This window comes from Electrona antarctica (assembly GCF_951216825.1).
Source record: "Electrona antarctica genome assembly, chromosome: 10".
In the NCBI taxonomy this organism is placed as follows: Eukaryota; Metazoa; Chordata; class Actinopteri; order Myctophiformes; family Myctophidae; genus Electrona; species Electrona antarctica.
This window is the reverse complement of record NC_136791.1, coordinates 16006076-16078164: the sequence shown is the minus strand read 5'-3', so window position 1 is coordinate 16078164 and position 72089 is coordinate 16006076. Positions and strand designations below refer to the sequence as shown.

At 42.0% G+C, this 72089-nt stretch overlaps 3 protein-coding genes across 4 annotated transcripts; 1 reads left to right on the top strand and 2 right to left on the bottom strand.

Annotated features, from left to right (window-relative positions):
- Nucleotides 1–35343: 35343 nt before the first annotated feature.
- On the bottom strand, nt 35344–46320 carry LOC306930956 (F-box only protein 28-like). Of its 2 annotated transcripts, none has more exons than XM_079512087.1 (6): nt 46044–46320; nt 40773–40882; nt 40543–40681; nt 39620–39854; nt 39309–39448; nt 35344–39009 (listed from the first exon to the last, which is right to left on the bottom strand). In XM_079512087.1, exons 1-6 carry the CDS (start codon nt 46305–46307, stop codon nt 38629–38631), a joined length of 1269 nt encoding a protein of 422 aa, XP_079368213.1. In that variant the 5' UTR covers nt 46308–46320; the 3' UTR covers nt 35344–38628. The 2 variants fall into 2 exon arrangements, with proteins under 2 accessions (XP_079368213.1, XP_079368214.1); XM_079512088.1 differs by having other exon boundaries at nt 39659–39854.
- A 2089-nt stretch (nt 46321–48409) lies between these two features.
- On the bottom strand, nt 48410–61705 carry polr1c (RNA polymerase I and III subunit C). The gene is made up of 9 exons (XM_079512535.1): nt 61574–61705; nt 60365–60436; nt 59813–59920; nt 58917–59049; nt 57207–57341; nt 56172–56324; nt 55391–55540; nt 54577–54693; nt 48410–49248 (listed from the first exon to the last, which is right to left on the bottom strand). The coding sequence occupies exons 1-9, from the start codon at nt 61643–61645 to the stop codon at nt 49130–49132; spliced, it is 1059 nt and encodes a 352-aa protein (XP_079368661.1). The 5' UTR covers nt 61646–61705; the 3' UTR covers nt 48410–49129.
- Nucleotides 61706–64233: 2528 nt separating this feature from the next.
- Nucleotides 64234–65563, top strand: LOC306930602 (acyl-coenzyme A thioesterase 9, mitochondrial-like). Its single transcript, XM_079511655.1, has one exon. The coding sequence runs from the start codon at nt 64264–64266 to the stop codon at nt 65530–65532; it is 1269 nt and encodes a 422-aa protein (XP_079367781.1). The 5' UTR covers nt 64234–64263; the 3' UTR covers nt 65533–65563.
- The last annotated feature ends 6526 nt before the right edge of the window (nt 65564–72089 follow it).

Sequence of the window (72089 nt, the reverse complement as noted above, 5' to 3'; positions counted from 1 at the left end):
AAAAAAAGACGAAAATCACTCCGAGACCATGGGCTATAGTCCATTGTCTCGAGTGATTTTCGTCTTTTTTTCAAATCCTCAAAAATGATGAAAAACGGCATGCTATAGTATGCTGCCTGAGATGGGCTATAGCCCATGGGCTGTAAATGATGAAAAACGAGGATTTGAAAAAAAGACAAAATCACTCCGAGACCATGGGCTATATATAGTCCATTGTCTCGAGTGATTTTCGTCTTTTTTTCAAATCCTCAAAAACGATGAAAAACGGCATGCTATAGTTGCTGCCTGAGATGGGCTATAGCCCATGGTCAAAAATGATGAATAACGAGGATTTGAAAAAAAGACGAAAATCACTCCGAGACCATGGGCTATAGTCCATTGTCTCGAGTGATTTTCGTCTTTTTTTCAAATCCTCAAAAATTATGAAAAACGGCATGCTATAGTATGCTGCCTGAGATGGGCTATAGCCCATGGGCTGTAAATGATGAAAAACGAGGATTTGAAAAAAAGACAAAATCACTCCGAGACCATGGGCTATATATAGTCCATTGTCTCGAGTGATTTTCGTCTTTTTTTCAAATCCTCAAAAACGATGAAAAACGGCATGCTATAGTTGCTGCCTGAGATGGGCTATAGCCCATGGTCAAAAATGATGAATAACGAGGATTTGAAAAAAAGACGAAAATCACTCCGAGACCATGGGCTATAGTCCATTGTCTCGAGTGATTTTCGTCATTTTTTCAAATCCTCAAAAACGATGAAAAACGGCATGCTATAGTATGCTGCCTGAGATGGGCTATAGCCCATGGTCAAAAATGATGAATAACGAGGATTTGAAAAAAAGACGAAAATCACTCCGAGACCATGGGCTATAGTCCATTGTCTCGAGTGATTTTCGTCTTTTTTTCAAATCCTCAAAAACGATGAAAAACGGCATGCTATAGTATGCTGCCTGAGATGGGCTATAGCCCATGGTCAAAAATGATGAATAACGAGGATTTGAAAAAAAGACGAAAATCACTCCGAGACCATGGGCTATAGTCCATTGTCTCGAGTGATTTTCGTCTTTTTTTCAAATCCTCAAAAACGATGAAAAACGGCATGCTATAGTTGCTGCCTGAGATGGGCTATAGCCCATGGTCAAAAATGATGAATAACGAGGATTTGAAAAAAAGACGAAAATCACTCCGAGACCATGGGCTATAGTCCATTGTCTCGAGTGATTTTCGTCATTTTTTCAAATCCTCAAAAACGATGAAAAACGGCATGCTATAGTATGCTGCCTGAGATGGGCTATAGCCCATGGTCAAAAATGATGAATAACGAGGATTTGAAAAAAAGACGAAAATCACTCCGAGACCATGGGCTATAGTCCATTGTCTCGAGTGATTTTCGTCTTTTTTTCAAATCCTCAAAAACGATGAAAAACGGCATGCTATAGTTGCTGCCTGAGATGGGCTATAGCCCATGGTCAAAAATGATGAATAACGAGGATTTGAAAAAAAGACGAAAATCACTCCGAGACCATGGGCTATAGTCCATTGTCTCGAGTGATTTTCGTCTTTTTTTCAAATCCTCAAAAACGATTAAAAAACGACATGCTATAGTATGCTGCCTGAGATGGGCTATAGCCCATGGTCAAAAATTATGAATAACGAGGATTTGAAAAAAAGACAAAAATCACTCCGAGACCATGGGCTATAGTCCATTGTCTCGAGTGATTTTCGTCTTTTTTTCAAATCCTCAAAAATGATGAAAAACGGCATGCTATATTATGCTGCCTGAGATGGGCTATAGCCCATGGGCTGTAAATGATGAAAAACGAGGATTTGAAAAAAAGACAAAATCACTCCGAGACCATGGGCTATAGTCCATTGTCTCGAGTGATTTTCGTCTTTTTTTCAAATCCTCAAAAACGATGAAAAACGGCATGCTATAGTATGCTGCCTGAGATGGGCTATAGCCCATGGTCAAAAATGATGAATAACGAGGATTTGAAAAAAAGACGAAAATCACTCCGAGACCATGGGCTATAGTCCATTGTCTCGAGTGATTTTCGTCTTTTTTTCAAATCCTCAAAAATGATGAAAAACGGCATGCTATAGTATGCTGCCTGAGATGGGCTATAGCCCATGGTCAAAAATGATGAATAACGAGGATTTGAAAAAAAGACGAAAATCACTCCGAGACCATGGGCTATAGTCCATTGTCTCGAGTGATTTTCGTCTTTTTTTCAAATCCTCAAAAACGATGAAAAACGGCATGCTATAGTTGCTGCCTGAGATGGGCTATAGCCCATGGTCAAAAATGATGAATAACGAGGATTTGAAAAAAAGACGAAAATCACTCCGAGACCATGGGCTATAGTCCATTGTCTCGAGTGATTTTCGTCTTTTTTTCAAATCCTCAAAAACGATGAAAAACGGCATGCTATAGTATGCTGCCTGAGATGGGCTATTGCCCATGGTCAAAAATGATGAATAACGAGGATTTGAAAAAAAGACGAAAATCACTCCGAGACCATGGGCTATAGTCCATTGTCTCGAGTGATTTTCGTCTTTTTTTCAAATCCTCAAAAATGATGAAAAACGGCATGCTATAGTATGCTGCCTGAGATGGGCTATAGCCCATGGGCTGTAAATGATGAAAAACGAGGATTTGAAAAAAAGACAAAATCACTCCGAGACCATGGACTATAGTCCATTGTCTCGAGTGATTTTCGTCTTTTTTTCAAATCCTCAAAAATGATGAAAAACGGCATGCTATAGTATGCTGCCTGAGATGGGCTATAGCCCATGGTCAAAAATGATGAATAACGAGGATTTAAAAAAAAGACGAAAATCACTCCGAGACCATGGGCTATATATAGTCCATTGTCTCGAGTGATTTTCGTCTTTTTTTCAAATCCTCAAAAAAGATGAAAAACGGCATGCTATAGTATGCTGCCTGAGATGGGCTATAGCCCATGGTCAAAAATGATGAATAACGAGGATTTGAAAAAAAGACGAAAATCACTCCGAGACCATGGGCTATAGTCCATTGTCTCGAGTGATTTTCGTCTTTTTTTCAAATCCTCAAAAACGATGAAAAACGGCATGCTATAGTTGCTGCCTGAGATGGGCTATAGCCCATGGTCAAAAATGATGAATAACGAGGATTTGAAAAAAAGACGAAAATCACTCCGAGACCATGGGCTATAGTCCATTGTCTCGAGTGATTTTCGTCTTTTTTTCAAATCCTCAAAAATGATGAAAAACGGCATGCTATAGTATGCTGCCTGAGATGGGCTATAGCCCATGGGCTGTAAATGATGAAAAACGAGGATTTGAAAAAAAGACAAAATCACTCCGAGACCATGGGCTATAGTCCATTGTCTCGAGTGATTTTCGTATTTTTTTCAAATCCTCAAAAACGATGAAAAACGGCATGCTATAGTATGCTGCCTGAGATGGGCTATAGCCCATGGTCAAAAATGATGAATAACGAGGATTTGAAAAAAAGACGAAAATCACTCCGAGACCATGGGCTATAGTCCATTGTCTCGAGTGATTTTCGTCTTTTTTTCAAATCCTCAAAAATGATGAAAAACGGCATGCTATAGTATGCTGCCTGAGATGGGCTATAGCCCATGGGCTGTAAATGATGAAAAACGAGGATTTGAAAAAAAGACAAAATCACTCCGAGACCATGGGCTATATATAGTCCATTGTCTCGAGTGATTTTCGTCTTTTTTTCAAATCCTCAAAAACGATGAAAAACGGCATGCTATAGTTGCTGCCTGAGATGGGCTATAGCCCATGGTCAAAAATGATGAATAACGAGGATTTGAAAAAAAGACGAAAATCACTCCGAGACCATGGGCTATAGTCCATTGTCTCGAGTGATTTTCGTCTTTTTTTCAAATCCTCAAAAATGATGAAAAACGGCATGCTATAGTATGCTGCCTGAGATGGGCTATAGCCCATGGGCTGTAAATGATGAAAAACGAGGATTTGAAAAAAAGACAAAATCACTCCGAGACCATGGGCTATAGTCCATTGTCTCGAGTGATTTTCGTATTTTTTTCAAATCCTCAAAAACGATGAAAAACGGCATGCTATAGTATGCTGCCTGAGATGGGCTATAGCCCATGGTCAAAAATGATGAATAACGAGGATTTGAAAAAAAGACGAAAATCACTCCGAGACCATGGGCTATAGTCCATTGTCTCGAGTGATTTTCGTCTTTTTTTCAAATCCTCAAAAATGATGAAAAACGGCATGCTATAGTATGCTGCCTGAGATGGGCTATAGCCCATGGGCTGTAAATGATGAAAAACGAGGATTTGAAAAAAAGACAAAATCACTCCGAGACCATGGGCTATATATAGTCCATTGTCTCGAGTGATTTTCGTCTTTTTTTCAAATCCTCAAAAACGATGAAAAACGGCATGCTATAGTTGCTGCCTGAGATGGGCTATAGCCCATGGTCAAAAATGATGAATAACGAGGATTTGAAAAAAAGACGAAAATCACTCCGAGACCATGGGCTATAGTCCATTGTCTCGAGTGATTTTCGTCTTTTTTTCAAATCCTCAAAAATAGTGAAAAACGGCATGCTATAGTATGCTGCCTGAGATGGGCTATAGCCCATGGGCTGTAAATGATGAAAAACGAGGATTTGAAAAAAAGACAAAATCACTCCGAGACCATGGGCTATATATAGTCCATTGTCTCGAGTGATTTTCGTCTTTTTTTCAAATCCTCAAAAACGATGAAAAACGGCATGCTATAGTTGCTGCCTGAGATGGGCTATAGCCCATGGTCAAAAATGATGAATAACGAGGATTTGAAAAAAAGACGAAAATCACTCCGAGACCATGGGCTATAGTCCATTGTCTCGAGTGATTTTCGTCATTTTTTCAAATCCTCAAAAACGATGAAAAACGGCATGCTATAGTATGCTGCCTGAGATGGGCTATAGCCCATGGTCAAAAATGATGAATAACGAGGATTTGAAAAAAAGACGAAAATCACTCCGAGACCATGGGCTATAGTCCATTGTCTCGAGTGATTTTCGTCTTTTTTTCAAATCCTCAAAAATGATGAAAAACGGCACGCTATAGTATGCTGCCTGAGATGGGCTATAGCCCATGGGCTGTAAATGATGAAAAACGAGGATTTGAAAAAAAGACGAAAATCACTCCGAGACCATGGGCTATAGTCCATTGTCTCGAGTGATTTTCGTCTTTTTTTCAAATCCTCAAAAATGATGAAAAACGGCATGCTATAGTATGCTGCCTGAGATGGGCTATAGCCCATGGTCAAAAATGATGAATAATGGCCCAAGCGGTGGCGTAACCGTCTGGGCACCCGACTGGTAATCCAGTCGCAGTGTGCCGCGGGTTCGACTCCCGAGCCCGACACGGCCTTTACTGCATGTCTTCCCCCATCTCTCTCCCGTTTCCTGTCAGCCTACTGTCTGTCTCTTCAAAAAACCAATAAAAGGCGTAAGCCGCAAAAAAATATCTTAAAAAAAAAAAAAAAAATGTTGAATAACGAGGATTTGAAAAAAAGACGAAAATCACTCCGAGACCATGGGCTATATATAGTCCATTGTCTCGAGTGATTTTCGTCTTTTTTTCAAATCCTCAAAAACGATGAAAAACGGCATGCTATAGTTGCTGCCTGAGATGGGCTATAGCCCATGGTCAAAAATGATGAATAACGAGGATTTGAAAAAAAGACGAAAATCACTCCGAGACCATGGGCTATAGTCCATTGTCTCGAGTGATTTTCGTCATTTTTTCAAATCCTCAAAAACGATGAAAAACGGCATGCTATAGTATGCTGCCTGAGATGGGCTATAGCCCATGGTCAAAAATGATGAATAACGAGGATTTGAAAAAAAGACGAAAATCACTCCGAGACCATGGGCTATAGTCCATTGTCTCGAGTGATTTTCGTATTTTTTTCAAATCCTCAAAAACGATGAAAAACGGCATGCTATAGTATGCTGCCTGAGATGGGCTATAGCCCATGGTCAAAAATGATGAATAATGGCCCAAGCGGTGGCGTAACCGTCTGGGCACCCGACTGGTAATCCAGTCGCAGTGTGCCGCGGGTTCGACTCCCGAGCCCGACACGGCCTTTACTGCATGTCTTCCCCCATCTCTCTCCCGTTTCCTGTCAGCCTACTGTCTGTCCCTTCAAAAAACCAATAAAAGGCCGCAAAAAAATATCTTAAAAAAAAAAAAAAAAATGTTGAATAACGAGGATTTGAAAAAAAGACGAAAATCACTCCGAGACCATGGGCTATAGTCCATTGTCTCGAGTGATTTTCGTCTTTTTTTCAAATCCTCAAAAATGATGAAAAACGGCACGCTATAGTATGCTGCCTGAGATGGGCTATAGCCCATGGGCTGTAAATGATGAAAAACGAGGATTTGAAAAAAATACGAAAATCACTCCGAGACCATGGGCTATATATAGTCCATTGTCTCGAGTGATTTTCGTCTTTTTTTCAAATCCTCAAAAATGATGAAAAACGGCATGCTATAGTATGCTGCCTGAGATGGGCTATAGCCCATGTGCTGTAAATGATGAAAAACGAGGATTTGAAAAAAAGACGAAAATCACTCCGAGACCATGGGCTATAGTCCATTGTCTCGAGTGATTTTCGTCTTTTTTTCAAATCCTCAAAAACGATGAAAAACGGCATGCTATAGTATGCTGCCTGAGATGGGCTATAGCCCATGGTCAAAAATGATGAATAATGGCCCAAGCGGTGGCGTAACCGTCTGGGCACCAGACTGGTAATCCAGTCGCAGTGTGCCGCGGGTTCGACTTCCGAGCCCGACACGGCCTTTACTGCATGTCTTCCCCCATCTCTCTCCCGTTTCCTGTCAGCCTACTGTCTGTCCCTTCAAAAAACCAATAAAAGGCGCAAGCCGCAAAAAAAATATCTTAAAAAAAAAAAAGAAAAAAGTTGAATAACGAGGATTTGAAAAAAAGACGAAAATCACTCCGAGACCATGGGCTATAGTCCATTGTCTCGAGTGATTTTCGTCTTTTTTTCAAATCCTCAAAAATGATGAAAAACGGCATGCTATAGTATGCTGCCTGAGATGGGCTATAGCCCATGGGCTGTAAATGATGAAAAACGAGGATTTGAAAAAAAGACAAAATAACTCCGAGACCATGGGCTATATATAGTCCATTGTCTCGAGTGATTTTCGTCTTTTTTTCAAATCCTCAAAAACGATGAAAAACGGCATGCTATAGTTGCTGCCTGAGATGGGCTATAGCCCATGGTCAAAAATGATGAATAACGAGGATTTGAAAAAAAGACGAAAATCACTCCGAGACCATGGGCTATAGTCCATTGTCTCGAGTGATTTTCGTCTTTTTTTCAAATCCTCAAAAAATATGAAAAACGGCATGCTATAGTATGCTGCCTGAGATGGGCTATAGCCCATGGGCTGTAAATGATGAAAAACGAGGATTTGAAAAAAAGACAAAATCACTCCGAGACCATGGGCTATATATAGTCCATTGTCTCGAGTGATTTTCTTCTTTTTTTCAAATCCTCAAAAACGATGAAAAACGGCATGCTATAGTTGCTGCCCGAGATGGGCTATAGCCCATGGTCAAAAATGATGAATAACGAGGATTTGAAAAAAAGACGAAAATCACTCCGAGACCATGGGCTATAGTCCATTGTCTCGAGTGATTTTCGTCATTTTTTCAAATCCTCAAAAACGATGAAAAACGGCATGCTATAGTATGCTGCCTGAGATGGGCTATAGCCCATGGTCAAAAATGATGAATAACGAGGATTTGAAAAAAAGACGAAAATCACTCCGAGACCATGGGCTATAGTCCATTGTCTCGAGTGATTTTCGTCTTTTTTTCAAATCCTCAAAAACGATGAAAAACGGCATGCTATAGTATGCTGCCTGAGATGGGCTATAGCCCATGGTCAAAAATGATGAATAACGAGGATTTGAAAAAAAGACGAAAATCACTCCGAGACCATGGGCTATAGTCCATTGTCTCGAGTGATTTTCGTCTTTTTTTCAAATCCTCAAAAATGATGAAAAACGGCATGCTATAGTATGCTGCCTGAGATGGGCTATAGCCCATGGGCTGTAAATGATGAAAAACGAGGATTTGAAAAAAAGACAAAATCACTCCGAGACCATGGGCTATAGTCCATTGTCTCGAGTGATTTTCGTCTTTTTTTCAAATCCTCAAAAACGATGAAAAACGGCATGCTATAGTATGCTGCCTGAGATGGGCTATAGCCCATGGTCAAAAATGATGAATAACGAGGATTTGAAAAAAAGACGAAAATCACTCCGAGACCATGGGCTATAGTCCATTGTCTCGAGTGATTTTCGTCTTTTTTTCAAATCCTCAAAAATGATGAAAAACGGAATGCTATAGTATGCTGCCTGAGATGGGCTATAGCCCATGGGCTGTAAATGATGAAAAACGAGGATTTGAAAAAAAGACAAAATGACTCCGAGACCATGGGCTATATATAGTCCATTGTCTCGAGTGATTTTCGTCTTTTTTTCAAATCCTCAAAAACGATGAAAAACGGCATGCTATAGTATGCTGCCTGAGATGGGCTATAGCCCATGGGCTGTAAATGATGAAAAACGAGGATTTGAAAAAAAGACAAAATCACTCCGAGACCATGGGCTATAGTCCATTGTCTCGAGTGATTTTCGTCTTTTTTTCAAATCCTCAAAAACGATGAAAAACGGCATGCTATAGTATGCTGCCTGAGATGGGCTATAGCCCATGGTCAAAAATGATGAATAACGAGGATTTGAAAAAAAGACAAAATCACTCCGAGACCATGGGCTATATATAGTCCATTGTCTCGAGTGATTTTCGTCTTTTTTTCAAATCCTCAAAAACGATGAAAAACGGCATGCTATAGATGCTGCCTGAGATGGGCTATAGCCCATGGTCAAAAATGATGAATAACGAGGATTTGAAAAAAAGACGAAAATCACTCCGAGACCATGGGCTATAGTCCATTGTCTCGAGTGATTTTCGTCATTTTTTCAAATCCTCAAAAACGATGAAAAACGGCATGCTATAGTATGCTGCCTGAGATGGGCTATAGCCCATGGTCAAAAATGATGAATAACGAGGATTTGAAAAAAAGACGAAAATCACTCCGAGACCATGGGCTTGTCCATTGTCTCGAGTGATTTTCGTCTTTTTTTCAAATCCTCAAAAACGATGAAAAACGGAATGCTATAGTTGCTGCCTGAGATGGGCTATAGCCCATGGTCAAAAATGATGAATAACGAGGATTTGAAAAAAAGACGAAAATCACTCCGAGACCATGGGCTATAGTCCATTGTCTCGAGTGATTTTCGTCTTTTTTTCAAATCCTCAAAAACGATGAAAAACGACATGCTATATTATGCTGCCTGAGATGGGCTATAGCCCATGGGCTGTAAATGATGAAAAACGAGGATTTGAAAAAAAGACAAAATCACTCCGAGACCATGGGCTATAGTCCATTGTCTCGAGTGATTTTCGTCTTTTTTTCAAATCCTCAAAAACGATGAAAAACGGCATGCTATAGTATGCTGCCTGAGATGGGCTATAGCCCATGGTCAAAAATGATGAATAACGAGGATTTGAAAAAAAGATGAAAATCACTCCGAGACCATGGGCTATAGTCCATTGTCTCGAGTGATTTTCGTCTTTTTTTCAAATCCTCAAAAATGATGAAAAACGGCATGCTATAGTATGCTGCCTGAGATGGGCTATAGCCCATGGGCTGTAAATGATGAAAAACGAGGATTTGAAAAAAAGACGAAAATCACTCCGAGACCATGGGCTATAGTCCATTGTCTCGAGTGATTTTCGTCTTTTTTTCAAATCCTCAAAAATGATGAAAAACGGCATGCTATAGTATGCTGCCTGAGATGGGCTATAGCCCATGGGCTGTAAATGATGAAAAACGAGGATTTGAAAAAAAGACGAAAATCACTCCGAGACCATGGGCTATATATAGTCCATTGGCTCGAGTGATTTTCGTCTTTTTTTCAAATCCTCAAAAATGATGAAAAACGGCATGCTATAGTATGCTGCCTGAGATGGGCTATAGCCCATGGTCAAAAATGATGAATAATGGCCCAAGCGGTGGCGTAACCGTCTGGGCACCCGACTGGTAATCCAGTCGCAGTGTGCCGCGGGTTCGACTCCCGAGCCCGACACGGCCTTTACTGCATGTCTTCCCCCATCTCTCTCCCGTTTCCTGTCAGCCTACTGTCTGTCCCTTCAAAAAACCAATAAAAGGCGTAAGCCGCAAAAAAAGATCTTAAAAAAAAAAAAAAAAAAGTTGAATAACGAGGATTTGAAAAAAAGACGAAAATCACTCCGAGACCATGGGCTATAGTCCATTGTCTCGAGTGATTTTCGTCTTTTTTTCAAATCCTCAAAAATGATGAAAAACGGCATGCTATAGTATGCTGCCTGAGATGGGCTATAGCCCATGGGCTGTAAATGATGAAAAACGAGGATTTGAAAAAAAGACAAAATCACTCCGAGACCATGGGCTATATATAGTCCATTGTCTCGAGTGATTTTCGTCTTTTTTTCAAATCCTCAAAAACGATGAAAAACGGCATGCTATAGTTGCTGCCTGAGATGGGCTATAGCCCATGGTCAAAAATGATGAATAACGAGGATTTGAAAAAAAGACGAAAATCACTCCGAGACCATGGGCTATAGTCCATTGTCTCGAGTGATTTTCGTCATTTTTTCAAATCCTCAAAAACGATGAAAAACGGCATGCTATAGTATGCTGCCTGAGATGGGCTATAGCCCATGGTCAAAAATGATGAATAACGAGGATTTGAAAAAAAGACGAAAATCACTCCGAGACCATGGGCTATAGTCCATTGTCTCGAGTGATTTTCGTCTTTTTTTCAAATCCTCAAAAACGATGAAAAACGGCATGCTATAGTATGCTGCCTGAGATGGGCTATAGCCCATGGTCAAAAATGATGAATAACGAGGATTTGAAAAAAAGACGAAAATCACTCCGAGACCATGGGCTATAGTCCATTGTCTCGAGTGATTTTCGTCATTTTTTCAAATCCTCAAAAACGATGAAAAACGGCATGCTATAGTATGCTGCCTGAGATGGGCTATAGCCCATGGTCAAAAATGATGAATAACGAGGATTTGAAAAAAAGACGAAAATCACTCCGAGACCATGGGCTATAGTCCATTGTCTCGAGTGATTTTCGTCTTTTTTTCAAATCCTCAAAAATGATGAAAAACGGCATGCTATAGTATGCTGCCTGAGATGGGCTATAGCCCATGGGCTGTAAATGATGAAAAACGAGGATTTGAAAAAAAGACAAAATCACTCCGAGACCATGGGCTATATATAGTCCATTGTCTCGAGTGATTTTCGTCTTTTTTTCAAATCCTCAAAAACGATGAAAAACGGCATGCTATAGTTGCTGCCTGAGATGGGCTATAGCCCATGGTCAAAAATGATGAATAACGAGGATTTGAAAAAAAGACGAAAATCACTCCGAGACCATGGGCTATAGTCCATTGTCTCGAGTGATTTTCGTCTTTTTTTCAAATCCTCAAAAATGATGAAAAACGGCATGCTATAGTATGCTGCCTGAGATGGGCTATAGCCCATGGGCTGTAAATGATGAAAAACGAGGATTTGAAAAAAAGACAAAATCACTCCGAGACCATGGGCTATATATAGTCCATTGTCTCGAGTGATTTTCGTCTTTTTTTCAAATCCTCAAAAATGATGAAAAACGGCATGCTATAGTATGCTGCCTGAGATGGGCTATAGCCCATGGGCTGTAAATGATGAAAAACGAGGATTTGAAAAAAAGACAAAATCACTCCGAGACCATGGGCTATATATAGTCCATTGTCTCGAGTGATTTTCGTCTTTTTTTCAAATCCTCAAAAACGATGAAAAACGGCATGCTATAGTTGCTGCCTGAGATGGGCTATAGCCCATGGTCAAAAATGATGAATAACGAGGATTTGAAAAAAAGACGAAAATCACTCCGAGACCATGGGCTATAGTCCATTGTCTCGAGTGATTTTCGTCATTTTTTCAAATCCTCAAAAACGATGAAAAACGGCATGCTATAGTATGCTGCCTGAGATGGGCTATAGCCCATGGTCAAAAATGATGAATAACGAGGATTTGAAAAAAAGACGAAAATCACTCCGAGACCATGGGCTATAGTCCATTGTCTCGAGTGATTTTCGTCTTTTTTTCAAATCCTCAAAAACGATGAAAAACGGCATGCTATAGTATGCTGCCTGAGATGGGCTATAGCCCATGGTCAAAAATGATGAATAACGAGGATTTGAAAAAAAGACGAAAATCACTCCGAGACCATGGGCTATAGTCCATTGTCTCGAGTGATTTTCGTCATTTTTTCAAATCCTCAAAAACGATGAAAAACGGCATGCTATAGTATGCTGCCTGAGATGGGCTATAGCCCATGGTCAAAAATGATGAATAACGAGGATTTGAAAAAAAGACGAAAATCACTCCGAGACCATGGGCTATAGTCCATTGTCTCGAGTGATTTTCGTCTTTTTTTCAAATCCTCAAAAATGATGAAAAACGGCATGCTATAGTATGCTGCCTGAGATGGGCTATAGCCCATGGGCTGTAAATGATGAAAAACGAGGATTTGAAAAAAAGACAAAATCACTCCGAGACCATGGGCTATATATAGTCCATTGTCTCGAGTGATTTTCGTCTTTTTTTCAAATCCTCAAAAACGATGAAAAACGGCATGCTATAGTTGCTGCCTGAGATGGGCTATAGCCCATGGTCAAAAATGATGAATAACGAGGATTTGAAAAAAAGACGAAAATCACTCCGAGACCATGGGCTATAGTCCATTGTCTCGAGTGATTTTCGTCTTTTTTTCAAATCCTCAAAAATTATGAAAAACGGCATGCTATAGTATGCTGCCTGAGATGGGCTATAGCCCATGGGCTGTAAATGATGAAAAACGAGGATTTGAAAAAAAGACAAAATCACTCCGAGACCATGGGCTATATATAGTCCATTGTCTCGAGTGATTTTCGTCTTTTTTTCAAATCCTCAAAAACGATGAAAAACGGCATGCTATAGTTGCTGCCTGAGATGGGCTATAGCCCATGGTCAAAAATGATGAATAACGAGGATTTGAAAAAAAGACGAAAATCACTCCGAGACCATGGGCTATAGTCCATTGTCTCGAGTGATTTTCGTCATTTTTTCAAATCCTCAAAAACGATGAAAAACGGCATGCTATAGTATGCTGCCTGAGATGGGCTATAGCCCATGGTCAAAAATGATGAATAACGAGGATTTGAAAAAAAGACGAAAATCACTCCGAGACCATGGGCTATAGTCCATTGTCTCGAGTGATTTTCGTCTTTTTTTCAAATCCTCAAAAACGATGAAAAACGGCATGCTATAGTATGCTGCCTGAGATGGGCTATAGCCCATGGTCAAAAATGATGAATAACGAGGATTTGAAAAAAAGACGAAAATCACTCCGAGACCATGGGCTATAGTCCATTGTCTCGAGTGATTTTCGTCTTTTTTTCAAATCCTCAAAAACGATGAAAAACGGCATGCTATAGTTGCTGCCTGAGATGGGCTATAGCCCATGGTCAAAAATGATGAATAACGAGGATTTGAAAAAAAGACGAAAATCACTCCGAGACCATGGGCTATAGTCCATTGTCTCGAGTGATTTTCGTCATTTTTTCAAATCCTCAAAAACGATGAAAAACGGCATGCTATAGTATGCTGCCTGAGATGGGCTATAGCCCATGGTCAAAAATGATGAATAACGAGGATTTGAAAAAAAGACGAAAATCACTCCGAGACCATGGGCTATAGTCCATTGTCTCGAGTGATTTTCGTCTTTTTTTCAAATCCTCAAAAACGATGAAAAACGGCATGCTATAGTTTCTGCCTGAGATGGGCTATAGCCCATGGTCAAAAATGATGAATAACGAGGATTTGAAAAAAAGACGAAAATCACTCCGAGACCATGGGCTATAGTCCATTGTCTCGAGTGATTTTCGTCTTTTTTTCAAATCCTCAAAAACGATGAAAAACGACATGCTATAGTATGCTGCCTGAGATGGGCTATAGCCCATGGTCAAAAATTATGAATAACGAGGATTTGAAAAAAAGACAAAAATCACTCCGAGACCATGGGCTATAGTCCATTGTCTCGAGTGATTTTCGTCTTTTTTTCAAATCCTCAAAAATGATGAAAAACGGCATGCTATATTATGCTGCCTGAGATGGGCTATAGCCCATGGGCTGTAAATGATGAAAAACGAGGATTTGAAAAAAAGACAAAATCACTCCGAGACCATGGGCTATAGTCCATTGTCTCGAGTGATTTTCGTCTTTTTTTCAAATCCTCAAAAACGATGAAAAACGGCATGCTATAGTATGCTGCCTGAGATGGGCTATAGCCCATGGTCAAAAATGATGAATAACGAGGATTTGAAAAAAAGACGAAAATCACTCCGAGACCATGGGCTATAGTCCATTGTCTCGAGTGATTTTCGTCTTTTTTTCAAATCCTCAAAAATGATGAAAAACGGCATGCTATAGTATGCTGCCTGAGATGGGCTATAGCCCATGGTCAAAAATGATGAATAACGAGGATTTGAAAAAAAGACGAAAATCACTCCGAGACCATGGGCTATAGTCCATTGTCTCGAGTGATTTTCGTCTTTTTTTCAAATCCTCAAAAACGATGAAAAACGGCATGCTATAGTTGCTGCCTGAGATGGGCTATAGCCCATGGTCAAAAATGATGAATAACGAGGATTTGAAAAAAAGACGAAAATCACTCCGAGACCATGGGCTATAGTCCATTGTCTCGAGTGATTTTCGTCTTTTTTTCAAATCCTCAAAAACGATGAAAAACGGCATGCTATAGTATGCTGCCTGAGATGGGCTATTGCCCATGGTCAAAAATGATGAATAACGAGGATTTGAAAAAAAGACGAAAATCACTCCGAGACCATGGGCTATAGTCCATTGTCTCGAGTGATTTTCGTCTTTTTTTCAAATCCTCAAAAATGATGAAAAACGGCATGCTATAGTATGCTGCCTGAGATGGGCTATAGCCCATGGGCTGTAAATGATGAAAAACGAGGATTTGAAAAAAAGACAAAATCACTCCGAGACCATGGACTATAGTCCATTGTCTCGAGTGATTTTCGTCTTTTTTTCAAATCCTCAAAAACGATGAAAAACGGCATGCTATAGTATGCTGCCTGAGATGGGCTATAGCCCATGGTCAAAAATGATGAATAACGAGGATTTTAAAAAAAGACGAAAATCACTCCGAGACCATGGGCTATATATAGTCCATTGTCTCGAGTGATTTTCGTCTTTTTTTCAAATCCTCAAAAAAGATGAAAAACGGCATGCTATAGTATGCTGCCTGAGATGGGCTATAGCCCATGGTCAAAAATGATGAATAACGAGGATTTGAAAAAAAGACGAAAATCACTCCGAGACCATGGGCTATAGTCCATTGTCTCGAGTGATTTTCGTCTTTTTTTCAAATCCTCAAAAACGATGAAAAACGGCATGCTATAGTTGCTGCCTGAGATGGGCTATAGCCCATGGTCAAAAATGATGAATAACGAGGATTTGAAAAAAAGACGAAAATCACTCCGAGACCATGGGCTATAGTCCATTGTCTCGAGTGATTTTCGTCTTTTTTTCAAATCCTCAAAAATGATGAAAAACGGCATGCTATAGTATGCTGCCTGAGATGGGCTATATCCCATGGGCTGTAAATGATGAAAAACGAGGATTTGAAAAAAAGACAAAATCACTCCGAGACCATGGGCTATAGTCCATTGTCTCGAGTGATTTTCGTATTTTTTTCAAATCCTCAAAAACGATGAAAAACGGCATGCTATAGTATGCTGCCTGAGATGGGCTATAGCCCATGGTCAAAAATGATGAATAACGAGGATTTGAAAAAAAGACGAAAATCACTCCGAGACCATGGGCTATAGTCCATTGTCTCGAGTGATTTTCGTCTTTTTTTCAAATCCTCAAAAATGATGAAAAACGGCATGCTATAGTATGCTGCCTGAGATGGGCTATAGCCCATGGGCTGTAAATGATGAAAAACGAGGATTTGAAAAAAAGACAAAATCACTCCGAGACCATGGGCTATATATAGTCCATTGTCTCGAGTGATTTTCGTCTTTTTTTCAAATCCTCAAAAACGATGAAAAACGGCATGCTATAGTTGCTGCCTGAGATGGGCTATAGCCCATGGTCAAAAATGATGAATAACGAGGATTTGAAAAAAAGACGAAAATCACTCCGAGACCATGGGCTATAGTCCATTGTCTCGAGTGATTTTCGTCTTTTTTTCAAATCCTCAAAAATAGTGAAAAACGGCATGCTATAGTATGCTGCCTGAGATGGGCTATAGCCCATGGGCTGTAAATGATGAAAAACGAGGATTTGAAAAAAAGACAAAATCACTCCGAGACCATGGGCTATATATAGTCCATTGTCTCGAGTGATTTTCGTCTTTTTTTCAAATCCTCAAAAACGATGAAAAACGGCATGCTATAGTTGCTGCCTGAGATGGGCTATAGCCCATGGTCAAAAATGATGAATAACGAGGATTTGAAAAAAAGACGAAAATCACTCCGAGACCATGGGCTATAGTCCATTGTCTCGAGTGATTTTCGTCATTTTTTCAAATCCTCAAAAACGATGAAAAACGGAATGCTATAGTATGCTGCCTGAGATGGGCTATAGCCCATGGTCAAAAATGATGAATAACGAGGATTTGAAAAAAAGACGAAAATCACTCCGAGACCATGGGCTATAGTCCATTGTCTCGAGTGATTTTCGTCTTTTTTTCAAATCCTCAAAAACGATGAAAAACGGCATGCTATAGTATGCTGCCTGAGATGGGCTATAGCCCATGGTCAAAAATGATGAATAACGAGGATTTGAAAAAAAGACGAAAATCACTCCGAGACCATGGGCTATAGTCCATTGTCTCGAGTGATTTTCGTCTTTTTTTCAAATCCTCAAAAATGATGAAAAACGGCATGCTATAGTATGCTGCCTGAGATGGGCTATAGCCCATGGTCAAAAATGATGAATAACGAGGATTTGAAAAAAAGACGAAAATCACTCCGAGACCATGGGCTATAGTCCATTGTCTCGAGTGATTTTCGTCTTTTTTTCAAATCCTCAAAAACGATGAAAAACGGCATGCTATAGTTGCTGCCTGAGATGGGCTATAGCCCATGGTCAAAAATGATGAATAACGAGGATTTGAAAAAAAGACGAAAATCACTCCGAGACCATGGGCTATAGTCCATTGTCTCGAGTGATTTTCGTCTTTTTTTCAAATCCTCAAAAACGATGAAAAACGGCATGCTATAGTATGCTGCCTGAGATGGGCTATTGCCCATGGTCAAAAATGATGAATAACGAGGATTTGAAAAAAAGACGAAAATCACTCCGAGACCATGGGCTATAGTCCATTGTCTCGAGTGATTTTCGTCTTTTTTTCAAATCCTCAAAAATGATGAAAAACGGCATGCTATAGTATGCTGCCTGAGATGGGCTATAGCCCATGGGCTGTAAATGATGAAAAACGAGGATTTGAAAAAAAGACAAAATCACTCCGAGACCATGGACTATAGTCCATTGTCTCGAGTGATTTTCGTCTTTTTTTCAAATCCTCAAAAACGATGAAAAACGGCATGCTATAGTATGCTGCCTGAGATGGGCTATAGCCCATGGTCAAAAATGATGAATAACGAGGATTTTAAAAAAAGACGAAAATCACTCCGAGACCATGGGCTATATATAGTCCATTGTCTCGAGTGATTTTCGTCTTTTTTTTCAAATCCTCAAAAAAGATGAAAAACGGCATGCTATAGTATGCTGCCTGAGATGGGCTATAGCCCATGGTCAAAAATGATGAATAACGAGGATTTGAAAAAAAGACGAAAATCACTCCGAGACCATGGGCTATAGTCCATTGTCTCGAGTGATTTTCGTCTTTTTTTCAAATCCTCAAAAACGATGAAAAACGGCATGCTATAGTTGCTGCCTGAGATGGGCTATAGCCCATGGTCAAAAATGATGAATAACGAGGATTTGAAAAAAAGACGAAAATCACTCCGAGACCATGGGCTATAGTCCATTGTCTCGAGTGATTTTCGTCTTTTTTTCAAATCCTCAAAAATGATGAAAAACGGCATGCTATAGTATGCTGCCTGAGATGGGCTATAGCCCATGGGCTGTAAATGATGAAAAACGAGGATTTGAAAAAAAGACAAAATCACTCCGAGACCATGGGCTATAGTCCATTGTCTCGAGTGATTTTCGTATTTTTTTCAAATCCTCAAAAACGATGAAAAACGGCATGCTATAGTATGCTGCCTGAGATGGGCTATAGCCCATGGTCAAAAATGATGAATAACGAGGATTTGAAAAAAAGACGAAAATCACTCCGAGACCATGGGCTATATATAGTCCATTGTCTCGAGTGATTTTCGTCTTTTTTTCAAATCCTCAAAAATGATGAAAAACGGCATGCTATAGTATGCTGCCTGAGATGGGCTATAGCCCATGTGCTGTAAATGATGAAAAACGAGGATTTGAAAAAAAGACGAAAATCACTCCGAGACCATGGGCTATAGTCCATTGTCTCGAGTGATTTTCGTCTTTTTTTCAAATCCTCAAAAACGATGAAAAACGGCATGCTATAGTATGCTGCCTGAGATGGGCTATAGCCCATGGGCTGTAAATGATGAAAAACGAGGATTTGAAAAAAAGACAAAATCACTCCGAGACCATGGGCTATAGTCCATTGTCTCGAGTGATTTTCGTCTTTTTTTCAAATCCTCAAAAACGATGAAAAACGGCATGCTATAGTATGCTGCCTGAGATGGGCTATAGCCCATGGTCAAAAATGATGAATAATGGCCCAGGCGGTGGCGTAACCGTCTGGGCACCCGACTGGTAATCCAGTCGCATTGTGCCATGGGTTCGACTCCCGAGCCCGACACGGCCTTTACTGCATGTCTTCCCCCATCTCTCTCCCGTTTCCTGTCAGCCTACTGTCTGTCCCTTCAAAAAACCAATAAAAGGCGTAAGCCGCAAAAAAAATATCTGAAAAAAAAAAAAAAAAAGTTGAATAACGAGGATTTGAAAAAAAGACGAAAATCACTCCGAGACCATGGGCTATAGTCCATTGTCTCGAGTGATTTTCGTCTTTTTTTCAAATCCTCAAAAATGATGAAAAACGGCATGCTATAGTATGCTGCCTGAGATGGGCTATAGCCCATGGGCTGTAAATGATGAAAAACGAGGATTTGAAAAAAAGACAAAATCACTCCGAGACCATGGGCTATAGTCCATTGTCTCGAGTGATTTTCGTCTTTTTTTCAAATCCTCAAAAACGATGAAAAACGGCATGCTATAGTATGCTGCCTGAGATGGGCTATAGCCCATGGGCTGTAAATGATGAAAAACGAGGATTTGAAAAAAAGACGAAAATCACTCCGAGACCATGGGCTATAGGCCATTGTCTCGAGTGATTTTCGTCTTTTTTTCAAATCCTCAAAAACGATGAAAAACGGCATGCTATAGTATGCTGCCTGAGATGGGCTATAGCCCATGGTCAAAAATGATGAATAACGAGGATTTGAAAAAAATACGAAAATCACTCCGAGACCATGGGCTATAGTTAGTCCATTGTCTCGAGTGATTTTCGTCTTTTTTTTCAAATCCTCAAAAACGATGAAAAACGGCATGCTATAGTATGCTGCCTGAGATGGGCTATAGCCCATGGGCTGTAAATGATGAAAAACGAGGATTTGAAAAAAGACGAAAATCACTCCGAGACCATGGGCTATAGTCCATTGTCTCGAGTGATTTTCGTCTTTTTTCAAATCCTCAAAAATGTAGAAAAACGGCATGCTATAGTATGCCGTCTGAGATAGGCTATAGCCCATGGTCAAAAACGAGGATTTGAAAAAAAGATGAAAATCACTCCGAGACAATTGTCTCGAGTGATTTTCGTCTTTTTTTCAAATCCTCAAAAATGATGAAAAACGGCATGCTATAGTATGCTGCCTGAGATGGGCTATAACCCATGGGCTGTAAATGATGAAAAACGAGGATTTGAAAAAAAGACAAAATCACTCCGAGACCATGGGCTATAGTCCATTGTCTCGAGTGATTTTCGTCTTTTTTTCAAATCCTCAAAAACGATGAAAAACGGCATGCTATAGTATGCTGCCTGAGATGGGCTATAGCCCATGGGTTGTAAATGATGAAAAACGAGGATTTGAAAAAAAGACAAAATCACTCCGAGACCATGGGCTATAGTCCATTGTCTCGAGTGATTTTCGTCTTTTTTTCAAATCCTCAAAAACGATGAAAAACGGCATGCTATAGTATGCTGCCTGAGATGGGCTATAGCCCATGGGCTGTAAATGATGAAAAACGAGGATTTGAAAAAAAGACAAAATCACTCCGAGACCATGGGCTATAGTCCATTGTCTCGAGTGATTTTCGTCTTTTTTTCAAATCCTCAAAAATGATGAAAAACGGCATGCTATAGTATGCTGCCTGAGATGGGCTATAGCCCATGGGCTGTAAATGATGAAAAACGAGGATTTGAAAAAAAGACAAAATCACTCCGAGACCATGGGCTATAGTCCATTGTCTCGAGTGATTTTCGTCTTTTTTTCAAATCCTCAAAAATGATGAAAAACGACATGCTATAGTATGCTGCCTGAGATGGGCTATAGCCCATGGGCTGTAAATGATGAAAAACGAGGATTTGAAAAAAAGACAAAATCACTCCGAGACCATGGGCTATAGTCCATTGTCTCGAGTGATTTTCGTCTTTTTTTCAAATCCTCAAAAATGATGAAAAACGGCATGCTATAGTATGCTGCCTGAGATGGGCTATAGCCCATGGGCTGTAAATGATGAAAAACGAGGATTTGAAAAAAAGACAAAATCACTCCGAGACCATGGGCTATAGTCCATTGTCTCGAGTGATTTTCGTCTTTTTTTCAAATCCTCAAAAATGATGAAAAACGACATGCTATAGTATGCCGTCTGAGATGGGCTATAGCCCATGGTCAAAAACGAGGATTTGAAAAAAAGATGAAAATCACTCCGAGACCATGGGCTATAGTCCATTGTCTCGAGTGATTTTCGTCTTTTTTTCAAATCCTCAAAAATGATGAAAAACGGAATGCTATAGTATGCTGCCTGATATGGGCTATAACCCATGGGCTGTAAATGATGAAAAACGAGGATTTGAAAAAAAGACAAAATCACTCCGAGACCATGGGCTATAGTCCATTGTCTCGAGTGATTTTCGTCTTTTTTTCAAATCCTCAAAAATGATGAAAAACGGCATGCTATAGTATGCTGCCTGAGATGGGCTATAGCCCATGTGCTGTAAATGATGAAAAACGAGGATTTGAAAAAAAGACGAAAATCACTCCGAGACCATGGGCTATAGGCCATTGTCTCGAGTGATTTTCGTCTTTTTTTCAAATCCTCAAAAACGATGAAAAACGGAATGCTATAGTATGCTGCCTGAGATGGGCTATAGCCCATGGTCAAAAATGATGAATAACGAGGATTTGAAAAAAAGACGAAAATCACTCCGAGACCATGGGCTATAGTTAGTCCATTGTCTCGAGTGATTTTCGTCTTTTTTTCAAATCCTCAAAAACGATGAAAAACGGCATGCTATAGTATGCTGCCTGAGATGGGCTATAGCCCATGGTCAAAAATGATGAATAACGAGGATTTGAAAAAAAGACGAAAATCACTCCGAGACCATGGGCTATAGTTAGTCCATTGTCTCGAGTGATTTTCGTCTTTTTTTCAAATCCTCAAAAATGATGAAAAACGGCATGCTATAGTATGCTGCCTGAGATGGGCTATAGCCCATGGTCAAAAATGATGAATAACGAGGATTTGAAAAAAAGACGAAAATCACTCCGAGACCATGGGCTATAGTCCATTGTCTCGAGTGATTTTCGTCTTTTTTCAAATCCTCAAAAATGTAGAAAAACGGCATGCTATAGTATGCCGTCTGAGATGGGCTATAGCCCATGGTCAAAAACGAGGATTTGAAAAAAATATGAAAATCACTCCGAGACCATGGGCTATAGTCCATTGTCTCGAGTGATTTTCGTCTTTTTTTCAAATCCTCAAAAATGATGAAAAACGGCATGCTATAGTATGCTGCCTGATATGGGCTATAACCCATGGGCTGTAAATGATGAAAAACGAGGATTTGAAAAAAAGACAAAATCACTCCGAGACCATGGGCTATAGTCCATTGTCTCGAGTGATTTTCGTCTTTTTTTCAAATCCTCAAAAATGATGAAAAACGGCATGCTATAGTATGCTGCCTGAGATGGGCTATAGCCCATGTGCTGTAAATGATGAAAAACGAGGATTTGAAAAAAAGACGAAAATCACTCCGAGACCATGGGCTATAGGCCATTGTCTCGAGTGATTTTCGTCTTTTTTTCAAATCCTCAAAAACGATGAAAAACGGCATGCTATAGTATGCTGCCTGAGATGGGCTATAGCCCATGGTCAAAAATGATGAATAACGAGGATTTGAAAAAAAGACGAAAATCACTCCGAGACCATGGGCTATAGTTAGTCCATTGTCTCGAGTGATTTTCGTCTTTTTTTCAAATCCTCAAAAACGATGAAAAACGGCATGCTATAGTATGCTGCCTGAGATGGGCTATAGCCCATGGTCAAAAATGATGAATAACGAGGATTTGAAAAAAAGACGAAAATCACTCCGAGACCATGGGCTATAGTCCATTGTCTCAAGTGATTTTCGTATTTTTTTCAAATCCTCAAAAATGATGAAAAACGGCATGCTATAGTATGCTGCCTGAGATGGGCTATAGCCCATGGGCTGTAAATGATGAAAAACGAGGATTTGAAAAAAGACGAAAATCACTCCGAGACCATGGGCTATAGTCCATTGTCTCGAGTGATTTTCGTCTTTTTTCAAATCCTCAAAAATGTAGAAAAACGGCATGCTATAGTATGCCGTCTGAGATAGGCTATAGCCCATGGTCAAAAACGAGGATTTGAAAAAAAGATGAAAATCACTCCGAGACAATTGTCTCGAGTGATTTTCGTCTTTTTTTCAAATCCTCAAAAATGATGAAAAACGGCATGCTATAGTATGCTGCCTGAGATGGGCTATAACCCATGGGCTGTAAATGATGAAAAACGAGGATTTGAAAAAAAGACAAAATCACTCCGAGACCATGGGCTATAGTCCATTGTCTCGAGTGATTTTCGTCTTTTTTTCAAATCCTCAAAAACGATGAAAAACGGCATGCTATAGTATGCTGCCTGAGATGGGCTATAGCCCATGGTCAAAAATGATGAATAACGAGGATTTGAAAAAAAGACGAAAATCACTCCGAGACCATGGGCTATAGTCCATTGTCTCGAGTGATTTTCGTCTTTTTTTCAAATCCTCAAAAATGATGAAAAACGGCATGCTATAGTATGCTGCCTGAGATGGGCTATAGCCCATGGGCTGTAAATGATGAAAAACGAGGATTTGAAAAAAAGACAAAATCACTCCGAGACCATGGGCTATAGTCCATTGTCTCGAGTGATTTTCGTCTTTTTTTCAAATCCTCAAAAACGATGAAAAACGGCATGCTATAGTATGCTGCCTGAGATGGGCTATAGCCCATGGTCAAAAATGATGAATAACGAGGATTTGAAAAAAAGACGAAAATCACTCCGAGACCATGGGCTATAGTTAGTCCATTGTCTCGAGTGATTTTCGTCTTTTTTTCAAATCCTCAAAAACGATGAAAAACGGCATGCTATAGTATGCTGCCTGAGATGGGCTATAGCCCATGGTCAAAAATGATGAATAACGAGGATTTGAAAAAAAGACGAAAATCACTCCGAGACCATGGGCTATAGTCCATTGTCTCAAGTGATTTTCGTATTTTTTTCAAATCCTCAAAAATGATGAAAAACGGCATGCTATAGTATGCTGCCTGAGATGGGCTATAGCCCATGGTCAAAAATGATGAATAACGAGGATTTGAAAAAAAGACGAAAATCACTCCGAGACCATGGGCTATAGTTAGTCCATTGTCTCGAGTGATTTTCGTCTTTTTTTCAAATCCTCAAAAACGATGAAAAACGGCATGCTATAGTATGCTGCCTGAGATGGGCTATAGCCCATGGTCAAAAATGATGAATAACGAGGATTTGAAAAAAAGACGAAAATCACTCCGAGACCATGGGCTATAGTCCATTGTCTCAAGTGATTTTCGTATTTTTTTCAAATCCTCAAAAATGATGAAAAACGGCATGCTATAGTATGCTGCCTGAGATGGGCTATAGCCCATGGGCTGTAAATGATGAAAAACGAGGATTTGAAAAAAGACGAAAATCACTCCGAGACCATGGGCTATAGTCCATTGTCTCGAGTGATTTTCGTCTTTTTTCAAATCCTCAAAAATGTAGAAAAACGGCATGCTATAGTATGCCGTCTGAGATAGGCTATAGCCCATGGTCAAAAACGAGGATTTGAAAAAAAGATGAAAATCACTCCGAGACAATTGTCTCGAGTGATTTTCGTCTTTTTTTCAAATCCTCAAAAATGATGAAAAACGGCATGCTATAGTATGCTGCCTGAGATGGGCTATAACCCATGGGCTGTAAATGATGAAAAACGAGGATTTGAAAAAAAGACAAAATCACTCCGAGACCATGGGCTATAGTCCATTGTCTCGAGTGATTTTCGTCTTTTTTTCAAATCCTCAAAAACGATGAAAAACGGCATGCTATAGTATGCTGCCTGAGATGGGCTATAGCCCATGGTCAAAAATGATGAATAACGAGGATTTGAAAAAAAGACGAAAATCACTCCGAGACCATGGGCTATAGTCCATTGTCTCGAGTGATTTTCGTCTTTTTTTCAAATCCTCAAAAATGATGAAAAACGGCATGCTATAGTATGCTGCCTGAGATGGGCTATAGCCCATGGGCTGTAAATGATGAAAAACGAGGATTTGAAAAAAAGACAAAATCACTCCGAGACCATGGGCTATAGTCCATTGTCTCGAGTGATTTTCGTCTTTTTTTCAAATCCTCAAAAACGATGAAAAACGGCATGCTATAGTATGCTGCCTGAGATGGGCTATAGCCCATGTGCTGTAAATGATGAAAAACGAGGATTTGAAAAAAAGACGAAAATCACTCCGAGACCATGGGCTATAGTCCATTGTCTCGAGTGATTTTCGTCTTTTTTTCAAATCCTCAAAAATGATGAAAAACGGCATGCTATAGTATGCTGCCTGAGATGGGCTATAGCCCATGGGCTGTAAATGATGAAAAACGAGGATTTGAAAAAAAGACAAAATCACTCCGAGACCATGGGCTATAGTCCATTGTCTCGAGTGATTTTCGTCTTTTTTTCAAATCCTCAAAAACGATGAAAAACGGAATGCTATAGTATGCTGCCTGAGATGGGCTATAGCCCATGGTCAAAAATGATGAATAACGAGGATTTGAAAAAAAGACGAAAATCACTCCGAGACCATGGGCTATAGTCCATTGTCTCAAGTGATTTTCGTATTTTTTTCAAATCCTCAAAAATGATGAAAAACGGCATGCTATAGTATGCTGCCTGAGATGGGCTATAGCCCATGGGCTGTAAATGATGAAAAACGAGGATTTGAAAAAAGACGAAAATCACTCCGAGACCATGGGCTATAGTCCATTGTCTCGAGTGATTTTCGTCTTTTTTCAAATCCTCAAAAATGTAGAAAAACGGCATGCTATAGTATGCCGTCTGAGATGGGCTATAGCCCATGGTCAAAAACGAGGATTTGAAAAAAAGATGAAAATCACTCCGAGACCATGGGCTATAGTCCATTGTCTCGAGTGATTTTCGTCTTTTTTTCAAATCCTCAAAAATGATGAAAAACGGCATGCTATAGTATGCTGCCTGATATGGGCTATAACCCATGGGCTGTAAATGATGAAAAACGAGGATTTGAAAAAAAGACAAAATCACTCCGAGACCATGGGCTATAGTCCATTGTCTCGAGTGATTTTCGTCTTTTTTTCAAATCCTCAAAAATGATGAAAAACGGCATGCTATAGTATGCTGCCTGAGATGGGCTATAGCCCATGTGCTGTAAATGATGAAAAACGAGGATTTGAAAAAAAGACGAAAATCACTCCGAGACCATGGGCTATAGGCCATTGTCTCGAGTGATTTTCGTCTTTTTTTCAAATCCTCAAAAACGATGAAAAACGGAATGCTATAGTATGCTACCTGAGATGGGCTATAGCCCATGGTCAAAAATGATGAATAACGAGGATTTGAAAAAAAGACGAAAATCACTCCGAGACCATGGGCTATAGTTAGTCCATTGTCTCGAGTGATTTTCGTCTTTTTTTCAAATCCTCAAAAACGACGAAAAACGGCATGCTATAGTATGCTGCCTGAGATGGGCTATAGCCCATGGTCAAAAATGATGAATAACGAGGATTTGAAAAAAAGACGAAAATCACTCCGAGACCATGGGCTATAGTCCATTGTCTCAAGTGATTTTCGTATTTTTTTCAAATCCTCAAAAATGATGAAAAACGGCATGCTATAGTATGCTGCCTGAGATGGGCTATAGCCCATGGGCTGTAAATGATGAAAAACGAGGATTTGAAAAAAAGACAAAATCACTCCGAGACCATGGGCTATAGTCCATTGTCTCGAGTGATTTTCGTCTTTTTTTCAAATCCTCAAAAACGATGAAAAACGGAATGCTATAGTATGCTGCCTGAGATGGGCTATAGCCCATGGTCAAAAATGATGAATAACGAGGATTTGAAAAAAAGACGAAAATCACTCCGAGACCATGGGCTATAGTCCATTGTCTCAAGTGATTTTCGTATTTTTTTCAAATCCTCAAAAATGATGAAAAACGGCATGCTATAGTATGCTGCCTGAGATGGGCTATAGCCCATGGGCTGTAAATGATGAAAAACGAGGATTTGAAAAAAGACGAAAATCACTCCGAGACCATGGGCTATAGTCCATTGTCTCGAGTGATTTTCGTCTTTTTTCAAATCCTCAAAAATGTAGAAAAACGGCATGCTATAGTATGCCGTCTGAGATGGGCTATAGCCCATGGTCAAAAACGAGGATTTGAAAAAAAGATGAAAATCACTCCGAGACCATGGGCTATAGTCCATTGTCTCGAGTGATTTTCGTCTTTTTTTCAAATCCTCAAAAATGATGAAAAACGGCATGCTATAGTATGCTGCCTGATATGGGCTATAACCCATGGGCTGTAAATGATGAAAAACGAGGATTTGAAAAAAAGACAAAATCACTCCGAGACCATGGGCTATAGTCCATTGTCTCGAGTGATTTTCGTCTTTTTTTCAAATCCTCAAAAATGATGAAAAACGGCATGCTATAGTATGCTGCCTGAGATGGGCTATAGCCCATGTGCTGTAAATGATGAAAAACGAGGATTTGAAAAAAAGACGAAAATCACTCCGAGACCATGGGCTATAGGCCATTGTCTCGAGTGATTTTCGTCTTTTTTTCAAATCCTCAAAAACGATGAAAAACGGAATGCTATAGTATGCTACCTGAGATGGGCTATAGCCCATGGTCAAAAATGATGAATAACGAGGATTTGAAAAAAAGACGAAAATCACTCCGAGACCATGGGCTATAGTTAGTCCATTGTCTCGAGTGATTTTCGTCTTTTTTTCAAATCCTCAAAAACGACGAAAAACGGCATGCTATAGTATGCTGCCTGAGATGGGCTATAGCCCATGGTCAAAAATGATGAATAACGAGGATTTGAAAAAAAGACGAAAATCACTCCGAGACCATGGGCTATAGTCCATTGTCTCAAGTGATTTTCGTATTTTTTTCAAATCCTCAAAAATGATGAAAAACGGCATGCTATAGTATGCTGCCTGAGATGGGCTATAGCCCATGGGCTGTAAATGATGAAAAACGAGGATTTGAAAAAAGACGAAAATCACTCCGAGACCATGGGCTATAGTCCATTGTCTCGAGTGATTTTCGTCTTTTTTCAAATCCTCAAAAATGTAGAAAAACGGCATGCTATAGTATGCCGTCTGAGATGGGCTATAGCCCATGGTCAAAAACGAGGATTTGAAAAAAAGATGAAAATCACTCCGAGACAATTGTCTCGAGTGATTTTCGTCTTTTTTTCAAATCCTCAAAAATGATGAAAAACGGCATGCTATAGTATGCTGCCTGAGATGGGCTATAACCCATGGGCTGTAAATGATGAAAAACGAGGATTTGAAAAAAAGACAAAATCACTCCGAGACCATGGGCTATAGTCCATTGTCTCGAGTGATTTTCGTCTTTTTTTCAAATCCTCAAAAATGATGAAAAACGGCATGCTATAGTATGCTGCCTGAGATGGGCTATAGCCCATGGGCTGTAAATGATGAAAAACGAGGATTTGAAAAAAAGACAAAATCACTCCGAGACCATGGGCTATAGTCCATTGTCTCGAGTGATTTTCGTCTTTTTTTCAAATCCTCAAAAACGATGAAAAACGGCATGCTATAGTATGCTGCCTGAGATGGGCTATAGCCCATGGGCTGTAAATGATGAAAAACGAGGATTTGAAAAAAAGACAAAATCACTCCGAGACCATGGGCTATAGTCCATTGTCTCGAGTGATTTTCGTCTTTTTTTCAAATCCTCAAAAACGATGAAAAACGGCATGCTATAGTTGCTGCCTGAGATGGGCTATAGCCCATGGTCAAAAATGATGAATAACGAGGATTTGAAAAAAAGACGAAAATCACTCCGAGACCATGGGCTATAGTCCATTGTCTCGAGTGATTTTCGTCATTTTTTCAAATCCTCAAAAACGATGAAAAACGGGATGCTATAGTATGCTGCCTGAGATGGGCTATAGCCCATGGTCAAAAATGATGAATAACGAGGATTTGAAAAAAAGACGAAAATCACTCGAGACAATGGACTATAGCCCATGGTCTCGGAGTGATTTTCGTCTTTTTTTCAAATCCTCGTTATTCATCATTTTTGACCATGGGCTATAGCCCATCTCAGGCAGCAACTATAGCATGCCGTTTTTCATCGTTTTTGAGGATTTGAAAAAAAGACGAAAATCACTCGAGACAATGGACTATAGCCCATGGTCTCGGAGTGATTTTCGTCTTTTTTTTAAATCCTCGTTTTTCATCATTTTTGACCATGGGCTATAGCCCATCTCAGACGGCATACTATAGCATGCCGTTTCTCATCATTCACTAGTAGGAATAAACACACCATTGGGGAGGTTTAAGGCCAAGGGATTTATTGACAGTGAAGAAATGAAGGGATGAAGGAAGGATGAATGAATGCAGATGTGTAGGTTCCGGGGGGGGGGTGTTCGCCGACCCTGGAGTCTTTGGGGAGGAGGTCAAATGGCACTCGTCGTGTGGCGTTCGTTGTAAGGCGTTTGTCTTACGGTGCGCATGGACGATATCCCGCCGCAGGAACCTGAGAAGGAGAGGAGAGAGTTTTGTTTTAATCGTTTTATCCACTTTTGGCAAGGTGAATGTAGTAGTTCTAGTGCCTAAAAAACTCCTTTGGGGGGAGCGGGGAGAGGAGCTGCTATGGAGGTGAAGGGGTGGGGGTGGGTTGCGAGAAGCCTGTAGGAAGGCGGCTGGTGTGCGACGCAGCGAGGCGGGCAAAACATGGAGGATTCTGGGTGGTACTGGGCAGGTATAAATGGGGACAGGTAGATTGACGTGGAGGGCGGAGAGTGGCATGAAGGGCAGGGCCAATGTGCGTTTCTCCTCCTCCTGAACATAATGTTCCAACTCCATTTTCTGAGGATTTGAAAAAAAGACGAAAATCACTCGAGACAATGGACTATAGCCCATGGTCTCGGAGTGATTTTCGTCTTTTTTTCAAATCCTCGTTTTTCATCATTTACAGCCCATGGGCTATAGCCCATCTCAGGCAGCATACTATAGCATGCCGTTTTTCATCATTTTTGAGGATTTAAAAAAAAGACGAAAATTACTCGAGACAATGGACTATAGCCCATGGTCGGAGTGATTTTCGTCTTTTTTTCAAATCCTCATTTTTCATCATTTACAGCCCATGGGCTATAGCCCATCTCAGGCAGCATACTATAGCATGCCGTTTTTCATCATTTTTGAGGATTTGAAAAAAAGACGAAAATCACTCGAGACAATGGACTATAGCCCATGGTCTCGTTGTGATTTTCGTCTTTTTTTAAATCCTCGTTTTTCATCATTTTTGACCATGGGCTATAGCCCATCTCAGACGGCATACTATAGCATGCCGTTTTTCATCATTCACTAGTAAACACACCATTGGGGAGGTTTAAGGCCAAGGGATTTATTGACAGTGAAGAAATGGAGGGATGAAGGAAGGATGAATGAATGCAGATGTTTAGGTTCCGGGGTTCGCCGACCCTGGAGTCTTTGGGGAGGAGGTCGAATATCACTCGTCGTGTGGCGTTCGTCGTAATGTGAGCCACAGGTTGTGGGTTCAAGTTCAGCCCATGGCCTCAGACGGCATACTATAGCATGCTATTTTTCATCATTTTTGAGCATTTGAAAAAAAGATGAAAATCACTCCGAGACAATGGACTATAGCCCATGGTCTCGGAGTTATTTTCGCCTTTTTTCAAAAAAGACCTATAAACCTTCGAAGGTTTATAGGTCTTTTCAGCTCAATCAACAGGACCTGGGCTGGCTGCTGGCTGCCAGGATCACATCCACCAATGGGGAGGCTGTCTGTGTCCTGTCATGGTTTCTCCTCTGTATTATCTGATTAACATCTACGATAACACTTAAAAGCACTAAAGACACCTTTGATGCACAGCACCATTCAAATGCTCTGTACATGATCCCAAGGCCCCATTTGAAAAGTGACACCAAGAAGAACAACTTTCAACCTAAAAATCACTGAGAGCTCAGTGGCACCCTTGATGACGTCCATGTGAGCCAGTGGTTGTGAGTTCAAATCCAGCTGAGTTCCTCCTACTTTCACACTGCAGCATGTTTTGGAGAATAACATCCAGAAGAGAACTGGAAAGAGATGGAAAGCTGAGGAGATTCACAGAGAGCATGGTGGCACTCTGTGATAAGCTGCTGTCTATGTGAGCCACAGGTTGTGAGTTCAAATCCAGCTGAGTTCCTCCTACTTCACTCTGCAGCATGTTTTGGCAGCAAAACGAGGATTAAAAAAAAAGACAAAAATCACTCCGACTGAGTCCGACACCATGGACTATAGGCCCTCGGAGTGATCTTCGTTTTTCATCATTTAGGGTAGCCTATAGCCCATGGTCTCGGACGGCATACTATAGCATGCCTTTTTTCATCATTTTTGAGGATTTAAAAAAGACGAAAATGACGCAGAGACCATGGACTATACTATAGCCCATGGTCTCGGAGTGATTTTCCGAGACCATGAAAAGCGGGTCGAGATGGAATAAGGGCGACCATACCTGTTGCCACTGAGACAGCCATACTATATGGTTCATAGTAATATAGTTTAGTCACAAGTAAATTATACAGTTTCATAGTGTTAGTGTTTTCCTGATACTTTGTAACCCTTTGTAGCTGGGTGATTATGTCTACGTTTAGCAGATATTGTCATTATGTCTACATTTTTGTATGCATAGCTTATCTCTCAATATGACTTTATTTACAGGGATAAGCTAGCATATCACAATTTTATGCAGTGTCCTATTATAGGCATGTAATGTATGCATTTCTGTAGTGGCATCCTTCAGATGACATTTTCCACAGTGTCCTCATGATGCATCAGGCAACACATACATAACAATTAACATCCCTAGCTGGAATACTGGAATTGTGGAAAAAACATAGCAGTGGACAGTCTATAGCTGGCATAATGTATATGTGTCTCTATCTACTAATAATCGACACCTTCTTCCATCTTCGACACCTTCTTCCGCCAGCACTGAGTAGAACTTCCACTTCCACTGTATTGACCGTGCATTGAGTAGAACTTCCACTGTATGTCAGAATGAGAATCAGAAAAGCTTTGTCACAAACAGTGGGTGGATTTCCCTAAAAAAAGGACAGCAAGGGGAAGAGAGAAAAGATACATCTAAAAAAGCAACCACCATACATCTACATATTTACACATAGTATATCTCTGGTGCGGCATGTACCTGAGGTCAGACATAAGGTCCATGACCATGAGCATAGCAGCATAACTGTACATGATATGGGTGTAGATGCATGTGGAGGAGATGCATGCATTATTTTCATCTGGTCCTTCAGCATCTTTTGATTAGCAAGGATATTTTGTGCTAGGACGAAAAAGGGTTTTAGTATTTAAACAACTGATATTACAAAAGTGTGTTCAGCAGAGCACACTGCCCAGAAATACAATTAAATATTCTTACATAAACAAAGGCCGGGTGATGGTTTCCTTATCAGTGGCTCTGTTCTCTGGTGCAGCTCAGGCTTCTCTGGTGCAGGCTATGGAATTTACTGATTCTGTGGTGAGGGGATGCACTAGTTCTGTTGTTGCTTGTATGCCATGCAGCCCTTGGGATGTACGGCTTCGGTGGTGCAGGCCAGGAGATGTGCTGCTTCTCTGTTGCAGGCCAGGGGTAGATGCACTGTGTCTCTTTTCCAGGCCAGGGGTAGATGCACTGCTTCTCTTTTCCAGGCCAGGGGTAGATGCACTGTGTCTCTTTTCCAGGCCAGGGGTAGATGCACTGCTTCTCTTTTCCAGGCCAGGGGTAGATGCACTGTGTCTCTTTTCCAGGCCAGGGGTAGATGCACTGTGTCTCTTTTCCAGGCCAGGGGTAGATGCACTGTGTCTCTTTTCCAGGCCAGGGGTAGATGCACTGTGTCTCTTTTCCAGGCCAGGGGTAGATGCACTGCTTCTCTTTTCCAGGCCAGGGGTAGATGCACTGCTTCTCTGTTGCAGGCCAGGGGTAGATGCACTGCTTCTCTGTTGCAGGCCAGGGGTAGATGCACTGCTTCTCTTTTCCAAGCCAGGGGTAGATGCACTGCTTCTCTTTTCCAAGCCAGGGGTAGATGCACTGCTTCTCTTTTCCAGGCCAGGGGTAGATGCACTGCTTCTCTTTTCCAGGCCAGGGGTAGATGCACTGCTTCTCTTTTCCAAGCCAGGGGTAGATGCACTGCTTCTCTTTTCCAAGCCAGGGGTAGATGCACTGCTTCTCTTTTCCAGGCCAGGGGTAGATGCACTGCTTCTCTTTTCCAGGCCAGGGGTAGATGCACTGCTTCTCTTTTCCAGGCCAGGGGTAGATGCACTGCTTCTCTTTTCCAGGCCAGGGGTAGATGCACTGCTTCTCTTTTCCAGGCCAGGGGTAGATGCACTGCTTCTCTTTTCCAGGCCAGGGGTAGATGCACTGCTTCTCTTTTCCAGGCCAGGGGTAGATGCACTGCTTCTCTTTTCCAGGCCAGGGGTAGATGCACTGCTTCTCTTTTCCAGGCCAGGGGTAGATGCACTGCTTCTCTTTTCCAGGCCAGGGGTAGATGCACTGCTTCTCTTTTCCAAGCCAGGGGTAGATGCACTGCTTCTCTTTTCCAGGCCAGGGGTAGATGCACTGCTTCTCTTTTCCATGAATGCCTGTCCTTTGTGCAAACCATTACATCAGTGATCAAATTGCCTTGCATCCTGGCTAAGATGCACAAGACATTGTATGTTGTAAACTAGAAAGTATTGCCCATAAAGACTGCCAAAATGCTCAACAAATGAAACCAGAATTTGCAAGAATTTCCAAAATGTAGACACCAACAGACAAAAGCATATCCTCTAGTAGGCTATGGCATAGGACTTGAACAAAAAACAACAAAAACACTATTGCTTGTGTTTTGTGGTATTGTGTTCTTTTGTATGTTGTCTAAAGTAAAAATGATAAGATCATGAAAAACATACAACTAACAAAATTAGAGGAACATATCTTCCTCTAATCAGAAAGAAGACATGTGATGAAGCAGGCAGCAGTATCTCACTGAGTTAGGAGTAGACTACAGCTGGCTACATGATCCGGAGATTGTGGGTTCAAAGTCAAACCCCATTAAACTATTTACTTTCAAGACCGATATCAACTGCGAAAGCAGCACAGAATGCAGTATGAATTGGCTGGTACTAGTGGTGCAGCAGACTAGTCATAGGTATAGTGGTGCAGGATACCTTGTCAGCTTTGATGAGTTGAACAAGGTGGACCCTCTTGTAAACAAGTGTAATGCTTAATTGGGTTGTCCACTCACAGTTAAGTCTTTGTATTGAGTTTGTGCTTGAAATGTACTGTAATTCTGCAAACTGTTAATAAATATTTCAATCAATCAATCAAGCTGTTGCACAGGCATCACCGCTTGGTTCAAATCCGGATCGGGTACTGAAAAATAACCCATCAATGTGAGGGTGAGGAGGGCTGTGTCCTACTCGTTGTTTCCAGACAATAAAGCGAGCCGGTTAAAGAAAATATATATACAACCAGCTGAAATCTTACAGTGGAGCTCAGGAAGGGGTAGAACGACATGTTATAGTAAGTAGTTTTGCATGTTTTCCGACGATAAAAAAAAATGAAAATCATGAAAAACGACATATAGCATGTCATTTTTCATGGTTTGACAACAAAATTATGATAATGAAAAACATTTCAGTTCGACAGGAAAAAAAAGTTTAAAGTCATGATTTTATGATCATATTTTCATCGCCGTAAACCTGGAAAAAACGACATACTATAGGTCTTCGAAAACCATTAGTTCTAATATCCACTAGTTTATTTCACTCCCATACTCAGGCCTGCATGAAGGCAGTTAAGAGTTGAGTTGTTTTGTCACCAGACAAACCTCAAACCTGACAAAACGTTTATAAATCTCAGACATTTTTTCTACAAATAAGTATCTTCAGTTATTGGAATGAAGAACCTTTCATAGCTTATTTCACACTAAATATCCCATAGATTAGACATCACAACAATGACAACCTGTGAACCTCCAACAATCCACCTCTTCTCTTGCGAGTGTTTGAGTGAACCAAATGCTATAAATGTGCTATGATAAAGCAGATTAATTTAACAGGTGGACTGGGATGTCACACAATAAGCTAGTAGTCTTCATGTGGGGATACAAGTCGAGTGGGCACCTAAACAAATTCCAAATGGGTGCAAAGACTCCACCTTATCCGAGTTGACTTGAATTTTAATAGGTTTGATTTGTACATTTGTAACAGTAAAGTGTGCAACAAACCATAGTTATCCCCAAAAAGGACAACTCCAAAGATAGCTTTAGTTTTTTTTCTTTCGCCGTATACATACATGAAATAAATTCACAATCTACACTTTGAAGTACATGAAGTAGTTTACAGTACAGTCATCATTTCTCTAAACTGAGACGCAGTCTCAAATTAAGCCACTAGATTACATATTCTTGTGTTTCCTGCCCAGTTGTGTTTATAATACACGCTTATGTTCACCAAGAGAGTGAACAGCATTTTGTTTTTAGTATGCTTTACAAAAGGTTCATGCCATGAGTGGTTGAGGTCTTCCAAAAAAAAAAAACGTGACAAAAAAAAAAAACAATTAAACAATTCTAGCCGCAATATGGGCTCACTGGCTAACCTCACAAGGCAAGAAAGACGTGTGTAGAATAATTAGAGCCTAATTTATGCTGTGTGGCACGACGGCATCGCATGCCGAGAATAGCAGACTTACAAGCCCACAAGTGAGGCTTGTAGGTCTATTTCCCGCAAGCGATGCGGCCGTGCAAGAGGAAGTATGCATCGAGGCTTAAAGGGCACCGTTTCAATGTTATTTCCATGCAACATTAAGGGAGACAAGTAATCCGTGTACTGATAATTGACCACCTGCCTAGGGTACTAAACCCTTGGTTGAAACCTGTCAGTTATATTATTTTCAGTTCAAATTACAGCAGTGAAAAAACATGTCAGACTGAATAAGGCGGACCTTATAATGCAACGTGATGTAAGTGGTGCAGCTGCAGCTAATACCATACAATAAATATGGTTCCGGACACAGCTAAGTGTAACTCGCCCCATATTATTACATATTAATATTATACATCATCATTAGCAGCAGCTGTATCGCTTACTAGCCTGCCATGTTTTTACCCTTCTGTAGTTATTAATTCTGTAAATGAAAACAAAGTCAAAATCAGCCTTGGGTTTCATGGCCCTTTCCAAAAATAGCCGATCTGCAAGTCCACAACGACAGGACCAAAATAGGGAGGGATAAACCTAAACGTGTTCTTTTGTCAAAGCAAAGTGGTCAAGCTTTGACGTGCCTTTCCAAGTTCAAAGATGGTTCACAAATCTCAGCGAAAAACGGAAAAGACAAATAACACTTAAAGTGCGTACAAAAAATACGTTACACTTTAAAGACAACGTTCTAGATTTAGAAGTTTGTGTCACCCCCTCTTAAGCTAAGTACTGCACATAGCTTCTGTTGCCTTCCTGTCAAACTAGCACTGTGAGCGACGTGCTTCACCGACATAATCTGCTCGACAACAAATGTTTATGCGAACAGTGGAGCAGTTATACAGAAGTTCTGTATCATTTATCTCCGATAACCCCCATTTCCATTGCATTTCTTAGTCCCCATTTCTTAGTCCCCTTATATTATTCTCATGGAAAGTTTCCACCTTTTGAATATCAGCAAAATGTTGCAACCCTTATCCCAGGCTACAACGTTTCGTTATGAACCAAATTGACTGCAGTGCAGGACGACAACACGAGTCGATGCCGCTTATCGAGCGCCGATATCGCGCACTTTAAATAGCCGATCTACAAGCTCACAACGTTTCACAGCACTGGAGCTTGTTCTCCAGAGGACTGCAGTTGCCGGAAAACACATTGGCGACATGTCGCCAAAATAAAATCACCTTCAGATCACAAGATTATTTTAAACATTATACATTGCACTAGACAGAAGTAGGTAAAAGCAAATGTGAATGAAACCAATGAATTCACACTTGACCCAATTATTTAAAAGGAGCACATTACCCATTTTCAACCGTATTATCATAGAATTGGTCCCCACTGATTCTTATTGTAAGATGGTACAATTTCTGTACAATCTGTTTCTACTCAGTCTGTGTCTCATAGGTGGGCTATAGGTCATCTTAAGTCAAGATCACTAACCAGACCACAAAAAGAAACATCCAGAAGACCTTTGATGTGGACTCTTCAGAAACCTGCCTACCAATGACATCATCCATGGGAATTCCAAGCTAATAAAATCTAAAGTATTTCTCTTCCTGGAAGGTTAGCATGCTGAAATAGAAGCAATTGCTCTTAATAAATAAACAAAAGTTTGAAATCTTGTTTGAAAGTACCACATCTGCCTACTGATGATGTCACTGTTGGGGAGGTTTCTGAACCGTACACAGCCTAACTCTGAGACACAGACCAAATATAGATGGTGCTATCTTGTAATGAGCATTTGTGGGGGCCAATTATACGAAAATAAGGTCGACAATAGGTGGTCCTTTAAGTCCAAAATGTCCCCATGAAGGCAAATCTTCCACCCTCAAGGTAAATGGCGACTTCCCTGATCAAAATGAGAACACTGTGACTCAACAACAAGGAAAAGGGAATAAAACGTGTTCTGAAGAAAACTGATTTAGGTTCATAGACGACTCCTTTATCCACCAACGGTCATAATTCATATCATTCATAATTCTTGACTCAATACTGCAAGGTTCTAAAATTATAAAGAAAAAAAATGCAATCCCTTTTTTTTCTTGCATTATCCTCCAAAGAATTAGATTATTTCCAAGACAAATGAAACAGGTTTTTTTCTTTTAAAAGAACCAACGTTCAAAAAAGAAAAAAAGTCCAGCCACCAAAATCGGTCTTAGTGTCAAATGGCATACAATTTGAGTTTAGGGTTATGAGCAAGAAGCTCGACAACACACTTTCGTTAAGCGGCTTCATGCACGCCTTAATTTAACAACGCGTGACATTTCTAAACGCCAACCCCCAGTCACATAAAGTTGTGCAAAAGTCATAGTGAATATTTCGGTTCAGTGGTTTTTCGTCTGTGGACAGCAGCACTTGATTTAAAACACGTTATTGGCGACGCAAGCCCCCACCTTAAAAAGGCCATGCCTATGAGTGGTGACAGCTGATGGCATGGAGGGGACACGGGGATATGATTGAAACACTTTTGAAAGCAAGATACGCCTGACTCATTTCACAGGACAGGACAGCACATGAGCGTCCGGGGGGAGGGGGTTGGGTGTAATCAATCAGACCTCAAAACCAAACAAAAAGAAGAAAAAAACCCTAAATGACACACCGCGCGGTAGTGCCACGTGCCGAATACAGCCGACCTATAGGCTCATGACGCCAACGCGCCTGCGACGTGTCATGAGCTTGCAGGTCGGCCGTTATTTCCGGCGTGCGGCTGCCTTCGCGCGACAAGAGCATAAATTAGGTGTTAGCGCGTCCCCCTTTCATTTCTTGCTGCGCAGGCGTTTCGACTGCCTCGGGAGGTCTGAACTCTTCCTGGTGCGTTTTAGCGAAAAGCCGCCTTCGCCGATGGGCTCTCTGGCTAGAGACGGCAGCGCAGATACAGCCACCTGCGTCGTGCCGGACGTAGTGGCAACGCCGGAGGAAGAAGAAGACGCTACGCCGCTGGCGGCGGACGTGGAAGGAGGAGCCGGGCCGGGGCGCGGAGGCGGCCCTCCCACGGCGCTACTGTCCATCAGCTCGCGGAGCTTGTGCTCTAGCTCGGCAAGGCGCGCGTTCTGCTCGCCGATGACCTGTGTCTGCTCTAGCAGCTTCTGCTCCTGGTCCTGTAGCTGCTTCTGCTGCTCCAACTGCTTCACACGCACCTGGAACGGAATGGTTTGATGTTACAATAAGTTAAAGAAATGGTTTAGCCTTTCAGACCCAAGACTTAGAATGTTTTGTTCATTTTACACTCATTTTATATCCCGCAGGTGGTCAATCCGTACATAGTTTTATTCTATAGCTGAGCTGACTCACACACAGTTGGCATGTTTGAAATAGGTTTGTGTGAGACCGTGAGTTGGCTGTAAGTTTGTCATGGAAGAACAAGAGTTTCATCTACTAATAAAATAAATGAATCAATACCACAATGATTGTTATATGAATTTTGTCCACCACACACCTCCTGCATCTCCCGCCGCAGCGCCGTCACGGAGGCGCCGTTCACCTTCACCTGCTGCTGCACCTTGGTCATCTCCGAGCGCGACGGCGTGTTCTTGGCCAGAAGGGACATGGTGGTGAGGGAGGTGGATGGACCTGCGACTGAGGGGGGGGTGAGGATGGGGGTTGATACGACCACAAGGCAGAGCGGAATTAAGCCACGGTCAGAGATTGTGTCTTTCAGCGATCGCCAACAGCAAAAGCACTTGTTAACTTTAGATACCCCATCATCCAAAATGGATGAAAGGGTTCAAGAGGTTACAGTGATCCTACCTTTGACCCATCTAACCCGGGCGAGTACGTGTCCATTACCTGGGGCGGATCCGATGAGGCGTCCAGACAGGTCGGCCCCAGGCAGCCTCTTCTTCAGGATGGGGACGATCTTCTCGTCAAAGTACTCCATGGCCATGGAAGAGATGTCGCGCAGCTCCTGCAGGACCTCGTGAGCGCGCTGCGGCGCGCGAGTGGAGTTGACGTAGCGCAACACACGGTATATCTCGTCGATCACCTTTTGAAACACAACCGAGGGGCTACAATTAGGACCACGCTGTTTGTTAACACCCCGAACGCCCAGGGTCATTTAATCCATTAAATCATAGCGCCCAGCGATTTATAGCAGCGTTACTAATTGATAGGGCGGAGAACTCCGTCCTTGTGCGCTCAGGGTGTTAACTGTCAAGATCACATGGCCAATAGACTATGCAAACACGCCATTTTATAAATAACTCGTCCTACTTCCGGGCCTCTTCCAACTTCCGTGTTATCGATGATACTAATTAAGGCTCTGTTCCATTTAGTGTACAGTAGTTCTCAAATGTTTTAATTTCAAAGGACCTCTGTACAGTGGTTCTCAAACGTTTTAATTTCAAGGAACTGAGTGTACAAATGGAAACATTTGGCTCCATTTGTACACTCAGAATTACACACACGTACGGGGCCATTTGTGTGATACAGAGATTTACATAGAGAAAGACAGTTTGTTTTCCATGTCGTGGGATCCCAAATACGAACACAATTGGCTCGTGTTCGAGTTAGCGAAGCCAGGGTGGAGAAGTTGAGATTACTCATTGTACATACTCCTACCTCCCGGTGGGGGCTCCTTGCTGGCAGGTGACAACAGCAGTGATAACACACAGAAGTGTGTAGGACTAATTAAAGTGTGCATATAAGTTTAAGTGTGTTTGAGCTGAGCTGACCTTTCCAGGGATGAAGCAGCATAGGTTGGTGTCCACGTATTTCATGAAGGTCATGTTGAGCAGCGAGAGGCGTGTCTCCACGGCCGCCAGGATGTCCGCGTGGCGGGCCAGCGAGTGGTTCCTCCTCTCCGACTCTCGCCTAGCAACAAGTGGCGGTGGACGACGTTATGCATTCATATTGACAGGCTCTCTTTATTATGATGTTGTAATGTTCGTAAAATCAAACTGACCTGGGCAGCTGTGCTTTGACCTGCCTTTGACACAGGCTGTGGTATCTTTCCACACGCAGGAAGCCCTGGTTCAGGATGCGCTGGCAGATTATGTCCATGCGCTTGCACACCTGTAGAACACATTCAGCCAATGAGATGGAGCACTTTGCAACAAGAGCCGACATTTTGATGGGGCAAATCCTTTTAAGGGGCCGGTTCGAAAGCCACAAGAATTCGCTTAACAGACTAATAAATAATCTATTAATAATATATCATCCATCAACACGGCCAAACCCAACAACAATGCAAATTAGCCTTGGCTATAAACCCCATATACAATGCAATGGTTTCATGTTTTAACTTTTAATAACTAGACTGTTTTTTTGCCTTGTCCCTGTCAAATAAACATATAAATAAAATAAACATACACAATACCAGAGAGCCTAATAGTCCTTATAGTGAGAGTTTTGGGGACAATGCCAATTGTCCCAAAAGTCACTGCAAAAGATTGCTCCCATTTGTTTAAAAAAAAACATTATACCATGTCTGTGTGTGGACAGATGGACAACTCTGCAAGTTGACCCATGTTATGTAACTGTAGTGTACCCCCTCCAACTGTAAATACTCACCCCATTTTATTTCCTAAATTGTTTATTATGTTTTGCCACTTGCTTTGGCAATGTAAACATTGTTTTCTCATGCCAATAAAGAACCTTTCGATTTAATTAATCTGATGGCATTTACAGACTGTTGCTACACAGTAGTCAATTCCTCAGTTCCTGGGTTTTTACCTTATCTTAGGCAGGGCACAGTAATAAATGACCAATACTCGTCAGGAGATGACCTAGTTCCAAACATTACCGATTGTAGCTTTGTAAAACAGTTTGTTAGCAGAAATGAAGGAGAGCTGGTAACCAAATGGACCCTTAACCCTTATAGATTTTTAACTCTTGATCAAGAGTTAGATTATTGTTAAACATCTGCATTACTTAATTTACAAGTCTACACAATTAGAGAATGCAGAAGAATTGTTATTTTGATCAACATTTGCCTGTTATCTCTCCAAATGGTACCACATCAATACAGCATGGAATTGTGGACAAAATCGGGAGCCTAGCTATGTTCCCCAGGTTCTATGTTCCCCACCATGCAAAAAAGGTTCTTTGTTCCCCACTTAGAATAAACCAGAAACCTAACCTAGTAATTATAGTAAGACTAAAAGTATTTTAGCAACTTGGTCTTACTTTTAGTAGCAAACTCTGATTTAAGCTCAGTCTTTGATGAATTCCTGTTCTGTTCTTTGACTATAAAAAAGTGTCTATTTGTACGTCTCTAAATGTGTTGATGAATTGAACAAGGTGGACCCCCTGTAAACAAGTGTAATGCTTAATTGGGTCATCCACTCACAGTTAACAGTCTTTCTATTGAGTTTGTGCTTGAAATGTACTGTAATTCTGCAAACTGTTAATAAATATTTCAATCAATCAATCCTACCTGGAGGGGAGAGAACAGATGGTGGAAGTGAACGCAACACTGTCCCCCCCCCCCCCCCCTCCCAGTGAGCTGTGGCGTTCCACAAGGAAGCATACTAGGGGATCTACTGTTCCTAATATATGTAAACGACATGACTTCAGCTTGTGACTGCAACTTGTTCCTGTTCGCATGACTCAGCACTGCTGGTCTCGGACAGGGACAAACTGCAGGTTGAAAATGCCCTCAGCTCTGAACTCGGTAGAATCTGCACCTGGCTCGCTGATAACAAACTATCTTTACACCTGGGAAAAACTGAATCCATTCTCTTTGGATCTAATAGTAATCTCAGCAAGGCAAATGGCTTCTTGGTTAGTGGGTGACAATGTTATCACACGTAAAGATGAAATTACCTACCTAGGTTCCATCCTGGAGGCTAATCTTTCCGGTGATAAAATGGCCACCAACGTAATCAAAAAAGTCAACCAAAGAACAAGATTCCTTTACAGGATCTCCTCACTGGTCGACAAAAACACCTTGAAGACCTTAACAGGAGCCCTTGTACAAGGCTTCTTTGACTATGCATGCACCTCCTGGTACCACAGCACCTCAAAGGCCCTTAAAACTAGGCTCCAGACCTCCCAAAACAAACTGGTCAGGCTCCTACTTGGCCTCACCCCCCGAACCCACCTCACCCCTGCCCACTTTGACAGACTGGCATGGCTTAGGGTCGGCGACAGAGTACAGCATCTTGCAATGGGTCTGGTCCACAAGATTCGATACTCCACCAAGATACCCATGTACCTGTGTAGATACTTCCTTAATGTTAACGAAGTCCACACCCACAACACCAGAGGGAGTGCAACGAACCATGTTCAACCCAGATTCGGCACAAACAAGGGACTAAATTCTTTTCGCTCCTATGCCACCAAAATGTGGAACGCCCTACCAACAGTCATTAAGACATGCAAAACCGCTCTCAAAGGGCACCTACGGATGGCTGCAATTCGAAACTGGCCCCCGTAAAATCTGAATCCCCCCCCCCCCCTTTCCCCTCATTGTATATGTTTCTTTTCCCTTTTTACCTCCATTATGATGAATTCCTGTACTGTTCTTTGTCTATATAGAAGTGTCTATTTGTACGTCTCTTAATGTTTTGATGAATTGAACATGGTGGACCCTGTTGTAAACAAGTGTAATGCTTAATTGGGTCGTCCACTCACAGTTAACAGCCTTTGTATTGAGTTTGTGCTTGAAATGTACTGTAATTCTGCAAACTGTTAATACAATTTTCAATCAATCAAACAGAGTTAAGGGGTCCTTGCAAATAAAACGTTTGAACACCTAATCAACATACCACTGTCCTAGTGGACTCCTAATGTCGTGCCATAGTGTAATAAATCACTTTCGTACATATTCTGAAAAAAAACAGGAGGCTGGCATTCAGTAATTGGGTCTTAGGATAAAAAATAAGAACATTTTGATGGTGTGTGTAAAACAATTAAATCTAAAATTAGCAACCAAGACCATCACGTCTTTGTGTGGACATATTGATGACCCCTGCACATAATACACGCACACACACACAGGCATCCATCCACGGAGTCATCATTATGAACACGAATTGTGGTTTAAATTAAAGCAGCGTTAGCTTCGTTAGCATCGCGTTGTGGTTTGTTTTTGTTTTCTCACACACAGTGGGAGCAGTAGTGCCGCTTTACATACATCCTGTCTACAGCGGATACGGTATTAGACCGTGCGTTTTGCAGCATGTTCGCAGGTTTATCAAGACAGTTATATAAAGATTATTGTCCAATTTTATTTTAACGGCAAAAATTGAGACCACATTTAGAAATATTTGTGTGTATAAGTTGCCGGATACAGTCAGTAGGCGGGCTCTAGACCGGATATTATGAGCACTATGCAGCGTAAACAGGAACGGCCACCGGGCTAGTATTTTCCGGCGACGCAAAAAACAACAAACGGTGTCGCGCGACGAAAATAGCAGATCAAGCTCGCACCACGATAATAGCGTCGTTAATAGAAGAAGCATAAGTACACTGCTTGCACGAGCTTGTGTTTATCTGCCATCTTCGGTCTGCGCGACACCTCTAGTCGACTTGTGTGTGTGTTCTGTTGTCCTTTCACCACTGTTGCCAGATTTAGAGTGAGAAATAAGCAGCCAGGTCTATGAAAACAACCCCAGACGAGCAGCGGTGGAAAAAGTACTCCATGTATTCTACTTTTAAGTGAAAGTATCATTACGGCAATGTAGAAATACTCTGGTACAAGTAAAAGTCCGGAATTAAAAATGTACTTGTAGTAGAGTAGAAGTAAAAGTATTGGAAATACTCCAGTAAAGTAAAAGTACCTCAACATGTTAAGTAAGTAGTACAGTACTTGAGTAAATGTAATACTTTACACCACTGTTTACAAGCAACTTCACAGATGAATTGAATATGGAGGACCCCACTGGAAACAAGCCATAGGCTTTCTTTGGTTTAACTATAACTAAAAACATTGCATGGATGCACCTGGGACATATCCTCAGTGATGAGGAAGTGATATCCCAAGGTCATCGGGGTTTCGGGTCTCGAACATCATACCCCTCACTCAGGTGACCCAGCCGGGGTGATCAAGTCCCGACTTACGTCCCAGTAGCTACCCTCGATCAGTCCCATTAGGGGAAAACCAGAGACAAACAATCCGTTGCTCCGGAACTACTCTGCCAGGACTGGGAGAACCAGATTCTGGCGCGTGGAAGGACTAGGCTCTGTGGGATTACTCCTGTCCAGGCCCCTCCTACATCTCACCAGGCCCAGGACCTGTGCGTTGCACCAGACTCCCAGCACCGGGCACTTCATTCAGGAGTGGTGGATGGCCCTCCTAAAGGCCTCACCGAGGGTTTTTTGGGCTTCCTCCTCACGGAGGACACAGGCTGTGGCACTAACCCATACTGCTCACCCGGGTACCGTCTACATTCCGGCTGTCACCCACCAGTCTCTCCAGTGGTCACCAGACTATACCTGGTTGTCACATTCTATTTATAGTGACTCATAGCAATAGAGTAAGTATAACCAAAAAACATCGCATGGATGTATCCCAAGGTCATCAGGGTTTCGGGTCTCTCGAACATCATACCCCTCACTCAGGTGACTCAGCCGGGGTGATCAAGTCCCGACTCACGTCCCAGGAGCTACCCTCGATCAGTCCCATTAGGGAAAAACCAGGGACACACAATCCGTTGCTCCAGAACTACTCTGCCAGGACTGGGAGAACCTGATTCTGGTGTGTGGAGGGACTAGGCAACTCTGCGGGCCCCTCCTACATCTCACCAGGTCCACTCCTGCTCTCACCAGGCCCTTAGCAGATCCTCTTAGCAGATCTTGTATTGAACTCTATTTTCTGTTAAACTTGTATTCAATCAATCAGGATAGATAACAGGCAAATAACATAATATAACAAAAACAATTATTCTACATTATCCAATTATGTAGACTTCTTGTAAATTCAGTAATGCAGATGTTTGACAACAATTAAACTAGTTGCAGATCTATTGAAATTTTGTTTTTGTTTTCCTGTGAAGACATTGAAATGTGTTATTCTCCGAGTCATAGACATGAATGAATTGATTGCATAGGGCCTAAATGGAAACAAGGCCGCAATTACCTTTTCTTTTCTTTTTTGTGCTAAGTGTTTGACACATTTTTGCTGTTTTTACATTTCTGTCTAATAAACCAATCAATCAATCAATCCAGAAAACCAACCAGGCCCCAAACACAGTCGCTTGTATTGAGCAGACGTGGCAACGCCGTGTCTTACCAGGCGCAGCAGGCTGATCTCGTCGTAGGACAGGAAGTTGAGGATGGTCTCCACGGCCACTATGGGCAACCCCAGCAGAGGGTTGGCTGCGTTCTGGTTCTGAAGGCTCTGCTGGTGGTCCGGCGGAGGCGTCGACACCAGACGGTGGGGCGACGACGACGAGTCGCAGTCCATCAGGTTCAGAGAGCCGCCCGGAGCAGCGGCAGCGACGACAACACCTCCTCCACCTCCAGCTCCGTCCGCTCGCTCTACGATGGCAGCCATCTTTGCCTTTTTTTTCCCCGTCCAAGGAAGGAGGAGTAGAGGAAGTGACGTCGAGGGGGAGGGGAGGACTTCAGGACTTGGGGGGGGGGGGGGGGGGGGGGGGGGAGTGGTTGAAACTGGCCCCCGTAAAACCTGAATCCCCCACCCACCCCTTTTCCCCCTCACTGTTTGTTTTTTCCCCTTTTTAACTCCTCTATGATGATTTCCTGTTTTTAGCTATATAGAAGAGTATATTATTTGTACGTCTCTAATTGTTATGATGAATTGAACATGGTTACCACAGGTAAAAGTTACCCATGGTGTCCGTGTGCGGTTAGTATTAGGGTTTTGTGTAGGGTATCAGACTCATGACTGTATATAGTAGGACTGTTGGTATATCTAACCAAGCACATAGATAGGCCGACATGTTATGACCCTAAATCAAATGACAAAAACATTTAACAAAGTCCACCCCAAAATGTAATCATATTCAGAGCATGAAATACATTTGTGTTCCAGAATGTAAAAAGTGGTTACCCTGCCCAAGATGACATTTTTGTTGGGCCATTATTACATCAAGATGTTGTGATTCTTATGTTTAATTTTAATAACTATTTTAGTGTTTAAATTCAGTGAAATACTCACTCCACTCAAGGCAACCAACTCATTTATAAATGTAAAACTAACATATTGCCAAAACTGTTACTTTCCAGGATTCAAATACAAAAATAGCTAAAGTAACAGATCGACAAGCTCAAAACGCCCCGCTTCGAGTTTGCAGATCTGCTACTTTTGTGTGACACTGTAGTGCAGGGTTCCCCAATTAATTTTCCTCGAGGGCCATATTTTGACTAGGGTACCAGGCTGGGGGCCGAGTCCGCACGCGTGAGGTCGAGGTCTTGCCCTGAAAATTCATTTTCAGGGCAAGACCCCATTTGAAAAGGATGCCCAGTTTGACATGCACAGGCTACTGACCCCCATTTAATGCCATTTATATCTGGGACCCCCCCCCCCCAAAAAAAATGTTTTTTTTGTTTTTTTTCGTGGGCCGCAAGGGGGCGCTCCGCGGGCCGCAAATGGCCCGCGGGCCCCATATTGTGGAACCCTGCTGTAGTGTGATCATATAGAAGAAAATAAAAATATGGATAAGAGGTTTCTGCCTTACAGCAATGATTTGTTGTCTTCCTTGACGTCTTCCAGTTGAAGTTTTAGCAGTCCTATTTGCCAGCTGGAACTGGAAGGTTGTTTGGCATGTGCCATAATTTAAGTTGACCTCAATGTAAGATACAAGATAAACGTAAAATATGGTCATATTTGAGTGCAAACAGCTAAACTTTACCTGCTTTGTTAATATGTATTAAGCCAATATTACCTATTTAACTTTGTTAATGAGCGTATTGCCGTTATTTCTTTATCGTTCACTGGTAAATTCCGCTAAATTATAGGAAGGTCCATGATCCAGAAATTGGTCCATTGGAGTAAACAGGAGTTGTTGCTGCTGTTTTTACACCACATGTTACCGTTTCTAAACTCAGTTTACTATGAAAACCTGCATCTCCCGTCAGTCACGCCTCCATATATGGTCATGCCTCGTGACATTACGCCTCCATATATGGTCTCGCCTCGTGACATCACACCACCATATATAGCCGTCTCCATATATGAAGATCACAACACTGACCTGATCAAACCCTGGATAGCCATACATGGAGAAGACTGGATCATCACCTACACCATGGAGATGGCCAGCAACTCTGACCTCAAACCCTTAAATCTCCATATATGGAGCTGACCTGTTCTGACATTCCATGTTGATCTGACCTCAAGTCTTGTACTCAAGACTCTCCATATATGGCCAGACCTCATCAAACCCTGTAAACTCAAGACACTGCCCCGCTGCCACCCATAGATCTCCTAATGGAGCTGACCTGTTCTGACATTCCATATGTTGATCTGACCCCCCATGCCAAAGCGCCAGTGCTCGCCCAGCCGTCACCCAGGTGGGTGCATGCACGCAAACTCGCCCTTTAGGGCGACTTAGTGGCAACTATACATGATAGGTACATGATCTAATATTCCATTTCCTTAAGTAACTATTTAGCGGTTTGGAGATACAAGGTTTCGCCAACAGCAGCAAAACACTGTACTTTATTATGGTCATATTGTATACACGGTACACCAAATTTCCTTTAGAAAATCCAGCACGTTTGTGTATTTTTACTGGCATAACTGAGGCAGAACAATCTATATTTTCAATTGCTATGATCTGATTATTTATATAGGCTATAAGAAAACAGAATCTGTCAATGTAATTCCAAAGATACATTATACACTAGCACAAAAGATATAAAAAAAAGGTACTGTACAGTATAAGCAAGCCACACCAACAAAATGTGCTGCAAAGAAGCCAGCTTAACCCAACCGGGAACGGATCTGTGTCATTTTAGATAGATATAGCAACATACGTTTTAAAGAAAACTCTTAGGATTTAGAACAGTGGTTTAGAACAGTACTAGTTATAGCAGATATACAAGCTCACAGACAGTGCATCACTTTGTGCGGCACTGAGAGCTTGTTCATCTAAAAAATCCTGAAAGTGAGTCTTTTTTTAACTCAAATCTTCTCTTCTGGTGGTGCCCTGGCACAAACAAATTTCAGATGGGGGGTCCGCGGCCTCAGGTCTTATGGGTCAGGAGAAACAGTGGCTATAGGCTCAGTTCATACAGTATCAACAGAGCCTTTCCACTCAAAATGCCGTTTTGAAATTCGAACGCCAGCCAAGCACACATTTTGTAAGTCAATGTCTCTTTCCTGTGAGTGTAAGCGTTTTATTTGGTCCAAATTCATTCCATGTCTGTAGAGTCCAGTTCATTCAAGAACCTCTGACACTTGGTCATGAGAACCTTTATGGCTTCTGTCACGAGGACATCGGGTGGCAGGATACCAGTCGACTCCACAGTAACTAGGAAGAGAAAAAAGAAATGTTAAACATTTAACACCTTAAAAACAACATTAAAACGTCCTGCTGTATAAACATTTTTTTTATTGTATTCTAATATTATAAATGTAATGCTTCTACAGAACTGCTCTGTGTTGAACAAACAAAAAAGTATTAAATATTACTACTTTAATTATTTACTCACTTATTTATGAATGGATCAAAGCAGAAATTAGTAACATTTCAGGGTGCATGTATGTATGCACATGCGCGGCCACGCACGTTTATGTGCGTGTGTGAGGTGTTACATTAACATTAATTCAGAATCAGTATGTGCGAGTCTTACAGTAACAAACTGAAACTTCATAATTACAAATGTACCAAATAGAAATTAATGGCATAAAGTCCACATTGATGATGGTTTCATTTGTATTCTACTGATGCTGCTCTGTACAGCACTTTGTACGTGCTTTTACATTTGACTTGACAATAATGACAAACTGTTACAAAGGACACCAAGAGAGAAAAGAAAAGAAAAAACGTAAAACTTGGGAGTGATGGTGCAGCGCCATCACCATTGGTGATTCCAAAAATGTAAGGAGTTTGGTCTCTTGTTCTGAAATGTCTTTGTTTGTCCCACTTCACCAAACAAAAGGTACTCCTTTCCTCTATCCTCTTCTCATTTCCTACATGCTTCCTCAGTGAGAGGAACTTCACATGCAAGGAAAGGATGCAAGAGTAGGACTATGGATTTAATTTAACCCATTCTGGACGGGAACCCGAGTGGCACGCTACGAGCTTGTAGGTCTGCTATTTTTGAAAAATCGTGAAAATGTGGCACAAATCTTTGAATATAATATTCTTTCAGAATCCTTTTTATTTATTTTGACATCAGGCCTAAATGGGTTAACAAAGAATCACCCCTGGAAACCATTGAAGACAATTCTAAACACTCCCTAGTGGTCTGAATAAAATGATTTGTGATGAATTACGTACAGATGAAGTGGTCTGAATAAAATGATTTGTGATGAATTACGTACAGATGAAGTGGTCTGAATAAAATGATTTGTGATGAATTACGTACAGATGAAGTGGTCTGAATAAAATGATTTGTGATGAATTACGTACAGATGAAGTGGTCTGAATAAAATGATTTGTGATGAATTACGTACAGATGAAGTGGTCTGAATAAAATGATTTGTGATGAATTACGTACAGATGAAGTGGTCTGAATAAAATGATTTGTGATGAATTACGTACAGATGAAGTGGTCTGAATAAAATGATTTGTGATGAATTACGTACAGATGAAGTGGTCTGAATAAAATGATTTGTGATGAATTACGTACAGATGAAGTGGTCTGAAAAAAATGATTTGTGATGAATTACGTACAGATGAAGTGGTCTGAATAAAATGATTTGTGATGAATTACGTACAGATGAAGTGGTCTGAATAAAATGATTTGTGATGAATTACGTACAGATGAAGTGGTCTGAATAAAATGATTTGTGATGAATTACGTACAGATGAAGTGGTCTGAATAAAATGATTTGTGATGAATTACGTACAGATGAAGTGGTCTGAATAAAATGATTTGTGATGAATTACGTACAGATGAAGTGGTCTGAATAAAATGATTTGTGATGAATTACGTACAGATGAAGTGGTCTGAATAAAATGATTTGTGATGAATTGCGTACAGATGAAGTGGTCTGAATAAAATGATTTGTGATGAATTGCGTACAGATGAAGTGGTCTGAATAAAATGATTTGTGATGAATTACGTACAGATGAAGTGGTCTGAATAAAATGATTTGTGATGAATTGCGTACAGATGAAGTGGTCTGAATAAAATGATTTGTGATGAATTGCGTACAGATGAAGTGGTCTGAATAAAATGATTTGTGATGAATTACGTACAGATGAAGTGGTCTGAATAAAATGATTTGTGATGAATTACGTACAGATGAAGTGGTCTGAATAAAATGATTTGTGATGAATTACGTACAGATGAAGTGGTCTGAATAAAATGATTTGTGATGAATTACGTACAGATGAAGTGGTCTGAATAAAATGATTTGTGATGAATTACGTACAGATGAAGTGGTCTGAATAAAATGATTTGTGATGAATTACGTACAGATGAAGTGGTCTGAATAAAATGATTTGTGATGAATTACGTACAGATGAAGTGGTCTGAATAAAATGATTTGTGATGAATTACGTACAGATGAAGTGGTCTGAATAAAATGATTTGTGATGAATTACGTACAGATGAAGTGGTCTGAATAAAATGATTTGTGATGAATTACGTACAGATGAAGTGGTCTGAATAAAATGATTTGTGATGAATTACGTACAGATGAAGTGGTCTGAATAAAATGATTTGTGATGAATTACGTACAGATGAAGTGGTCTGAATAAAATGATTTGTGATGAATTACGTACAGATGAAGTGGTCTGAATAAAATGATTTGTGATGAATTACGTACAGATGAAGTGGTCTGAATAAAATGATTTGTGATGAATTACGTACAGATGAAGTGGTCTGAATAAAATGATTTGTGATGAATTACGTACAGATGAAGTGGTCTGAATAAAATGATTTGTGATGAATTGCGTACAGATGAAGTGGTCTGAATAAAATGATTTGTGATGAATTACGTACAGATGAAGTGGTCTGAATAAAATGATTTGTGATGAATTACGTACAGATGAAGTGGTCTGAATAAAATGATTTGTGATGAATTACGTACAGATGAAGTGGTCTGAATAAAATGATTTGTGATGAATTACGTACAGATGAAGTGGTCTGAATAAAATGATTTGTGATGAATTACGTACAGATGAAGTGGTCTGAATAAAATGATTTGTGATGAATTACGTACAGATGAAGTGGTCTGAATAAAATGATTTGTGATGAATTACGTACAGATGAAGTGGTCTGAATAAAATGATTTGTGATGAATTACGTACAGATGAAGTGGTCTGAATAAAATGATTTGTGATGAATTACGTACAGATGAAGTGGTCTGAATAAAATGATTTGTGATGAATTACGTACAGATGAAGTGGTCTGAATAAAATGATTTGTGATGAATTACGTACAGATGAAGTGGTCTGAATAAAATGATTTGTGATGAATTACGTACAGATGAAGTGGTCTGAATAAAATGATTTGTGATGAATTACGTACAGATGAAGTGGTCTGAATAAAATGATTTGTGATGAATTACGTACAGATGAAGTGGTCTGAATAAAATGATTTGTGATGAATTACGTACAGATGAAGTGGTCTGAATAAAATGATTTGTGATGAATTACGTACAGATGAAGTGGTCTGAATAAAATGATTTGTGATGAATTACGTACAGATGAAGTGGTCTGAATAAAATGATTTGTGATGAATTACGTACAGATGAAGTGGTCTGAATAAAATGATTTGTGATGAATTACGTACAGATGAAGTGGTCTGAATAAAATGATTTGTGATGAATTACGTACAGATGAAGTGGTCTGAATAAAATGATTTGTGATGAATTACGTACAGATGAAGTGGTCTGAATAAAATGATTTGTGATGAATTACGTACAGATGAAGTGGTCTGAATAAAATGATTTGTGATGAATTACGTACAGATGAAGTGGTCTGAATAAAATGATTTGTGATGAATTACGTACAGATGAAGTGGTCTGAATAAAATGATTTGTGATGAATTACGTACAGATGAAGTGGTCTGAATAAAATGATTTGTGATGAATTACGTACAGATGAAGTGGTCTGAATAAAATGATTTGTGATGAATTACGTACAGATGAAGTGGTCTGAATAAAATGATTTGTGATGAATTACGTACAGATGAAGTGGTCTGAATAAAATGATTTGTGATGAATTACGTACAGATGAAGTGGTCTGAATAAAATGATTTGTGATGAATTACGTACAGATGAAGTGGTCTGAATAAAATGATTTGTGATGAATTACGTACAGATGAAGTGGTCTGAATAAAATGATTTGTGATGAATTACGTACAGATGAAGTGGTCTGAATAAAATGATTTGTGATGAATTACGTACAGATGAAGTGGTCTGAATAAAATGATTTGTGATGAATTACGTACAGATGAAGTGGTCTGAATAAAATGATTTGTGATGAATTGCGTACAGATGAAGTGGTCTGAATAAAATGATTTGTGATGAATTACGTACAGATGAAGTGGTCTGAATAAAATGATTTGTGATGAATTACGTACAGATGAAGTGGTCTGAATAAAATGATTTGTGATGAATTACGTACAGATGAAGTGGTCTGAATAAAATGATTTGTGATGAATTACGTACAGATGAAGTGGTCTGAATAAAATGATTTGTGATGAATTACGTACAGATGAAGTGGTCTGAATAAAATGATTTGTGATGAATTACGTACAGATGAAGTGGTCTGAATAAAATGATTTGTGATGAATTACGTACAGATGAAGTGGTCTGAATAAAATGATTTGTGATGAATTACGTACAGATGAAGTGGTCTGAATAAAATGATTTGTGATGAATTACGTACAGATGAAGTGGTCTGAATAAAATGATTTGTGATGAATTACGTACAGATGAAGTGGTCTGAATAAAATGATTTGTGATGAATTACGTACAGATGAAGTGGTCTGAATAAAATGATTTGTGATGAATTACGTACAGATGAAGTGGTCTGAATAAAATGATTTGTGATGAATTACGTACAGATGAAGTGGTCTGAATAAAATTATTTGTGATGAATTACGTACAGATGAAGTGGTCTGAATAAAATTATTTGTGATGAATTACGTACAGATGAAGTGGTCTGAATAAAATGATTTGTGATGAATTACGTACAGATGAAGTGGTCTGAATAAAATGATTTGTGATGAATTACGTACAGATGAAGTGGTCTGAATAAAATGATTTGTGATGAATTACGTACAGATGAAGTGGTCTGAATAAAATGATTTGTGATGAATTGCGTACAGATGAAGTGGTCTGAATAAAATGATTTGTGATGAATTACGTACAGATGAAGTGGTCTGAATAAAATGATTTGTGATGAATTACGTACAGATGAAGTGGTCTGAATAAAATGATTTGTGATGAATTACGTACAGATGAAGTGGTCTGAATAAAATGATTTGTGATGAATTACGTACAGATGAAGTGGTCTGAATAAAATGATTTGTGATGAATTGCGTACAGATGAAGTGGTCTGAATAAAATGATTTGTGATGAATTACGTACAGATGAAGTGGTCTGAATAAAATGATTTGTGATGAATTGCGTACAGATGAAGTGGTCTGAATAAAATGATTTGTGATGAATTACGTACAGATGAAGTGGTCTCGGACCCTCGCCAACTTCACCAGATTCTTCAGGTCGTCGTGACGGAGCACTTCCCTGCTGCACGTGTCCAGACGGCTGTTGGCCACCTTAGCCACCTGTCTCCCTGGAGCAACAAACACACACATGTTCCACCACGTCAGTATACCATTGATTGATTGAATACTCATTATAAAGTACAACTAATAAACAACAATGCTAAAAGGAGAACACAAAAAGCCCTGAGGGATTGTTTCCATGGTGGACCTGTGCATTGTTTCTCCAACAGTGGGTGGGGCACTTTTTATTTATTTTGTAAGATAATTGTATACATTTTAAAAAACAAAAAAACAAATCTAAGAATTTCCATGAATAAAAAAGCTTGGTAGATCGGCTATTTTCACTAGTTTGGGTCCCGGGCAAACGTTGAATGTTTCTTTTGGGTGTCGAAATGAAAAGTTTGGGAACCACTGCGTTAGACATTCAATACTATACGAGATCATCGTTACTAGGAGCAGTGTAGCCCCTGTTGTAAATTGCAGACAGGTGTTATTTTATGGCGATTTTGAAGGAGGGTAGGGAGTCACTGACTGGTGGTAGGGTATTCCACATTTTGGTGGCATAATGCCTGGACTATCCACACGTTTCACACAGATTTAAAGTTTTTGCTAAATAGTTACTATATCGATTTTGGATAATTGAATCGTTATTGTATCATCATGAATGAACCACTATCGTCCGTGTGTCGTATCGTCAACCATGAACCGTGATGTGTATAGTATCACTGTTAAAATGTATCGTTAGTTACACCCCTAAATGTTTACCATTAACGTCTTCCAGCTCTATGACCCCTCGAGAGAAGCAGCGCTTCAGTCTCTCCGCCTTCTCTCCCTCCACCACCTGGAGCAGCGTGATCTCTGGAAGCAGTCTGTAGCTGGCTGTGGCCACGGGAGAGAACTTTGCATGGTCCTTACCTGAAAACACAATAGTATAATTAAATAACAATAATAGTCTTTATTGTCCCCTCAGGGATATTCATCTTCACAGTCCAGTTCCAACAGAAAAAAAGATAACCATATAGCCAGTGGTGGAAAAAGTACTCACATTTTTCACTTAAGTAAAAGCATCAATACTGCAATATAGAAATACTTAACCGCCACACCTAAAAACGAGTATGCGCCGCCTTAATGGTCATTTAGGGCAAATTCTTTATGTGTTTGTGTACTCATTTTGTGTGTCCGTGGCAAAAAAAATATTTTAACAAGCCAGCATGGCACCCCCATAGGAAGAGTGGCCACTTATACCCACACCCTTCACACAGTGCATGACTAGGTCCAGTTCACTTACCCACGCCCTTCACACAGTGCATGACCAGGTCCACTTCACTTGCCCACGCCCTTCACACAGTGAATGACCAGGTCCACTTCACTTACCCACGCCCTTCACACAGTGCATGACCAGGTCCAGTTCACTTACCCACGCCCTTCACACAGTGCATGACCAGGTCCAGTTCACTTACCCACGCCCTTCACACAGTGCATGACCAGGTCCAGTTCACTTGCCCACGCCCTTCACACAGTGCATGACCAGGTCCAGTTCACTTACCCACGCCCTTCACACAGTGCATGACCAGGTCCAGTTCCTGCCCTGGGCGGAGCTGTGCCAGCAGGATGTCGCCGTGCACCGGGCCGATGTTGGCGTCCGCAAAGACGTCTGCCTGGTTCCCAATGGGCACCCACTTCATGTCCTTGGAATACACTGACATAGGCACGAGAAGGAACACTGTTAAATCACCCATTAAGGCCTGAGGCCGATTCTACAAATGCCTTCTAAAATCAGTGGTTCTTCTCACACTTTCAAGATTTAAAAAAAAAAATCAAAAATAGCAAGCTTGTATAGCTGACCATTTAGCCAACGCTAAAATCTAAAATGATACAGGTGCTTTCCCGGTTTAATGGGTTAAAATAATGCACTCTTTCATTCTGGAATTAGAGTACTTTTTTATAAATACAGTTTTTGTCCATCCCCACAAATTGCCTTCAGCACTTAAACAAAATCACACTTGACTTGTGTGAAGTGAGGGGTTCCCACTGTATTGATATTGGCCACATGGCATCTTATGTCGTCATTTAGTGCCCTAAACAAACATTAAAGTCCATAGACTTGGCTGGCAAATGATTTATGTCATAAGTGTTCAGCCTCTAAAAAGAAACATTAAAAAGAGCATAGACTTGGCTGCCACATGAAAATCCATGCATTGGAAGGGCTATCGCTCCTCAAAAAAGATTTTCTTACAAAAGATTTTGGCCTGCCCAAATGTAAATTTCAAGACAGAAAGGTAATCTTGTTTTCTAGTATGTACAAGTAGGGCAGTGATATTCACCACAAACCTGAAAATGTTGCAAAAACAATCATATTTGATGAGCATTTGTCAGACAAGGGGACAGTATTCTTTTTGGATTTAGTGGGTGATATTTTGAAATAGAATGGAAGCAACTGCAAGCACCAGAATCTTATTTAGCTACTTCCCCCTATTGTTTCAGGAAACTCCATGTCACATTTCATACTTGTATTTGTGCAATCGTAGTACTTTCATATTTGCATAATTATTTGTATGGTTTATAAGTGGTTAATACTTACCCATGTGATTTAGGTATAATTCCTGTGGGTCTGAGGAGTCTTTTGTGGCTTTTGGGTTCCTTGTGCACTTAACCGTCAGCTGAAGCTTTACTGTGTCAATTTCAGACCCTTCCTCCTCTTCAGATTGTTCTTCACCTGAGGAAAAAAGAGAAGAGTACCCCTCATGAGCCTTTAACGGTCTCGGGCTCATATCTCCTAATCTAGGGAGCTCTCCGTGTTTTTGAGTGGTGTAAACAACTCCTACAACTGGCTAGTTAGTGCAGAAAAAATGAGCATGGTTGCTATGTTCACCCTGTTCATTTGAGTGGTGTAAACCACTCCTACAACTGGCTTTGTTAGTCTGTGCAGAAAAAATGAGCATGGTTGCTATGTTCACCCGGGTGTGATTTCATTACGTCAGACATGATTTCATTACGTCAGACAGGCTATACACCAGACCTTACACCACTCAGTTCACACAGGTGTGATTGTTTTTTTAATAAATCATTTTTATCCCATGATTTTGCAACCCAGTTTTTTTACCCAGAGCCAATTATCTAGTGTAATCCTGGGCGTTACACTTCCTCTGCCAACCTGGGGGGGCAGCGGACTGACCTCATGCCTCCTATGCATGAGAAGTCCAAGCTGCTTCTTTTCACCTGACAGGGGGGAATTTCCCTGGCCGGACGTAGCGTGTGGCAGGAACACGTTATTCCGACCAGTTCCTTTCCCCTCCATCAGGCTGGCCAGGGGGAGGTAGTTTTAGAGACCAGGATTACTGCATGTTTTTGTGAGGGTACCTACCCTAGGGGACACGGGGAGAAAATGCAAACTCCACACAGAAAGGCCCTTTCATTGAGTGCCTTTCATTCTGTTAGATTAGGGTCACACATCACAGATTGGGACTTGGCAAGATTCCAATTCAAAAATAGCAAAAAAAACAGTAAGACGCCCTGAGGGCGAGAAGCGAAAGGGCGAGGTTGTGCTGACACAACAGAGCTTCTAAATACGGCACAGTTGAGAAGTAGGAGTTAAACTATTAATCTGGTGTCAGTGTGATCAGATGTAGAGTTGCTGGTCGGCTCCATATATTCAGATCTAGTATGTCAAACCATGTATGGCTATCCAGGGTTTTATGAGGTCAGTGTCGTGATCTTCATAGATGGAGATCCAGGTGATGCTAGTCAGCTCCACATATGGAGATCCACGTGTTGTACCAACTTGGTTCATTTGCAAGTGTGACTCGTGTCACGGCAACCACACTGGTTATCATGAGACTGTCACCATATATTGACATTCCCATACTGTATATGAGCTTAAAATTGATTACATCAGGGATCTCCATATATGGGCATTCCCAGCCATGCCTAATACAATCCATGTTATGCCCACATATGGATTTATTATTCAATAATTCAGGATTCCAATTCAGAAATAGCTAAAATAGCAGATCTACAAGCTCAAAACGCATCGCTCTACGACGCGTTTTGATCTTGTAGATTGTTGCTACTTTTGTGTAGTGACGAAGTAGGGCATTAATTAAAAAAGATAAGAGCTCTACAGCGAACTAGAGCTCTGAAATAAGAGCCTATATTGTACACTGCATGTACTGCCTGACAGTACATGCAACGTGCACGTGGCCCTCTGGAGTGAGTGTGGCAATATAGTGGTCCCCTCCATCATCAAAGTTGCCCACCCCTGGACTAATCTTTTGCCTCATTCCATGCTTACCAGCATTTCTGTATTCAAACAGTCGAGGGTCAGCCTTGATGGGGACCAGGCCCAGTCTGTGAGCCAGGATCTCGTCCTGGATGATGGACGTGTTGTTGTAGATGAACACTTTCTCTACAGCCATGGTGGGGACCTGTTCACAGTTATAGCACGTATCATTCATTCAAACATTCATTTGATTTATTCTTTAAAGACATTGAGGTTGCCCTCATTTGCAGTATCGTCTAGATACATCACATACAATAAATATTCACTTCAATGATGAAACGGAACAAAAACACAACTAAAACATGCTCTCTTCCTTTCAAGCGTGGCTTGAGACGAAGTGAAAGTGTAAAGACACTCTTATGTTGCCTGAAGAGAATATATACTGTGCTGTGTACTACTGTTTAAAAGTAGTTGCACACTCATTCCAAGTGGTTGGGGCATTAAAACACAGCTTGGTGTTTACTTTGGGGACCTTTAGTTTGAGCACAAATAGTCCTTTAGCTCAGTGCTTCTCAAACCCATTCAAGTTGAAGAACTACTGATTTAGAAGGCATTTGTTGAATCGTCCTCAGTTCTTAATGGGTTAATTTCAAGGACACCTAGTTAGATATGCATGTGAAACCACGGACCCCCATTTAAAGCCATTTTTTATCTCTGGGACTGCAATACACACTGAACAATCCTCTGTGTTCATTTTACTCTGAGTGTAGAAATAGAACCAACCATTAGTACAGTCAGTATTGGATACAGACTTAGTTGTAAATAAAGGGTCCATTTGGTTCCTAAATATCAAAGATGTAGCTGTGTTTTCAATCCCAGTGTCAATTCGGTGTGTCAAATTACCTGTAAAGTGCAATTTCATACCTCATGTTAGAAGGTAGGGGAAGAATAACAAAGAAAAATCATACCTCTGCTAGCAATATTCTTCGAAAGGCATTGGCTATAGAAGCATCGATCCCAACCATGTCGAACTCCATGGTGTTTTCATCCATGTCCACCATGTCAATTCTAAAATTCTACAAAGAAGGCATAAAATATCAGCTCTATTGAACACAGAGTCAAAGCGTAATTTTTGTTTAATGTAGGGCCGGCTGAGATATCATCGCTGTCGGACGGAAAACTCCTTGTTGAAATCTTTGTATTTCAACTTTAAAAAAGTAATACAAATAATAACCAATGAAGTATTAAAAGTGCTTCTAAACCTCTACATTGGATCCTCTGTCGGTCAAACCACTTAAATCCAACTCAGGATTAGTTTCCGTCTGACTTCGTCATTCTTATCAACAAAACAACCATCATTCTTAGCAAAAACCTCCTAACTCCACTTGAGCTGGCTTTGGATAAAGTGATGATAATATAAGGACACATGCTAGTATGTGATGATGATAGTCGTCACAACATTCACAATACCAACTTTGATGAGGTAGTATTGTGTGAATGTGAGGAAGGAAGTCACTCACCTTTTGAAATTTCTGCAAAGTCCAAGTGTCATCGTAGCCCGGGTAGTTGCCAGGATAATCAGTAGTATGAACCTGCAAATGTCAAATCCAGTGTTCATTATTTTATCTATTTCTAACTCAATTTGGTCACATTTGTACACTATCAGAGGTACAAATAAATAACACTCAAGATAGTACAGTGTGATCGCAAAGAATGTGGCAATGCCTCTAAAACATTGATAAACCATACGTTCCCAACGTCAGGACACCCAGGTCACCAGATGAGTACGCAAATGATTTTTAGCATGTCCCCAGATGATGCCAAATATTAGCAAGCTTCACAACCGGCTATTTTTACAATGTGTTTCTGTGGAACTGGAGGGTCCCCATTTCAAGTATGATTCTGCTGGGGGTCCCAGTTCAAATATGATTATTTTACGGGGGCTTGAGGCCTGTAAAGTTTGGGAACCTGCTGTACATTGTGGCAGGAGTACTGCAATTTTTACTGGTGTAAAACTTGCTTCTTCCACCACTGACTGACTCGAATAAAAACATGATAATCGCACAGTAACTGATTTAAGTAGCTTAGTTCAGGGGTTCTCAACCTGTGGTCCGGGGACCACCATGTGGTCCTTGAGGTGGGTGGTTCCAGGTGGTCCCCACTCCCCAGCCAAATGGACAACCATATGGACCCTCATTATATCTTTAACTCTTGAGATGATCTAACTCTGGTCTCGAGTGTAAATCGCAAGAGGGAGATAATTGTTAAAAATCTGCATTACTAATTACTTTACAAGAAGTCTACACAATAAGAGAATGTGGAATAATTGTCATGTCTTTCAACGTTTGCCTGTTATCTCTCCTAATGGTACCACATCAATACAGCATTCTAAATCTCAATGGTGGTCCGTGGCTAGCTCTGGTCCATAGCCCTAATTAAGCATTAGGGCTGCCTTAAATAATCATTAGGGCTATGGACCAGAGCTAGTCCGTGGCTCAAATCCCGTGGACCTTGATAAGAAAAGGGTTGAAAATCACTGGCTTAAATGAACAGAGTCAGCAGCAAGCATGCATGCTGACCAGACGTAACCATTATTTATCAATATCACATCATATCATGATGGTGTCCATAGTTCAATTAACTAGTGGCAGAAGCTACATATAAGCCCGCAATTCTGCTGGATAGAACGACATAGTTAATAAAGACTTAACGGTAATTAAACAACGTACATGCTTAATGCCATATTCTTCTAATATCACTCGATTCCGAATCTCATCCACGTTGCTCATGGACGCCGCCATTTTGCATATGTTTTCATTGACGTCACAGCAGGATAGGCTTCTTCTCGTTTCCGGCAGGCTTTGGACGTTAAAAGGCGTAATACTGCCCCCGGCGGCCAATCCAATAGTCTTCAGTGTTAATTTGGTTGACTAAGACTAAAAAGACTAAAAGATTAAGATTTTGATATTTAGTCGACTAAGACTAAATAAGACTAAAACTAAATGGTGTGTTCAAAAGATCAAGACTAAATCAGAATTTACTAGTGTCAACACTAAGAGGGAAGGTGCTGGAGTCTCCGGGTGAGAGCTGGTCAAGGAACTTGAAGGTTGAATGTGAAAATAGCCTTGAGAAGTCGTGTCCTGGAGATAGACGAGAAGGAGATGAGAAATAAACGTGTGACGGCCACTCTTCATATAATGCTTATATTGGCTGGATGGATGCTCATGACATCTGATCTCACTGACTGATATCACAATTGAGTCAGCTATAGGCCTATCCATATATGGAGTTATATGATGTCACAATGAGTCAGATATGGAGTTTTACCATGGCATGATCATGATGTCAGCATTCTACATGTCTCTTCTGCGTGCTTATGGAAATCATGCACGTGTGCGTCTCTGTCGGCTCTGTATATGGAGCTCAGTCGCTCCCAAATATTTTAGTTCGAGACCCAAAACAAGATAATCCCCATTAGCTGTTGCACCTGGCAACAGCTAATGGGGATCCTAAATAATAAATTAAATAATATACATACAAAAAAACATGACAACATTACAGATATCACACAAAAAAGAAATACATTAAAGCATAACTACGGTTAGTGCATTCACTCTAGATTACATTAACTGGTATATTGACATAAACAGAATTACAATTTCGCCATATATATAAGAAATCCTTCAGTCTTTTCTTAAAGTGCCTTTTACCCTTAATTTCTGTGATGCATACTGGTAGAGAGTTCCAGAAAGTCATTGCCCTGTATTCTTCATTGCATCAGTTCTTGGCTTAGGCACTGTAAATCGACCCATTGCAACATGTCTGGTATTATGTCTGTGTCTATCACTGGTATAATGAATATTTTTGAGTGGTGTAAACCACTCCTACAACTGGCTTTTGTGTGCAGAAAAAATGAGCATGGTTGCTATGTTCAAAATAATTTCTGACGTAATTAAATCACACCCGGGTGAACTGGATGACCGTAGCAACCATGCTCATTTTTTCTGCACAAAAAAAGCCAGTTGTGAAATCACATCCGGGTGTGATTTCATTACGTAATACCTTACACCACTCAGTTCACACGGGTGTGATTTTTATATAAGCATTTGGTTTTTTATTTGAACAAATGTTCCTAAAAAATCCAGCCAGACTAGCAGCTAATCTCTGCTCCACCAACAGCCATGACAGTTTCTGATGATTTAACAGTGTACTAGATCTAGTATTGCAGTTCAGGGCAAGGCGAGAATAGTGAATAAAGGGATCTTATAGAAAGACCCTTTCTGTCAAACCACAAATCATTTGACTATAGACCAAACAGAGAACTGAGAAAAATAAATAAATAACTGAAATCTCAGCCATATGTTTTTGTGTACCATAGGCCTACATGGAACTGGATAGAGCTCTCTCATCATTATTCTACTGTAATTATTTGTCTCATCAGCAAGAACTGAACAGTGATGGTGAAGAAAGATAACTTGGAGTCATTTGACTAGACATTTCCAACAGAGTCAGTGCAGGTTATTATTGTTTGATGTGCATTACACTTTTTTCATAATTATAGCCTACACATTTGAATTAGTGGTCTATAATAAGATGAAAAGGCAAGGGCTAAATAGATGTCATGCCCACAATGAGACTGTTGGGCCCCTTCTGTTCTTCTTGAATTAGCCCCCCCCCCCCCCCCCCTTTAAAATGTGTAGCACACAGGCATAGTCACTATGGCACATTATGAGTCCATTCGTATACATATAGGGCTAGCTATTTAGGTTTCTGGTAAAAGTATTGACCATTTATTTTGTATGTCTGTGACAAAATAAAAATATTGATCAAAATGTCCATCACAAGCTGGCACGGTGTTGTTCATATGTCAGTATAGCACCATGAGGAAACTGGATGATTGGCCAGCAAGTGGATGATTGGCCAGCAAGTGGATAAGTGACATTTTTATGTTTGTTTAGCAATGCGGATGTGTCAGGCTTCTATCCCTGCAGAACTCAAGATGGACATACACAAGGTATAATCTTAAAGTATTTACTTTGCAAAAATGGAACTTAGGTGCACCTTACAAGGCTGCAGGCAATAGAGAGAACATATAAACAGGTAGAGCAAACTGATAAGCCAAAAACCACAGGTAGGCCCTTAGGGAGAATGGGAGCATGGGTGAGGTAAGACACACGTGAAAACAAGTAGTCATCAGGTCACTGGGTGAGCGGGTTTGGCACAGACTGTGGAAGAGGATGTGACACAATGTCTGTTGTGCAGTGTCAGACTTCCTCGATTGACCAATCAGAATGGTTGTCGTCAGTGTTACGTCAGCGCACTGGCAGTACACAGTACAGTATTCTCTTCAGGCAACATAAGAGTGTCTTTACACTTTCACTTCGAGACAGAGAGAAACAACAGCAACAGTGTTGCAGAGATGCTCCCGCCGAGGTTCCTGTCGCTGCGTTCCACTGTGTCCAGGGCCTTCTATGCGCGGGTCGTGGCTCCTCCTCCTCCTCCGGACATGACGGAGGTTCGCAGAAGATTGATGGCCATCGTGGGAGCGTCCAGTAACTGGAGAGACCACCAGCAGGCCTTGGCAGAGCGTGTGGCCTTATCGTCCCAGCTGGCCGGCTCGCAGAGCGAGCTACCGGTCAGGAGGATGCGGGACAGCTACGTGGAGGCCCACCTGCCACTGGGGTCTCAGCCTCTGCTCAAAGAGAAGTACATCACGTTCCACAACACCGTCCGCTTCGGACGGATCCTGGAGGATCTGGACAGCTTGGCGGTGCTGATCAGCTACTGTCACACCCACAACGATGCGCTGCCCAGATCTCCGCTGTCCATCGTCACCGCCCAGGTGGACAAGATAGACAAGAGGAAGCACACCATCTACCCCGACCGCGATGTCAAGTTCACCGGTCATGTGACGTGGGTGGGGAAGTCCTCCATCGAAGCCAAGATGCAAATGTCTCAGTACTACGACGGAGCTTACTGTCCCGTTCTGGACGCTACGTTTGTCATGGTGGCCAGAGACCCGGAGAACAAGAAGGCCGCGTTCGTGAACCCCTTGAAGCCGGAGGGCTTGGAGGAGGAGAAACTGTTCCGGGAAGGAGAGAAGAACAAGAGCCGCCGCGAGGCGTTGAGAACCGCATCGCTGTTAAAGGTGGCTCCGACGGATGAAGAAACTAAGGAGGTTCACAGCCTGTTCCTCAACACCCTGGATTCTAAGATGGTGAGCTTTCAAAGTCGGGTTCTGCCTCCCAACTCTGTGTGGATGGAGGACGCCAAACTCAAAGGACTGGAGATCTGCTATCCCGAGGAGAGGAACATCTACAACAAGATCTTCGGGGGTTTCCTGATGAGGAAGGCCTACGAGCTGGGATGGTCCAACGCGTGCATCTACGGAGGCGGTCGTCCCAAGCTGTTGGGCGTCGACGACATCGTGTTCCAGAAGCCCGTGGAGATCGGCTCTGTGCTGCTCCTCTCGTCGCAGGTGTGCTACACAGAGGGGAAGTACATCCAGATCAGAGTTCACACGGAGGTGCTGGACCCACTCACGCGGCAACACGACACCACCAACGTGTTCCACTTCACCTTCGCCTCGGAGGGGGACCACCTCCCCGCCGTCGTCCCCAAGAGCTACGGAGAGTTCATGCTGTACCTGGACGGGAAGAGGCACTTCAAGCAGACCTTGGAGCACTGAGCACGGGACCCGCTGACACTGAGTGTGTGTGTGTGTGCAATGCAGAGTCTATTCCCGGCGCAAACTTTCGATTTTCATTATTTTGTTGTGTGACTTTGGGTGTTTGGGTGTCTAATTCTGTCGCATGTGGGAAAAGGCCATTCCCATTCAAGTCAATAGCAAAAATAAGGTTTATCTACCACAAATAAATGAAGTCTGCAATTCCCATTCAAGTAAATGGTAAAATAAAGGGTCAATATATGTGACCAGATTTGACTGAGAGACTGCCATCGCGCAAATTACAGCTTTTCACCAGAGGAGATTTTTTTTTTCAAAATGAGTTAATAGCACAGGCAGACTCTTCACATACTAGAGCATGTCTGAAATAAGTGTCAGAGCTGAAATCGACATGTAAATATGAAATAAATGCTTAAACGTGTAGCTAGGTGTAATGTTAGAGACTACAGAAGTGAACCTTTCAAGCTTGTTTTCTCAACTCGCTGTTTTCTGCAAGACATTACTCTATAAGCCATATCTCCAAAACTGGTGGGTCAAACTGAACAACCAATATGTCATTTTTAAGCTATGATTCCCTGCTTTCATATGACATGAAAAAACGAAAATTCAAAAAAATCCAATGGCAGTCCCTCAGTCAAATTTAGTCACATATCATCAGAGATGCGTGCTGTATAACATAGAAATAAAGTATATCTATATAAGGAAATTATAGCAATGTGGGTGTGGGTATTATTAACGTCACTCACTCACTGTCTTCCTCCAAAGATCCCAGGATGGTGTTGGGTGAGTGGGAAGACAGTTGGACAAACAACAACATATTCATATTCATACACAAGAGCCTCTGCACATTTTGCGTGTGTCATGGTTCTATTTAATCACGTGATCCCTATACGATCCATATTCTTGTTGTTAACATTCAGTGGAAATAGACAATCTCACAAAGGGTCACAACGTGACGCATTCTGAGCTTGTAGATCATCTATTTTCGGGGAAGACATTTAGTGTAGTGCAAAAACAGAGGAGGGGTCTAGAATAAACTCCTCTGAGGGTGGGGACTCCGGTCATTTAGGGTTAGAGGAGGGCAGGGCTTAAATTGTTAACTTATGCAATGTGTTTGAGTCCAAGGATTGACAGCTTGTATCTTCTCGTTTTGTATGTTTGCTGTATATGTTTGCTGTTTTCTGTCGAGGAGGTTTGGAATAGAATCTATTCCCAGAATAGATTCTGGGAATGTGGGGAGGCTAAACATGGCAGATATTTATTTACCTCCCACTGTGGAATGTTTTTGAGGTCTATATTGTTTCAGTTGTGTCTGAACGAGTTGTAACTGCTATGTCTTCATTACTGACAAGAGTCAAGACCCACCTCCTCACCCTGGAGGCATGGATGAGGGTATTTAAACTAAAGTCTGTCTGAATTGTGTTGAGTCAGGCTATGTGTTCCATTGTAAATGCACAGGGCTGGTTCCAGTATTCAAATGCTAATAAACTTTGAATACTTTGAGAATCTGAATTGTGTCTGTATGAACAATCCATATGTGCCTGGCAGCGGTGGCCGAACGGTTTGCGGAGCGGTCTTGATACCGGAAAGTCGCCAGTTCGTATCCCCGGAACGGCACATTAAAATTACCACCGCTGAAGTGCCCTTGAGCAAGGCATTGAACCACTAACATGAAATGTTCTATGAGCAGGGCCTGGCTGTAAACAAGTATCTGATGCTTAGTCCAGTTACCCTGTGTCTCTCCCTTGTACACCCATAGAGATCTCTGTGTGTCTGTCTGTCCCTTTTATCAAAGTCGATTTGTCACACGTTACCGCGGTGAAGTTTGTTCTCCGCATGAGCCGCAGCCAAGGAGCGGTGAGCTGCAGCCGTGCCGCGCTCGGGAATCATTTGATTAGTAGATTTAGATTATACCCACTCATAGAGATATTAGTAGCCTACTGATGTCAATAATATCGATTTGATAATGGGTGCCGTACCGCATTAGATGCTTCTGTTGTGGAAGAGAAGAGGGGAGAGAAGAAAGGGAAATCTGAACAGTCAGATGACAACATGGGGTTCGGACTCTTTGACTGAGCCAGTGATTCTCAGCCTTTTTCATTTGAATGATCCACAGTTTAATATGCATTAGCACTAATCTTATTAAGTAAGCCTTGTGAGCCATGAGGGCTCCTATCTCCTGTTTCCTTGGCGTGAGGCATCTTTATGTACACCCCCTGGCTCAATCAAACCCGGCATAATAGTTCCGCCCCATTCTCTACACCTCTCCATTATGGGCTTGGACCAAATCACATTCACAACTGCCTCAGAACCAACTACAAGCTGTCTACAAAAATAACGCAAGTTACGAATGTAACTATGGTTATGTGAATTCCTGGATGACTGCCAGTAGGCAGTAAACAATAGTGAATATACCTCTCACGCTCCGCGTAGGTCGAGTCTTAATATAAACAAAGTCATGTGACGTGTAGGCTGACCGTGCGTCCCGGTAGGCTATATAAGCACGTGACAGCCCACACCCGGCCTCTTAAGAATCTTCTCGCCCTGAAAGATTCCGAGTGACCGTTATTACTGGCAGTCATCCAGGAATTCACATAACCATAGTTACATTCGTAACTTGCGTTATGTTTCATTCCTTACTGACTGCCAGTAGGCAGTAAACAATAGTGGATGACTCATACCAGAAGTGTCACGAGGAATCGAACCAACCTACTAAACTGCCGTAGCAGCCAGTGGCAGGATCGCTGACGTCAGTGAGGATCCAGAGGCCACATCAAGGCGATAGAACCTCGAGAACGTGCAAGGGGCTGTCCAAGACGCCGCCGCACAGACGTCCGCCAGTGACACCCCTCTCATCGCCGCCCAGGACGTGGCAACGCCCCTGGTAGAATGGCAGATGACCTCGGAGGGGGCAGGTTTACCAGATGCTTCATAAGCCTTCTTAATCGCATCCACTGCCCAGTGGGATAGCCGCTGTTTAGACAGCGCGCCTCCTCTATTCTTTCCGCCGTAGCACACAAACAGTTGCTCTGAGCGTCTAATATCCCGTGTTGCCTGAATGTACAGTTGCAACGCACGGACTGGACACAGTAAGTGGGCCCTTTCCTCCACCTCGGATGTAAACGGGGGAGGATGGAATGCCGCCAACTCTATGGCCTGGTTAACATAATCAGGGGGCAGAACCTTAGGCCTGAATGACACATTCGGCCAAAGTGTGACCCCAGTGCCACTAGCCTTCCACCGAAGGCATGTGGGGCTAATAGAAAGTGCGTGGAGCTCACTCACACGCTTAGCTGTCGTAACTGCCAACAGAAAGGCAGTCTTAATCGATAACGAGCTCAAGGACGACCCAGCCATAGGCTCAAAGGGCGCCCTGCTCAATGCCTGCAGGACCAGAGGCAGGTCCCAAGCTGCAGTACGCCTCACCCTAGGGGGGGCGTAACCTCTTGGCACCGCGCAGAAACTGTGTCACCCAGTAATGCGCACCAACTGACCTGCCATCAATATGGCTATGATTGAAGGATATAGCGGACGTGTGCACCTTCAAGGTGGAGGCTGCACGGCCGGCATCCAGTAGACACTGTAAATAATGTAGTACGTGTTGTATAGGGCAAGAGACTGGGTCCAGACCCCTGTCGCTGCACCATAATGAGAAAGCAGCCCAGCAATTCGAGTACACCAACCTTGTGGAAGGGGCCCTTGCATTCCGCAAGGTCTCACATATTGAGGGGCCTAGCCCACTCAAGAGTGATTGATCCCTTTCAGTGGCCATACCCAAAGCTGAAGGAGGCTCGGCGATGGATGCCACACCTTCCGTCCAGCTGGGACAGGAGGTCTATCCTCACTGGAAGCTGCCATGGATCCCCGTCCAACAGACTGAGGAGCGTTGAATACCATATTCTCGAGGGCCACCTGGGGGCCACTAAGAGAACTCTGTGATCTGACGATCTCACCCTGTGAAGCACAGGCAACAACAGGGGGATCGGGGGAAATGCATAAGGGAGCGCTCTCGGCCAAGCGTTGGCGAGAGCGTCCATCCCGAGTGGGGCACTGGTCTCTGCCAGGCTGAACCACTGAGGACAATGAGTCGTGCTTTTTGAGGCGAATGGATCTACGTAGGCTACCCCGTGCCGATCCGATATCAACTGTGCCACCTGGGGGTGCAATCTCCACTCCCCAGGGGGCAGTCTCTGACGAGACAGATAATCTGCCACAGAGTTTAATCTGCCTGGCGGGTGCATAGCCCTCATCGAGGAAAGTAGAGGATAAGCCCACGTCCACAGGCGATGGGCTTCCCTCAGGGACTCCAGAGACCTGGTCCCTCCCTGATGGTTGACATGACACACCACTGAGGTGCTGTCTGTCCGAATGAGCACGTGCTTCCCCCTGAGAAAGGGCAAGAAGTGCTTCAGCGCCAGGGAAACAGTCCGGAGTTCTAGCACATTGATATGGCGTCCTCTCCATCGAGAGCGCCATACCCCCTGGACTGACCTCCTCTGCCATACCGCGCCCCAACCTTGAGGCGAGGCATCTGTTGTCACCACCTCTCGTCTCGCCGGGACCAAGCCGAGAGGGACTCCACTCAGCAGGAATGCATTGTCCCGCCGGCGGCGGAGAACCAAGGCACCTGCGAGTGACTCTGACCTTGACCCCCCTGTGTAGACAGGGGTCCATGTGAAGGCCATTGAACCACCTCTGTAATGGGCGTAGATGTAGCAGCCCCAGAGGAGTGATTGCTGAGACTGCAGTCAGCATGCCGAGCAGTCTGAGCCATGTTAGGACGGTCAACCTCGCCCCCAGGCGGAAAGACCGCAGGAGGTTCTGAATTCTCCCCACCCTCTGTGCAGTCGGTCGTGCCTGCATCGATACCGAAGCTAGGGACATGCCGAGGAAGGTGGTCTGTTGCGTTGGGAGCAACGAGCTCTTTTCGAGGTTTACGGTCATGCCCAGTGCCTCGATGTTAGCGAGGACTCTGGACGTCACCTGTTCCGCCTCCCTGAACGAGGGGGCGCAAATGAGCCAATCGTCTAGGTAGGGAAGTATCTTCACTCCCGACAGGCATAGCGACGTTAAGGCTGCCCTCATACACCTTGTGAAGATGCGGGGAGCCAGAGACAGGCCGAACGGCAGAACGGCAAACTGGTAGACTTTGCCTTGAAAGGCAAAGCGTACGTACTTTCTGTGCTCTGGATGTATAGGCACATGAAAGTAGGCATCTTTGAGGTCTATTGTGGTGAACCACTCCCCCTGTGTGATAGCCTGTAGGACGTCGACTGTGCGAAGCATCCGAAACGGAAGGACCTTGAGGTACACATTTAGCCCTCTTAGGTCCAGTATAGGCCTGAGAGACCCATCTTTCTTTGGGATCAGAAAGTAGGTGGAGTAGAACCCATCGTTCTGTGAACCTGGGTGAACCGCTGTTATTGCTCGTTTGTCCAAGAGCTTGGCTACCTCTTGGGACAAACACTGGGCCTTCTCGGGGTCTGTGACTGAAGTCACCCTGACCCGTGAAGGTGGTGGGGGTCGGCGGCGGAACTGCAGCCTGTAACCTTGGGACATTGTTGTAACGACCCATGCATCCCTGGCATGGTCTGCCCAGTAATTCAGGTGCTGCTGTGAAAATCTGCCCCAGACCCTCAGGCTGTGCCTGGGGGGTTATATGGGGGCTTAGGGGGGGGCGCCGGCTATGTCCTCGCCCACGCTGGGGCTGGCGAAGCCGCTGCCCACCTCTGGGCTGATATTGCCCTCCGCCTGCTGCCGCCTGGTCACGTTGCCAGGTCTGCGGCTGAGGATTAGCCAGGGCAGCACGCAGCGTTGAACGCAATGTGCAGGGCCCGATCCCCAGCTCAGTGCTTCCCGAGCTTTTGCGGGAAGTCTCTGAGCCATCCTCAGCCTGCACACTATCCACCTGGGGATCACCCTGAAACCCCCGTTCGGGGGAGGGGCCCCCCTGGGGATATCATCCTCGTCATGGGACATAGAGTCTGAAGCTCTAGTTGACATGGCGTCATCATCATCATAACCGTAATCTAATTCTAGATCATCATCGCCCTCCGGCTCCTGGACCGCCTGTGGCGGAGGAGCCGGTGGCTGCTGGACCGCCTGTGGCGGGGGAGGAGGTGGCCGTACTATTGCCTTAAGGCGCTCTATTTCAGCCCTCAAATCGTCCATTTCATGGCGATATGGAGCAGTCGTGACAGCCGCCGTTGAACTCTTCCGGGCCAGGTGACCGCGCTCGGCGCGAGACACGCGTTTTGAGCTTCACCCTCCCACCAGAAGGGACCCCAGCGGGGACCCCAGAAGGTGGGAGGTTTCCTTTGAACAGGAGGTTCTCCACCTCACGCAGCCTAGCCTCTCTCACAGAGAGTGGTAGAGTGCCACAGTTCATACATGGGTCAATCAGGGCTTCCCTGAGATGACCGACACCCAAGCATGTCGGACACAAGTCATGTCCATCGTCGACTTGGAGCTGAGCGCTACAGGACGTACGCGCCATAGCTCAGTAGTCTCAAGCCAGTTGTATAGCCAGGCAATACCAGCGAGAACTGTACGATCACAGA

Coding starts and splice junctions, on each gene's coding strand:
- LOC306930956 (XM_079512087.1), bottom strand. CDS start 46,307: ATGGCTGCCATCGTAGAGCGAGCGGACGGAGCTGGAGGTGGAGGAGGT. Junction 40,883..46,043: donor AGATCAGCCTGCTGCGCCTG/GTAAGACACGGC, acceptor TGTGTTCTACAG/GTGTGCAAGCGCATGGACAT. Junction 39,855..40,542: donor GCTGCTTCATCCCTGGAAAG/GTCAGCTCAGCT, acceptor GTGTTTCAAAAG/GTGATCGACGAGATATACCG.
- polr1c (XM_079512535.1), bottom strand. CDS start 61,645: ATGGCGGCGTCCATGAGCAACGTGGATGAGATTCGGAATCGAGTGATA. Junction 60,437..61,573: donor AAGAATATGGCATTAAGCAT/GTACGTTGTTTA, acceptor TGACATTTGCAG/GTTCATACTACTGATTATCC. Junction 56,325..57,206: donor ATTATACCTAAATCACATGG/GTAAGTATTAAC, acceptor TGCCTATGTCAG/TGTATTCCAAGGACATGAAG.
- LOC306930602 (XM_079511655.1), top strand. CDS start 64,264: ATGCTCCCGCCGAGGTTCCTGTCGCTGCGTTCCACTGTGTCCAGGGCC.